The sequence below is a fragment of the Stenella coeruleoalba genome (genome assembly GCF_951394435.1).
Source record: "Stenella coeruleoalba genome assembly, contig: scaffold_39, whole genome shotgun sequence".
Classification (NCBI taxonomy): Eukaryota; Metazoa; Chordata; class Mammalia; order Artiodactyla; family Delphinidae; genus Stenella; species Stenella coeruleoalba.
Window position 1 is genome coordinate 5,161 of NW_027646400.1, and position 72,089 is coordinate 77,249.

A 72,089-nucleotide genomic window follows, 5' to 3' on the forward strand; every position below is an offset into this window, starting at 1 on the left:
TGTACTGTAAACGAGGTTCTTGTAAACAGAGCCGTTCCAAACTTTGGGGTGGCTGTGTCTTTTTGATTTTAATTTCCCTAAGCTATAGGACCATAAGTGGAAGTGCCCTAGGTTCTGTTGCTTTGTTTTTTAGATGTTTCAGGAAACACCATACACTTCTCCTGAGTGGTTGTTGACAATTTACATCCCGCCCATCAGCATAACAAGGCTCCCAGTTCTCCATTGCCTGTCCTGCCTTTCTGGATTTTACCCTTTTTTCAGATGGCCCTTTTGACCGGGGGGAAGTGAGACTTCATTGTAGTGCAGATTTCCTTTGCAAGCTTGCTTGGTTGGCCAAAAAGGGCGTATGCGTTTTTTCCTGAATATATTCAGGAAAAAACGCATACGCCCTTTTTGGCCAAGTGCATCATTGTGGACGTTCTGCCTCTTTTCCTATGCTTTCAATGCAATTCCAGTCTACCTCCTGAAATCGGTTTCCTGCAATTCTGCCCCGCTTTCAAGTCCTCTTGGCAGCCTTACTTCAGTCTATTTTTGGACGATAGCTGTCATTTATAACTCTGCAGGTTTGTGAATTACAGTGCCCCTGAGCTCCTTTCTTCAACTCGCTTTCTTGTGACCTGGCCGCAACACCGCAGGATGGCTTCAGGCCCTAATCTGGTTCCGGCACGGCACGCTGAGCCTCTGGTTATTTCCTCTTCCTGGTGGGAAATGAGACTTAAATTTGCCCGTCCAGACACCTCCAGCTAGTCTCTCATTGGTTCTCGCTATTCCTGTTCATCTTCCGCAGAAATTGCAAACTGGGCCAAACAGGAGGTTAAAGGCGCTGACTCTCCAAGTGGGGAGAGTGTTAGTAAAGCGTCTGGAATGTTGCACCCGAGTACCAGGGGAGGAAAACTGAGACATATTTGAACACGTCTCCCGAACACATGGTTGATCATACTCTGGGTTCCACATGCATGTTTTAGCTGAAGGAAGAATACCTAAAACCTGGGTAGTTGAAACCCGTGGAATGGGTACCATGCAATATGACTTCAAAGGGTCTTCATTTGCTCACCGAACCTCTCCAATCCTATCACTGCTGCGTTTATGCCCCTGTACACATGCTTGATTCTCTTTCGGAGACATAGCAATCCCTAGATTTTAAGATACTTACTAGTCAGGTACATTCTTAGGCGTTTAATATGCGGTGTTGAGTCCATTTCTTTGAGCAAGGAGTAGCTCTTGTCTATTCCATATTTGGCTTAAGGAACTTTATCTGTGCTCATTTCAATCTCTGGTTTTATGCAGCACCCCAACTCACCTTTACCCTTAAGCAAGCATAAGTTGGTTTTCTAAATTTGAGACCCTGTTCTGTTCTGTAATTCAGTTCCTGTGTAGCCAAGTTTACATTCCGTGTATTACTGATATCTTATGATGTTTCTTTTTCTGTGTCACTTATTTCAGTTAGAATCATCATACCTGAATCCACTCATTGTGCTGCTAAGGGCCTGATGACACAGATTTCATTGCTGAGTGATATTGCTTTGTAAGTAAATACCACAACTTTTTTATCCATTTTTCACTTTCTGCGATGTTGAACTTGTACTGTAAACGAGGTTCTTGTAAACAGAGCCGTTCGAAACTTTGGGGTGGCTGTGTCTTTTTGATTTTAAATTCCCTAAGCTATAGGACCATAAGTGGCAGTGCCCTAGGCTCTGTTGCTTTGTTTTTTAGATGTTTCAGGAAACACCATACACTTCTCCCGAGTGTTTATTGGCAATTTACATCCCGCCCTTCAGCATAACAAGGCTCCCAGTTCTCCATGGCCTGTCCTGCCTTTCTGGATTTTACACTTTTTTCAGATGGCCCTTTTGACCGGGGGGAAGTGAGACTTCATTGTAGTGCAGATTTCCTTTGCAAGCTTGCTTGGTTGGCCAAAAAGGGCGTATGCGTTTTTTCCTGAATATATTCAGGAAAAAACGCATACGCCCTTTTTGGCCAAGTGCATCATTGTGGACGTTCTGCCTCTTTTCCTATGCTTTCAATGCAATTCCAGTCTACCTCCTGAAATCGGTTTCCTGCAATTCTGCCCCGCTTTCAAGTCCTCTTGGCAGCCTTACTTCAGTCTATTTTTGGACGATAGCTGTCATTTATAACTCTGCAGGTTTGTGAATTACAGTGCCCCTGAGCTCCTTTCTTCAACTCGCTTTCTTGTGACCTGGCCGCAACACCGCAGGATGGCTTCAGGCCCTAATCTGGTTCCGGCCCGGCATGCTGAGCCTTTGGTTAATTCCTTTTCCTGGTGAGAAATGAGAGTTAAATTTGCCCGTCCAGACACCTCCAGCTAGTCTCTCATTGGTTCTCGCTATTCCTGTTCATCTTCCGCAGAAATTGCAAACTGGGCCAAACAGGAGGTTAAAGGCGCTGACTCTCCAAGTGGGGAGAGTGTTAGTAAAGCGTCTGGAATGTTGCACCCGAGTACCAGGGGAGGAAAACTGAGACATATTTGAACACGTCTCCCGATCACATGGTTGATCATACTCTGGGTTCCACATGCATGTTTTAGCTGAAGGAAGAATACCTAAAACCTGGGTAGTTGAAACCCGTGGAATGGGTACCATGCAATATGACTTCAAAGGGTCTTCATTTGCTCACCGAACCTCTCCAATCCTATCACTGCTGCGTTTATGCCCCTGTACACATGCTTGATTCTCTTTCGGAGACATAGCAATCCCTAGATTTTAAGATACTTACTAGTCAGGTACATTCTTAGGCGTTTAATATGCGGTGTTGAGTCCATTTTTTTGAGCAAGGAGTAGCTCTTGTCTATTCCATATTTGGCTTAAGGAACTTTATCTGTGCTCATTTCAATCTCTGGTTTTATGCAGTACCCCAACTCACCTTTACCCTTAAGCAAGCATAAGTTGGTTTTCTAAATTTGAGACCCTGTTCTGTTCTGTAATTCAGTTCCTGTGTAGCCAAGTTTACATTCCGTGTATTACTGATATCTTATGATGTTTCTTTTTCTGTGTGACTTATTTCAGTTAGAATCATCATACCTGAATCCACTCATTGTGCTACTAAGGGCCTGATGACACAGATTTCATTGCTGAGTGATATTGCTTTGTAAGTAAATACCACAACTTTTTTATCCATTTTTCACTTTCTGCGATGTTGAACTTGTACTGTAAACGAGGTTCTTGTAAACAGAGCCATTCCAAACTTTGGGGTGGCTGTGTCTTTTTGATTTTAAATTCCCTAAGCTATAGGACCATAAGTGGAAGTGCCCTAGGCTCTGTTGCTTTGTTTTTTAGATGTTTCAGGAAACACCATACACTTCTCCCGAGTGGTTGTTGGCAATTTACATCCCGCCCTTCAGCATAACAAGGCTCCCAGTTTCCATGGCCTGTCCTGCCTTTCTGGATTTTACACTTTTTTCAGATGGCCCTTTTGACCGGGGGGAAGTGAGACTTCATTGTAGTGCAGATTTCCTTTGCAAGCTTGCTTGGTTGGCCAAAAAGGGCGTATGCGTTTTTTCCTGAATATATTCAGGAAAAAACGCATACGCCCTTTTTGGCCAAGTGCATCATTGTGGACGTTCTGCCTCTTTTCCTATGCTTTCAATGCAATTCCAGTCTACCTCCTGAAATCGGTTTCCTGCAATTCTGCCCCGCTTTCAAGTCCTCTTGGCAGCCTTACTTCAGTCTATTTTTGGACGATAGCTGTCATTTATAACTCTGCAGGTTTGTGAATTACAGTGACCCTGAGCTCCTTTCTTCAACTCGCTTTCTTTTGAGCTGGCCGCAACACCGCAGGATGGCTTCAGGCCCTAATCTGGTTCCGGCACGGCACGCTGAGGCTTTGGTTATTTCCTCTTCCTGGTGGGAAATGAGTGTTAAATTTGCCCGTCCAGACACCTCCAGCTAGCCTCTCATTGGTTCTCGCTATTCCTGTTCATCTTCCGCAGAAATTGCAAACTGGGCCAAACAGGAGGTTAAAGGCGCTGACTCTCCAAGTGGGGAGAGTGTTAGTAAAGCGTCTGGAATGTTGCACCCGAGTACCAGGGGAGGAAAACTGAGACATATTTGAACACATCTCTCGTTCACATGGTTGATCATACTCTGCGTTCCACATGCATGTTTTAGCTGAAGGAAGAATACCTTAAACCTGGAGAGTTGAGACCCGTGTAATGGGTACCATGCAATATGACTTCAAAGGGTCTTCATTTGCTCACCGAACCTCTCCAATCCTATCACTGCTGCGTTTATGCCCCTGTACACACGCTTGATTCTCTTTCGGAGACATAGCAATCCATAGGTTTTAAGATACTTACTAGTCAGGTACATTCTTAGGCGTTTAATATGCGGTGTTGAGTCCATTTCGTTGAGCAAGGAGTAGCTCTTGTCTATTCCATATTTGGCTTAAGGAACTTTATCTGTGCTCATTTCAATCTCTGGTTTTATGCAGCACCCCAACTCACCTTTACCCTTAAGCAAGCATAAGTTGGTTTTCTAAATTTGAGACCCTGTTGTGTTCTGTAATTCAGTTCCTGTGTAGCCAAGTTTACATTCCGTGTATTACTGATATCTTATGATGTTTCTTTTTCTGTGTGACTTATTTCAGTTAGAATCATCATACCTGAATCCACTCATTGTGCTGCTAAGGGCCTGATGACATAGATTTCATTGCTGAGTGATATTGCTTTGTAAGTAAATACCACAACTTCTTTATCCATTTTTCACTTTCTGCGATGTTGAACTTGTACTGTAAACGAGGTTCTTGTAAACAGAGCCGTTCCAAACTTTGGGGTGGCTGTGTCTTTTTGATTTTAATTTCCCTAAGCTATAGGACCATAAGTGGAAGTGCCCTAGGCTCTGTTGCTTTGTTTTTTAGATGTTTCAGGAAACACCATGCACTTCTCCGGAGTGTCTGTTGGCAATTTACATCCCGCCCATCAGCATAACAAGGCTCCCAGTTCTCCATGGCCTGTCCTGCCTTTCTGGATTTTACACTTTTTTCAGATTGCCCTTTTGACCGTGGGGAAGTGAGACTTCATTGTAGTGCAGATTTCCTTTGCAAGCTTGCTTGGTTGGCCAAAAAGGGCGTATGCGTTTTTTCCTGAATATATTCAGGAAAAAACGCATACGCCCTTTTTGGCCAAGTGCATCATTGTGGACTTTCTGCCTCTTTTCCTATGCTTTCAATGCAATTCCAGTCTACCTCCTGAAATCGGTTTCCTGCAATTCTGCCCCGCTTTCAAGTCCTCTTGGCAGCCTTACTTCAGTCTATTTTTGGACGATAGCTGTCATTTATAACTCTGCAGGTTTGTGAATTACAGTGCCCCTGAGCTCCTTTCTTCAACTCGCTTTCTTGTGACCTGGCCGCAACACCGCAGGATGGCTTCAGTCCCTAATCTGGTTCCGGCCCGGCATGCTGAGCCTTTGGTTAATTCCTCTTCCTGGTGGGAAATGAGAGTTAAATTTGCCCGTCCAGACACCTGCAGCTAGCCTCTCATTGGTTCTCGCTATTCCTGTTCAGCTTCCGCAGAAATTGCAAACTGGGCCAAACAGGAGGTTAAAGGGACTGACTCTCCAAGTCGGGAGAGTGTTAGTAAAGCGTCTGGAGTGTTGCACCCGAGTACCAGGGTAGGAAAACTGAGACATATTTGAACACGTCTCCCGTTCACATGGTTGATCATACTCTGGGTTCCACATGCATGTTTTTGCTGAAGGAAGAATACCTTAAACCTGGAGAGTTGAGACCCGTGTAATGGGTACCATGCAATATGACTTCAAAGGGTCTTCATTTGCTCCCCGAACCTCTCCAATCCTATCACTGCTGCATTTATGCCCCTGTACACACGCTTGATTCTCTTTTGGAGACATAGCAATCCATAGGTTTTAAGATACTTACTAGTCAGGTACATTCTTAGGCGTTTAATATGGGGTTTTGAGTCCATTTCGTTGAGCAAGGAGTAGCTCTTGTCTATTCCATATTTGGCTTAAGGAACTTTATCTGTGCTCATTTCAATCTCTGGTTTTATGCAGCACCCCAACTCACCTTTCCCCTTAAGCAAGCATAAGTTGGTTTTCTAAATTTGAGACCCTGTTCTGTTTTGGAATGCAGTTCCTGTGTAGCCAAGTTTACATTCCGTGTATTAGTGATATCTTATGATGTTTCTTTTTCTGTGTGACTTATTTCAGTTAGAATCATCGTACCTGAATCCACTCATTATGCTGCTACGGGCCTGATGACATAGATTTCATTGCTGAGTGATACTGCATTGTACGTAAGTACCACAAGTTCTTTATCCATTTTTCACTTTCTGTGATATTGAACTTGTACGGTAAACGAGGTTCTTTTAAACGGAGGCGTCCCAAACTTTGGGGTGGCTGTGTCTTTTTGATTTTAATTTCCCTAAGCTATAGGACCATAAGTGGAAGTGCCCTAGGTTCTGTTGCTTTGTTTTTTAGATGTTTCAGGAAACACCATACACTTCTCCTGAGTGTCTGTTGGCAATTTACATCCCGCCCAACAGCATAACAAGGCTCCCAGTTCTCCATGGCCTGTCCTGCCTTTCTGGATTTTACACTTTTTTCAGATGGCCCTTTTGACCGGGGGGAAGTGAGACTTCATTGTAGTGCAGATTTCCTTTGCAAGTTTGCTTGGTTGGCCAAAAAGGGCGTATGCGTTTTTTCCTGAATATATTCAGGAAAAAACGCATACGCCCTTTTTGGCCAAGTGCATCATTGTGGACGTTCTGCCTCTTTTCCTATGCTTTCAATGCAATTCCAGTCTACCTCCTGAAATCGGTTTCCTGCAATTCTGCCCCGCTTTCAAGTCCTCTTGGCAGCCTTACTTCAGTCTATTTTTGGACGATAGCTGTCATTTATAACTCTGCAGGTTTGTGAATTACAGTGACCCTGAGCTCCTTTCTTCAACTCGCTTTCTTTTGAGCTGGCCGCAACACCGCAGGATGGCTTCAGGCCCTAATCTGGTTCCGGCACGGCACGCTGAGGCTTTGGTTATTTCCTCTTCCTGGTGGGAAATGAGTGTTAAATTTGCCCGTCCAGACACCTCCAGCTAGTCTCTCATTGGTTCTCGCTATTCCTGTTCATCTTCCGCAGAAATTGCAAACTGGGCCAAACAGGAGGTTAAAGGCGCTGACTCTCCAAGTGGGGAGAGTGTTAGTAAAGCGTCTGGAATGTTGCACCCGAGTACCAGGGGAGGAAAACTGAGACATATTTGAACACGTCTCTCGTTCACATGGTTGATCATACTCTGCGTTCCACATGCATGTTTTAGCTGAAGGAAGAATACCTTAAACCTGGAGAGTTGAGACCCGTGTAATGGGTACCATGCAATATGACTTCAAAGGGTCTTCATTTGCTCACCGAACCTCTCCAATCCTATCACTGCTGCGTTTATGCCCCTGTACACACGCTTGATTCTCTTTCGGAGACATAGCAATCCATAGGTTTTAAGATACTTACTAGTCAGGTACATTCTTAGGCGTTTAATATGCGGTGTTGAGTCCATTTCGTTGAGCAAGGAGTAGCTCTTGTCTATTCCATATTTGGCTTAAGGAACTTTATCTGTGCTCATTTCAATCTCTGGTTTTATGCAGCACCCCAACTCACCTTTACCCTTAAGCAAGCATAAGTTGGTTTTCTAAATTTGAGACCCTGTTCTGTTTTGGAATGCAGTTCCTGTGTAGCCAAGTTTACATTCCGTGTATTAGTGATATCTTATGATGTTTCTTTTTCTGTGTGACTTATTTCAGTTAGAATCATCGTACCTGAATCCACTCATTATGCTGCTACGGGCCTGATGACATAGATTTCATTGCTGAGTGATACTGCATTGTACGTAAGTACCACAAGTTCTTTATCCATTTTTCACTTTCTGTGATATTGAACTTGTACGGTAAACGAGGTTCTTTTAAACGGAGGCGTCCCAAACTTTGGGGTGGCTGTGTCTTTTTGATTTTAATTTCCCTAAGCTATAGGACCATAAGTGGAAGTGCCCTAGGTTCTGTTGCTTTGTTTTTTAGATGTTTCAGGAAACACCATACACTTCTCCTGAGTGTCTGTTGGCAATTTACATCCCGCCCAACAGCATAACAAGGCTCCCAGTTCTCCATGGCCTGTCCTGCCTTTCTGGATTTTACACTTTTTTCAGATGGCCCTTTTGACCGGGGGGAAGTGAGACTTCATTGTAGTGCAGATTTCCTTTGCAAGTTTGCTTGGTTGGCCAAAAAGGGCGTATGCGTTTTTTCCTGAATATATTCAGGAAAAAACGCATACGCCCTTTTTGGCCAAGTGCATCATTGTGGACGTTCTGCCTCTTTTCCTATGCTTTCAATGCAATTCCAGTCTACCTCCTGAAATCGGTTTCCTGCAATTCTGCCCCGCTTTCAAGTCCTCTTGGCAGCCTTACTTCAGTCTATTTTTGGACGATAGCTGTCATTTATAACTCTGCAGGTTTGTGAATTACAGTGCCCCTGAGCTCCTTTCTTCAACTTGCTTTCTTGTGACCTGGCCGCAACACCGCAGGATGGCTTCAGGCCCTAATCTGGTTCCGGCACGGCACGCTGACCCTCTGGTTATTTCCTCTTCCTGGTGGGAAATGAGACTTAAATTTGCCCGTCCAGATACCTCCAGCTAGTCTCTCATTGGTTCTCGCTATTCCTGTTCATCTTCCGCAGAAATTGCAAACTGGGCCAAACAGGAGGTTAAAGGCGCTGACTCTCCAAGTGGGGAGAGTGTTAGTAAAGCGTCTGGAATGTTGCACCCGAGTACCAGGGGAGGAAAACTGAGACATATTTGAACACGTCTCCCGATCACATGGTTGATCATACTCTGGGTTCCACATGCATGTTTTAGCTGAAGGAAGAATACCTAAAACCTGGGTAGTTGAAACCCGTGGAATGGGTACCATGCAATATGACTTCAAAGGGTCTTCATTTGCTCACCGAACCTCTCCAATCCTATCACTGCTGCGTTTATGCCCCTGTACACATGCTTGATTCTCTTTCGGAGACATAGCAATCCCTAGATTTTAAGATACTTACTAGTCAGGTACATTCTTAGGCGTTTAATATGCGGTGTTGAGTCCATTTTTTTGAGCAAGGAGTAGCTCTTGTCTATTCCATATTTGGCTTAAGGAACTTTATCTGTGCTCATTTCAATCTCTGGTTTTATGCAGCACCCCAACTCACCTTTACCCTTAAGCAAGCATAGGTTGGTTTTCTAAATTTGAGACCCTGTTCTGTTCTATAATTCAGTTCCTGTGTAGCCAAGTTTACATTCCGTGTATTACTGATATCTTATGATGTTTCTTTTTCTGTGTGACTTATTTCAGTTAGAATCATCATACCTGAATCCACTCATTGTGCTACTAAGGGCCTGATGACACAGATTTCATTGCTGAGTGATATTGCTTTGTAAGTAAATACCACAACTTTTTTATCCATTTTTCACTTTCTGCGATGTTGAACTTGTACTGTAAACGAGGTTCTTGTAAACAGAGCCGTTCCAAACTTTGGGGTGGCTGTGTCTTTTTGATTTTAAATTCCCTAAGCTATAGGACCATAAGTGGAAGTGCCCTAGGCTCTGTTGCTTTGTTTTTTAGATGTTTCAGGAAACACCATACACTTCTCCCAGGTGGTTGTTGGCAATTTACATCCCGCCCTTCAGCATAACAAGGCTCCCAGTTCTCCATGGCCTGTCCTGCCTTTCTGGATTTTACACTTTTTTCAGATGGCCCTTTTGACCGGGGGGAAGTGAGACTTCATTGTAGTGCAGATTTCCTTTGCAAGCTTGCTTGGTTGGCCAAAAAGGGCGTATGCGTTTTTTCCTGAATATATTCAGGAAAAAACGCATACGCCCTTTTTGGCCAAGTGCATCATTGTGGACGTTCTGCCTCTTTTCCTATGCTTTCAATGCAATTCCAGTCTACCTCCTGAAATCGGTTTCCTGCAATTCTGCCCCGCTTTCAAGTCCTCTTGGCAGCCTTACTTCAGTCTATTTTTGGACGATAGCTGTCATTTATAACTCTGCAGGTTTGTGAATTACAGTGCCCCTGAGCTCCTTTCTTCAACTCGCTTTCTTTTGAGCTGGCCGCAACACCGCAGGATGGCTTCAGGCCCTAATCTGGTTCCGGCACGGCACGCTGAGCCTTTGGTTATTTCCTCTTCCTGGTGGGAAATGAGAGTTAAATTTGCCCGTCCAGACACCTCCAGCTAGGCTCTCATTGGTTCTCGCTATTCCTGTTCATCTTCCGCAGAAATTGCAAACTGGGCCAAACAGGAGGTTAAAGGCGCTGACTCTCCAAGTGGGGAGAGTGTTAGTAAAGCATCTGGAATGTTGCACCCGAGTACCAGGGGAGGAAAACTGAGACATATTTGAACACGTCTCTCGTTCACATGGTTGATCATACTTGGGTTCCACGTGCATGTTTTAGCTGAAGGAAGAATACCTTAAACCTGGAGAGTTCAGACCCGTGTAATGGGTATCATGCAATATGACTTCAAAGGGTCTTCATTTGCTCACCGAACATCTCCAATCCTATCACTGCTGCGTTTATGCCCCTGTACACACGCTTGATTCTCTTTCGGAGACATAGCAATCCATAGGTTTTAAGATACTTACTAGTCAGGTACATTCTTAGGCGTTTAATATGCGGTGTTGAGTCCATTTCGTTGAGCAAGGAGTAGCTCTTGTCTATTCCATATTTGGCTTAAGGAACTTTATCTGTGCTCATTTCAATCTCTGGTTTAATGCAGCACCCCAACTCCCCTTTACCCTTAAGCAAGCATAAGTTGGTTTTCTAAATTTGAGACCCTGTTCTGTTCTGTAATTCAGTTCCTGTGTAGCCAAGTTTACATTCCGTGTATTACTGATATCTTATGATGTTTCTTTTTCTGTGTGACTTATTTCAGTTAGAATCATCATACCTGAATCCACTCATTGTGCTGCTAAGGGCCAGATGACACAGATTTCATTGCTGAGTGATATTGCTTTGTAAGTAAATACCACAACTTCTTTATCCATTTTTCACTTTCTGCGATGTTGAACTTGTACTGTAAACGAGGTTCTTGTAAACAGAGCCGTTCCAAACTTTGGGGTGGCTGTGTCTTTTTGATTTTAATTTCCCTAAGCTATAGGACCATAAGTGGAAGTGCCCTAGGTTCTGTTGCTTTGTTTTTTAGATGTTTCAGGAAACACCATACACTTCTCCCGAGTGGTTGTTGGCAATTTACATCCCGCCCATCAGCATAACAAGGCTCCCAGTTCTCCATGGCCTGTCCTGCCTTTCTGGATTTTACACTTTTTTCAGATGGCCCTTTTGACCGGGGGGAAGTGAGACTTCATTGTAGTGCAGATTTCCTTTTCAAGCTTGCTTGGTTGGCCAAAAAGGGCGTATGCGTTTTTTCCTGAATATATTCAGGAAAAAATGCATACGCCCTTTTTGGCCAAGTGCATCATTGTGGACGTTCTGCCTCTTTTCCTATGCTTTCAATGCAATTCCAGTCTACCTCCTGAAATCGGTTTCCTGCAATTCTGCCCCACTTTCAAGTCCTCTTGGCAGCCTTACTTCAGTCTATTTTTGGACGATAGCTGTCATTTATAACTCTGCAGGTTTGTGAATTACAGTGCCCCTGAGCTCCTTTCTTCAACTCGCTTTCTTTTGAGCTGGCCGCAACACCGCAGGATGGCTTCAGGCCCTAATCTGGTTCCGGCACGGCACGCTGAGCCTTTGGTTATTTCCTCTTCCTGGTGGGAAATGAGAGTTAAATTTGCCCGTCCAGACACCTCCAGCTAGGCTCTCATTTGTTCTCGCTATTCCTGTTCATCTTCCGCAGAAATTGCAAACTGGGCCAAACAGGAGGTTAAAGGCGCTGACTCTCCAAGTGGGGAGAGTGTTAGTAAAGCATCTGGAATGTTGCACCCGAGTACCAGGGGAGGAAAACTGAGACATATTTGAACACGTCTCTCGTTCACATGGTTGATCATACTTGGGTTCCACGTGCATGTTTTAGCTGAAGGAAGAATACCTTAAACCTGGAGAGTTCAGACCCGTGTAATGGGTATCATGCAATATGACTTCAAAGGGTCTTCATTTGCTCACCGAACCTCTCCAATCCTATCACTGCTGCGTTTATGCCCCTGTACACACGCTTGATTCTCTTTCGGAGACATAGCAATCCATAGGTTTTAAGATACTTACTAGTCAGGTACATTCTTAGGCGTTTAATATGCGGTGTTGAGTCCATTTCGTTGAGCATGGAGTAGCTCTTGTCTATTCCATATTTGGCTTAAGGAACTTTATCTGTGCTCATTTCAATCTCTGGTTTAATGCAGCACCCCAACTCACCTTTACCCTTAAGCAAGCATAAGTTGGTTTTCTAAATTTGAGACCCTGTTCTGTTCTGTAATTCAGTTCCTGTGTAGCCAAGTTTACATTCCGTGTATTACTGATATCTTATGATGTTTCTTTTTCTGTGTGACTTATTTCAGTTAGAATCATCATAATCCACTCATTGTGCTGCTAAGGGCCTGATGACATAGATTTCATTGCTGAGTGATATTGCTTTGTAAGTAAATACCACAACTTCTTTATCCATTTTTCACTTTCTGCGATGTTGAACTTGTACTGTAAACGAGGTTCTTGTAAACAGAGGCGTCCCAAACTTTGGGGTGGCTGTGTCTTTTTGATTTTAATTTCCCTAAGCTATAGGACCATAAGTGGCAGTGCCCTAGGCTCTGTTGCTTTGTTTTTTAGATGTTTCAGGAAACACCATACACTTCTCCCGAGTGTCTGTTGGCAATTTACATCCCGCCCATCAGCATAACAAGGCTCCCAGTTCTCCATGGCCTGTCCTGCCTTTCTGGATTTTACACTTTTTTCAGATGGCCCTTTTGACCGGGGGGAAGTGAGACTTCATTGTAGTGCAGATTTCCTTTGCAAGCTTGCTTGGTTGGCCAAAAAGGGCGTATGCGTTTTTTCCTGATTATATTCAGGAAAAAACGCATACGCCCTTTTTGGCCAAGTGCATCATTGTGGACGTTCTGCCTCTTTTCCTATGCTTTCAATGCAATTCCAGTCTACCTCCTGAAATCGGTTTCCTGCAATTCTGCCCCGCTTTCAAGTCCTGTTGGCAGCCTTACTTCAGTATATTTTGGACGATAGCTGTCATTTATAACTCTGCAGGTTTGTGAATTACAGTGCCCCTGAGCTCCTTTCTTCAACTCGCTTTCTTGTGAGCTGGCCGCAACACCGCAGGATGGCTTCAGGCCCTAATCTGGTTCCGGCCCGGCATGCTGAGCCTTTGGTTAATTCCTCTTCCTGGTGGGAAATGAGAGTTAAATTTGCCCGTCCAGACACCTGCAGCTAGCCTCTCATTGGTTCTCGCTATTCCTGTTCATCTTCCGCAGAAATTGCAAACTGGGCCAAACAGGAGGTTAAAGGGACTGACTCTCCAAGTCGGGAGAGTGTTAGTAAAGAGTCTGGAGTGTTGCACCCGAGTACCAGGGTAGGAAAACTGAGACATATTTGAACACGTCTCCCGTTCACATGGTTGATCATACTCTGGGTTCCACATGCATGTTTTAGCTGAAGGAAGAATACCTTAAACCTGGAGAGTTGAGACCCGTGGAATGGGTACCGTGCAATATGACTTCAAAGGGTCTTCATTTGCTCACCGAACCTCTCCAATCCTATCACTGCTGCATTTATGCCCCTGTACACACGCTTGATTCTCTTTTGGAGACATAGCAATCCATAGGTTTTAAGATACTTACTAGTCAGGTACGTTATTAGGCGTTTAATATGGGGTTTTGAGTCCATTTCGTTGAGCAAGGAGTAGCTCTTGTCTATTCCATATTTGGCTTAAGGAACTTTATCTGTGCTCATTTCAATCTCTGGTTTTATGCAGCACCCCAACTCACCTTTCCCCTTAAGCAAGCATAAGTTGGTTTTCTAAATTTGAGACCCTGTTCTGTTTTGGAATGAAGTTCCTGTGTAGCCAAGTTTACATTCCGTGTATTAGTGATATCTAATGATGTTTCTTTTTCTGTGTGACTTATTTCAGTTAGAATCATCGTACCTGAATCCACTCATTATGCTGCTACGGGCCTGATGACATAGATTTCATTGCTGAGTGATACTGCATTGTACGTAAGTACCACAAGTTCTTTATCCATGTTTCACTTTCTGTGATATTGAACTTGTACGGTAAACGAGGTTCTTGTAAACGGAGGCGTCCCAAACTTTGGGGTGGCTGTGTCTTTTTGATTTTAATTTCCCTAAGCTATAGGACCATAAGTGGAAGTGCCCTAGGCTCTGTTGCTTTGTTTTTTAGATGTTTCAGGAAACACCATACACTTCTCCCGAGTGGTTGTTGGCAATTTACATCCCGCCCATCAGCATAACAAGGCTCCCAGTTCTCCATGGCCTGTCCTGCCTTTCTGGATTTTACACTTTTTCCAGATGGCCCTTTTGACCAGGGGGAAGTGAGACTTCATTGTAGTGCAGATTTCCTTTGCAAGCTTGCTTGGTTGGCCAAAAAGGGCGTATGCGTTTTTTCCTGAATATATTCAGGAAAAAACGCATACGCCCTTTTTGGCCAAGTGCATCATTGTGGACGTTCTGCCTCTTTTCCTATGCTTTCAATGCAATTCCAGTCTACCTCCTGAAATCGGTTTCCTGCAATTCTGCCCCGCTTTCAAGTCCTCTTGGCAGCCTTACTTCAGTCTATTTTTGGACGATAGCTGTCATTTATAACTCTGCAGGTTTGTGAATTACAGTGCCCCTGAGCTCCTTTCTTCAACTCGCTTTCTTGTGACCTGGCCGCAACACCGCAGGATGGCTTCAGGCCCTAATCTGGTTCTGGCACGGCACGCTGAGCCTTTGGTTAATTCCTCTTCCTGGTGGGAAATGAGAGTTAAATTTGCCCATCCAGACACCTCCAGCTAGTCTCTCATTGGTTCTCGCTATTCCTGTTCATCTTCCACAGAAATTGCAAACTGGGCCAAACAGGAGGTTAAAGGGACTGACTCTCCAAGTCGGGAGAGTGTTAGTAAAGCATCTGGAATGTTGCACCCGAGTACCAGGGTACGAAAACTGAGACATATTTGAACACGTCTCCCGATCACATGGTTGATCATACTCTGGGTTCCACATGCATGTTTTAGCTGAAGGAAGAATACCTTAAACCTGGAGAGTTGAGACCCGTGGAATGGGTACCGTGCAATATGACTTCAAAGGGTCTTCATTTGCTCACCGAACCTCTCCAATCCTATCACTGCTGCATTTATGCCCCTGTACACACGCTTGATTCTCTTTTGGAGACATAGCAATCCATAGGTTTTAAGATACTTACTAGTCAGGTACATTCTTAGGCGTTTAATATGGGGTTTTGAGTCCATTTCGTTGAGCAAGGAGTAGCTCTTGTCTATTCCATATTTGGCTTAAGGAACTTTATCTGTGCTCATTTCAATCTCTGGTTTTATGCAGCACCCCAACTCACCTTTCCCCTTAAGCAAGCATAAGTTGGTTTTCTAAATTTGAGACCCTGTTCTGTTCTGTAATTCAGTTCCTGTGTAGCCAAGTTTACATTCCATGTATTACTGATATCTTATGATGTTTCTTTTTCTGTGTGACTTATTTCAGTTAGAATCATCATACCTGAATCCACTCATTGTGCTGCTAAGGGCCTGATGACACAGATTTCATTGCTGAGTGATATTGCTTTGTAAGTAAATACCACAACTTCTTTATCCATTTTTCACTTTCTGCGATGTTGAACTTGTACTGTAAACGAGGTTCTTGTAAACAGAGCCGTTCCAAACTTTGGGGTGGCTGTGTCTTTTTGATTTTAATTTCCCTAAGCTATAGGACCATAAGTGGAAGTGCCCTAGGTTCTGTTGCTTTGTTTTTTAGATGTTTCAGGAAACACCATACACTTCTCCCGAGTGGTTGTTGGCAATTTACATCCCGCCCATCAGCATAACAAGGCTCCCAGTTCTCCATGGCCTGTCCTGCCTTTCTGGATTTTACACTTTTTTCAGATGGCCCTTTTGACCGGGGGGAATGAGACTTCATTGTAGTGCAGATTTCCTTTGCAAGCTTGCTTGGTTGGCCAAAAAGGGCGTATGCGTTTTTTCCTGAATATATTCAGGAAAAAACGCATACGCCCTTTTTGGCCAAGTGCATCATTGTGGACGTTCTGCCTCTTTTCCTATGCTTTCAATGCAATTCCAGTCTACCTCTTGAAATCGGTTTCCTGCAATTCTGCCCCGCTTTCAAGTCCTCTTGGCAGCCTTACTTCAGTATATTTTTGGACGATAGCTGTCATTTATAACTCTGCAGGTTTGTGAATTACAGTGCCCCTGAGCTCCTTTCTTCAACTCGCTTTCTTGTGACCCGGCCGCAACACCGCAGGATGGCTTCAGGCCCTAATCTGGTTCCGGCACGGCACGCTGAGCCTTTGGTTATTTCCTCTTCCTGGTGGGAAATGAGAGTTAAATTTGCCCGTCCAGACACCTCCAGCTAGTCTCTCATTGGTTCTCACTATTCCTGTTCATCTTCCGCAGAAATTGCAAACTGGGCCAAACAGGAGGTTAAAGGGACTGACTCTCCAAGTCGGGAGAGTGTTAGTAAAGTGTCTGGAATGTTGCACCCGAGTACCAGGGTACGAAAACTGAGACATATTTGAACACGTCTCCCGTTCACATGGTTGATCATACTCTGGGTTCCACATGCATGTTTTAGCTGAAGGAAGAATACCTTAAACCTGGAGAGTTGAGACCCGTGGAATGGGTACCGTGCAATATGACTTCAAAGGGTCTTCATTTGCTCACCGAACCTCTCCAATCCTATCACTGCTGCATTTATGCCCCTGTACACACGCTTGATTCTCTTTTGGAGACATAGCAATCCATAGGTTTTAAGATACTTACTAGTCAGGTACGTTATTAGGCGTTTAATATGGGGTTTTGAGTCCATTTCGTTGAGCAAGGAGTAGCTCTTGTCTATTCCATATTTGGCTTAAGGAACTTTATCTGTGCTCATTTCAATCTCTGGTTTTATGCAGCACCCCAACTCACCTTTCCCCTTAAGCAAGCATAAGTTGGTTTTCTAAATTTGAGACCCTGTTCTGTTTTGGAATGAAGTTCCTGTGTAGCCAAGTTTACATTCCGTGTATTAGTGATATCTAATGATGTTTCTTTTTCTGTGTGACTTATTTCAGTTAGAATCATCGTAACTGAATCCACTCATTATGCTGCTACGGGCCTGATGACATAGATTTCATTGCTGAGTGATACTGCATTGTACGTAAGTACCACAAGTTCTTTATCCATGTTTCACTTTCTGTGATATTGAACTTGTACGGTAAACGAGGTTCTTGTAAACGGAGGCGTCCCAAACTTTGGGGTGGCTGTGTCTTTTTGATTTTAATTTCCCTAAGCTATAGGACCATAAGTGGAAGTGCCCTAGGCTCTGTTGCTTTGTTTTTTAGATGTTTCAGGAAACACCATACACTTCTCCCGAGTGGTTGTTGGCAATTTACATCCCGCCCATCAGCATAACAAGGCTCCCAGTTCTCCATGGCCTGTCCTGCCTTTCTGGATTTTACACTTTTTCCAGATGGCCCTTTTGACCGGGGGGAAGTGAGACTTCATTGTAGTGCAGATTTCCTTTGCAAGCTTGCTTGGTTGGCCAAAAAGGGCGTATGCGTTTTTTCCTGAATATATTCAGGAAAAAACGCATACGCCCTTTTTGGCCAAGTGCATCATTGTGGACGTTCTGCCTCTTTTCCTATGCTTTCAATGCAATTCCAGTCTACCTCCTGAAATCGGTTTCCTGCAATTCTGCCCCGCTTTCAAGTCCTCTTGGCAGCCTTACTTCAGTCTATTTTTGGACGATAGCTGTCATTTATAACTCTGCAGGTTTGTGAATTACAGTGCCCCTGAGCTCCTTTCTTCAACTCGCTTTCTTGTGACCTGGCCGCAACACCGCAGGATGGCTTCAGGCCCTAATCTGGTTCTGGCACGGCACGCTGAGCCTTTGGTTAATTCCTCTTCCTGGTGGGAAATGAGAGTTAAATTTGCCCATCCAGACACCTCCAGCTAGTCTCTCATTGGTTCTCGCTATTCCTGTTCATCTTCCACAGAAATTGCAAACTGGGCCAAACAGGAGGTTAAAGGGACTGACTCTCCAAGTCGGGAGAGTGTTAGTAAAGCATCTGGAATGTTGCACCCGAGTACCAGGGTACGAAAACTGAGACATATTTGAACACGTCTCCCGATCACATGGTTGATCATACTCTGGGTTCCACATGCATGTTTTAGCTGAAGGAAGAATACCTTAAACCTGGAGAGTTGAGACCCGTGGAATGGGTACCGTGCAATATGACTTCAAAGGGTCTTCATTTGCTCACCGAACCTCTCCAATCCTATCACTGCTGCATTTATGCCCCTGTACACACGCTTGATTCTCTTTTGGAGACATAGCAATCCATAGGTTTTAAGATACTTACTAGTCAGGTACATTCTTAGGCGTTTAATATGGGGTTTTGAGTCCATTTCGTTGAGCAAGGAGTAGCTCTTGTCTATTCCATATTTGGCTTAAGGAACTTTATCTGTGCTCATTTCAATCTCTGGTTTTATGCAGCACCCCAACTCACCTTTACCCTTAAGCAAGCATAAGTTGGTTTTCTAAATTTGAGACCCTGTTCTGTTCTGTAATTCAGTTCCTGTGTAGCCAAGTTTACATTCCATGTATTACTGATATCTTATGATGTTTCTTTTTCTGTGTGACTTATTTCAGTTAGAATCATCATACCTGAATCCACTCATTGTGCTGCTAAGGGCCTGATGACACAGATTTCATTGCTGAGTGATATTGCTTTGTAAGTAAATACCACAACTTCTTTATCCATTTTTCACTTTCTGCGATGTTGAACTTGTACTGTAAACGAGGTTCTTGTAAACAGAGCCGTTCCAAACTTTGGGGTGGCTGTGTCTTTTTGATTTTAATTTCCCTAAGCTATAGGACCATAAGTGGAAGTGCCCTAGGTTCTGTTGCTTTGTTTTTTAGATGTTTCAGGAAACACCATACACTTCTCCCGAGTGGTTGTTGGCAATTTACATCCCGCCCATCAGCATAACAAGGCTCCCAGTTCTCCATGGCCTGTCCTGCCTTTCTGGATTTTACACTTTTTTCAGATGGCCCTTTTGACCGGGGGGAATGAGACTTCATTGTAGTGCAGATTTCCTTTGCAAGCTTGCTTGGTTGGCCAAAAAGGGCGTATGCGTTTTTTCCTGAATATATTCAGGAAAAAACGCATACGCCCTTTTTGGCCAAGTGCATCATTGTGGACGTTCTGCCTCTTTTCCTATGCTTTCAATGCAATTCCAGTCTACCTCTTGAAATCGGTTTCCTGCAATTCTGCCCCGCTTTCAAGTCCTCTTGGCAGCCTTACTTCAGTATATTTTTGGACGATAGCTGTCATTTATAACTCTGCAGGTTTGTGAATTACAGTGCCCCTGAGCTCCTTTCTTCAACTCGCTTTCTTGTGACCCGGCCGCAACACCGCAGGATGGCTTCAGGCCCTAATCTGGTTCCGGCACGGCACGCTGAGCCTTTGGTTATTTCCTCTTCCTGGTGGGAAATGAGAGTTAAATTTGCCCGTCCAGACACCTCCAGCTAGTCTCTCATTGGTTCTCACTATTCCTGTTCATCTTCCGCAGAAATTGCAAACTGGGCCAAACAGGAGGTTAAAGGGACTGACTCTCCAAGTCGGGAGAGTGTTAGTAAAGTGTCTGGAATGTTGCACCCGAGTACCAGGGTACGAAAACTGAGACATATTTGAACACTTCTCCCGATCACATGGTTGATCATAATCTTGGTTCCACATGCATGTTTTAGCTGAAGGAAGAATACCTAAAACCTGGGTAGTTGAAACCCGTGGAATGGGTACCATGCAATATGACTTCAAAGGGTCTTCATTTGCTCACCGAACCTCTCCAATCCTATCACTGCTGCGTTTATGCCCCTGTACACATGGTTGATTCTCTTTCGGAGACATAGCAATCCATAGGTTTTAAGATACGTACTAGTCAGGTACATTCGTAGGCGTTTAATATGCGGTGTTGAGTCCATTTCGTTGAGCAAGGAGTAGCTCTTGTCTATTCCATATTTGGCTTAAGGAACTTTATCTGTGCTCATTGCAATCTCTGGTTTTATGCAGCACCCCAACTCACCTTTCCCCTTAAGCAAGCGTAAGTTGGTTTCCTAAATTTGAGACCTTGTTCTGTTCTGTAATTCAGTTCCTGTGTAGCCAAGTTTAAATTCCGTGTATTACTGATATCTTATGATGTTTCTTTTTCTGTGTGACTTATTTCAGTTAGAATCATCATACCTGAATCCACTCATTGTTCTGCTAAGGACCTGATGACATAGATTTCATTGCTGAGTGATATTGCTTTGTAAGTGAATACCACAACTTCTTTATCCATTTTTAACTTTCTGCGATGTTGAACTTGTACTGTAAACGAGGTTCTTGTAAACAGAGGCGTCCCAAACTTTGGGGTGGCTGTGTCTTTTTGATTTTAATTTCCCTAAGCTATAGGACCATAAGTGGCAGTGACCTAGGCTCTGTTGCTTTGTTTTTTAGATGTTTCAGGAAACACCATACACTTCTCCCGAGTGTCTGTTGGCAATTTACATCCCGCCCATCAGCATAACAAGGCTCCCAGTTCTCCATGGCCTGTCCTGCCTTTCTGGATTTTACACTGTTTTCAGATGGCCCTTTTGACTGGGGGGAAGTGAGACTTCATTGTAGTGCAGATTTCCTTTGCAAGCTTGCTTGGTTGGCCAAAAAGGGCGTATGCGTTTTTTCCTGAATATATTCAGGAAAAAACGCATACGCCCTTTTTGGCCAAGTGCATCATTGTGGACGTTCTGCCTCTTTTCCTATGCTTTCAATGCAATTCCAGTCCACCTCCTGAAATCGGTTTCCTGCAATTCTGCCCCGCTTTCAAGTCCTCTTGGCAGCCTTACTTCAGTCTATTTTTGGACGATAGCTGTCATTTATAACTCTGCAGGTTTGTGAATTACAGTGCCCCTGAGCTCCTTTCTTCAACTCGCTTTCTTGTGACCTGGCCGCAACACCGCAGGATGGCTTCAGGCCCTAATCTGATTCTGGCATGGCACGCTGAGCCTTTGGTTAATTCCTCTTCCTGGTAGGAAATGAGAGTTAAATTTGCCCGTCCAGACACCTCCAGCTAGTCTCCATTGGTTCTCGCTATTCCTGTTCATCTTCCGCAGAAATTGCAAACTGGGCCAAACAGGAGGTTAAAGGGACTGACTCTCCAAGTCGGGAGAGTGTTAGTAAAGCGTCTGGAATGTTGCACCCGAGTACCAGGGTACGAAAACTGAGACATATTTGAACACGTCTCCCGATCACATGGTTGATCATACTCTAGGTTCCACATGCATGTTTTAGATGAAGGAAGAATACCTTAAACCTAGGTAGTTGAAACACGTGGAATGGGTACCATGCAATATGAGTTCAAAGGGTCTTCATTTGCTCACCCAACCTCTCCAATCCTATCACTGCTGCGTTTATGCCCCTGTACACATGCTTGATTCTCTTTTGGAGACATAGCAATCCATAGGTTTTAAGATACTTACAAGTCAGGTACATTCTTAGGCGTTTAATATGCGTTGTTGAGTCCATTTCGTTGAGCAAGGAGTAGCTCTTGTCTATTCCATATTTGGCTTAAGGAACTTTATCTGTGCTCATTTCAATCTCTGGTTTTATGCAGCACCCCAACTCACCTTTACCCTTAAGCAAGCATAAGTTGGTTTTCTAAATTTGAGTCCCTGTTCTGTTCTGTAATTCAGTTCCTGTGTAGCCAAGTTTACATTCCGTGTATTACTGATATCTTATGATGTTTCTTTTTCTGTGTGACTTACTTCAGTTAGAATCATCATACCTGAATCCACTCATTGTGCTGCTAAGGGCCTGATGACACAGATTTCATTGCTGAGTGATATTGCTTTGTAAGTAAATACCACAACTTCTTTATCCATTTTTCACTTTCTGCGATGTTGAACTTGTACTGTAAACGAGGTTCTTGTAAACAGAGCCATTCCAAACTTTGGGGTGACTGTGTCTTTTTGATTTTAATTTCCCTAAGCTATAGGACCATAAGTGGAAGTGCCCTAGGTTCTGTTGCTTTGTTTTTTAGATGTTTCAGGAAACACCATACACTTCTCCCGAGTGGTTGTTGGCAATTTACATCCCGCCCATCAGCATAACAAGGCTCCCAGTTCTCCATGGGCTGTCCTGCCTTTCTGGATTTTACACTTTTTTCAGATGGCCCTTTTGACCGGGGGGAAGTGAGACTTCATTGTAGTGCAGATTTCCTTTGCAAGCTTGCTTGGTTGGCCAAAAAGGACGTATGCGTTTTTTCCTGAATATATTCAGGAAAAAACGCATACGCCCTTTTTGGCCAAGTGCATCATTGTGGACGTTCTGCCTCTTTTCCTATGCTTTCAATGTAATTCCAGTCTACCTCCTGAAATCGGTTTCCTGCAATTCTGCCCCGCTTTCAAGTCCTCTTGGCAGCCTTACTTCAGTATATTTTTGGACAATAGCTGTCATTTATAACTCTGCAGGTTTGTGAATTACAGTGCCCCTGAGCTCCTTTCTTCAACTCGCTTTCTTTTGAGCTGGCCGCAACACCGCAGGATGGCTTCAGTCCTTAATCTGGTTCCGGTACGGCACGCTGAGCCTTTGGTTATTTCCTCTTCCTGGTGGGAAATGAGAGTTAAATTTGCCCGTCCAGACACCTCCAGCTAGCCTCTCATTGGTTCTCGCTATTCCTGTTCATCTTCCGCAGAAATTGCAAACTGGGCCAAACAGGAGGTTAAAGGCGCTGACTCTCCAAGTGGGGAGAGTGTTAGTAAAGTGTCTGGAATGTTGCACCCGAGTACCAGGGGAGGAAAACTGAGACATATTTGAACACGTCTCCCGTTCACATGGTTGATCATACTTGGGTTCCACATGCATGTTTTAGCTGAAGGAAGAATACCTTAAACCTGGAGAGTTGAGACCCGTGGAATGGGTACCATGCAATATGACTTCAAAGGGTCTTCATTTGCTCACCGAACCTCTCCAATCCTATCACTGCTGCGTTTATGCCCCTGTACACATGCTTGATTCTCTTTCGGAGACATAGCAATCCATAGGTTTTAAGATACTTACTAGTCAGGTACATTCTTAGGCGTTTAATATGCGGTGTTGAGTCCATTTCGTTGAGCAAGGAGTAGCTCTTGTCTATTCCATATTTGACTTAAGGAACTTTATCTGTGCTCATTTCAATCTCTGGTTTTATGCAGCACCCCAACTCACCTTTACCCTTAAGCAAGCATAAGTTGGTTTTCTAAATTTGAGACCCTGTTCTGTTCTGTAATTCAGTTCCTGTGTAGCCAAGTTTCATTCCGTGTATTACTGATATCTTATGATGTTTCATTTTCTGTGTGACTTATTTCAGTTAGAATCATCATACCTGCATCCACTCATTGTGATGCTAAGGGCCTGATGACACAGATTTCATTGCTGAGTGATATTGCTTTGTAAGTAAATACCACAACTTCTTTATCCATTTTTCACTTTCTGCGATGTTGAACTTGTACTGTAAACGAGGTTCTTGTAAACAGAGGCGTCCCAAACTTTGGGGTGGCTGTGTCTTTTTGATTTTAATTTCCCTAAGCTATAGGACCATAAGTGGCAGTGCCCTAGGCTCTGTTGCTTTGTTTTTTAGATGTTTCAGGAAACACCATACACTTCTCCCGAGTGTCTGTTGGCAATTTACATCCCGCCCATCAGCATAACAAGGCTCCCAGTTCTCCATGGCCTGTCCTGCCTTTCTGGATTTTACACTTTTTTCAGATGGCCCTTTTGACTGGGGGGAAGTGAGACTTCATTGTAGTGCAGATTTCCTTTGCAAGCTTGCTTGGTTGGCCAAAAAGGGCGTATGCGTTTTTTCCTGAATATATTCAGGAAAAAACGCATACGCCCTTTTTGGCCAAGTGCATCATTGTGGACGTTCTGCCTCTTTTCCTATGCTTTCAATGCAATTCCAGTCTACCTCCTGAAATCGGTTTCCTGCAATTCTGCCCCGCTTTCAAGTCCTCTTGGCAGCCTTACTTCAGTATATTTTTGGACGATAGCTGTCATTTATAACTCTGCAGGTTTGTGAATTACAGTGCCCCTGAGCTCCTTTCTTCAACTCGCTTTCTTGTGACCTGGCCGCAACACCGCAGGATGGCTTCAGGCCCTAATCTGATTCTGGCATGGCACGCTGAGCCTTTGGTTAATTCCTCTTCCTGGTAGGAAATGAGAGTTAAATTTGCCCGTCCAGACACCTCCAGCTAGTCTCCATTGGTTCTCGCTATTCCTGTTCATCTTCCGCAGAAATTGCAAACTGGGCCAAACAGGAGGTTAAAGGGACTGACTCTCCAAGTCGGGAGAGTGTTAGTAAAGCGTCTGGAATGTTGCACCCGAGTACCAGGGTACGAAAACTGAGACATATTTGAACACGTCTCCCGATCACATGGTTGATCATACTCTAGGTTCCACATGCATGTTTTAGATGAAGGAAGAATACCTTAAACCTAGGTAGTTGAAACACGTGGAATGGGTACCATGCAATATGAGTTCAAAGGGTCTTCATTTGCTCACCCAACCTCTCCAATCCTATCACTGCTGCGTTTATGCCCCTGTACACATGCTTGATTCTCTTTTGGAGACATAGCAATCCATAGGTTTTAAGATACTTACAAGTCAGGTACATTCTTAGGCGTTTAATATGCGTTGTTGAGTCCATTTCGTTGAGCAAGGAGTAGCTCTTGTCTATTCCATATTTGGCTTAAGGAACTTTATCTGTGCTCATTTCAATCTCTGGTTTTATGCAGCACCCCAACTCACCTTTACCCTTAAGCAAGCATAAGTTGGTTTTCTAAATTTGAGTCCCTGTTCTGTTCTGTAATTCAGTTCCTGTGTAGCCAAGTTTACATTCCGTGTATTACTGATATCTTATGATGTTTCTTTTTCTGTGTGACTTACTTCAGTTAGAATCATCATACCTGAATCCACTCATTGTGCTGCTAAGGGCCTGATGACACAGATTTCATTGCTGAGTGATATTGCTTTGTAAGTAAATACCACAACTTCTTTATCCATTTTTCACTTTCTGCGATGTTGAACTTGTACTGTAAACGAGGTTCTTGTAAACAGAGCCATTCCAAACTTTGGGGTGGCTGTGTCTTTTTGATTTTAATTTCCCTAAGCTATAGGACCATAAGTGGAAGTGCCCTAGGTTCTGTTGCTTTGTTTTTTAGATGTTTCAGGAAACACCATACACTTCTCCCGAGTGGTTGTTGGCAATTTACATCCCGCCCATCAGCATAACAAGGCTCCCAGTTCTCCATGGGCTGTCCTGCCTTTCTGGATTTTACACTTTTTTCAGATGGCCCTTTTGACCGGGGGGAAGTGAGACTTCATTGTAGTGCAGATTTCCTTTGCAAGCTTGCTTGGTTGGCCAAAAAGGACGTATGCGTTTTTTCCTGAATATATTCAGGAAAAAACGCATACGCCCTTTTTGGCCAAGTGCATCATTGTGGACGTTCTGCCTCTTTTCCTATGCTTTCAATGTAATTCCAGTCTACCTCCTGAAATCGGTTTCCTGCAATTCTGCCCCGCTTTCAAGTCCTCTTGGCAGCCTTACTTCAGTATATTTTTGGACAATAGCTGTCATTTATAACTCTGCAGGTTTGTGAATTACAGTGCCCCTGAGCTCCTTTCTTCAACTCGCTTTCTTTTGAGCTGGCCGCAACACCGCAGGATGGCTTCAGTCCTTAATCTGGTTCCGGTACGGCACGCTGAGCCTTTGGTTATTTCCTCTTCCTGGTGGGAAATGAGAGTTAAATTTGCCCGTCCAGACACCTCCAGCTAGCCTCTCATTGGTTCTCGCTATTCCTGTTCATCTTCCGCAGAAATTGCAAACTGGGCCAAACAGGAGGTTAAAGGCGCTGACTCTCCAAGTGGGGAGAGTGTTAGTAAAGTGTCTGGAATGTTGCACCCGAGTACCAGGGGAGGAAAACTGAGACATATTTGAACACGTCTCCCGTTCACATGGTTGATCATACTTGGGTTCCACATGCATGTTTTAGCTGAAGGAAGAATACCTTAAACCTGGAGAGTTGAGACCCGTGGAATGGGTACCATGCAATATGACTTCAAAGGGTCTTCATTTGCTCACCGAACCTCTCCAATCCTATCACTGCTGCGTTTATGCCCCTGTACACATGCTTGATTCTCTTTCGGAGACATAGCAATCCATAGGTTTTAAGATACTTACTAGTCAGGTACATTCTTAGGCGTTTAATATGCGGTGTTGAGTCCATTTCGTTGAGCAAGGAGTAGCTCTTGTCTATTCCATATTTGACTTAAGGAACTTTATCTGTGCTCATTTCAATCTCTGGTTTTATGCAGCACCCCAACTCACCTTTACCCTTAAGCAAGCATAAGTTGGTTTTCTAAATTTGAGACCCTGTTCTGTTCTGTAATTCAGTTCCTGTGTAGCCAAGTTTCATTCCGTGTATTACTGATATCTTATGATGTTTCATTTTCTGTGTGACTTATTTCAGTTAGAATCATCATACCTGCATCCACTCATTGAGATGCTAAGGGCCTGATGACACAGATTTCATTGCTGAGTGATATTGCTTTGTAAGTAAATACCACAACTTCTTTATCCATTTTTCACTTTCTGCGATGTTGAACTTGTACTGTAAACGAGGTTCTTGTAAACAGAGGCGTCCCAAACTTTGGGGTGGCTGTGTCTTTTTGATTTTAATTTCCCTAAGCTATAGGACCATAAGTGGCAGTGCCCTAGGCTCTGTTGCTTTGTTTTTTAGATGTTTCAGGAAACACCATACACTTCTCCCGAGTGTCTGTTGGCAATTTACATCCCGCCCATCAGCATAACAAGGCTCCCAGTTCTCCATGGCCTGTCCTGCCTTTCTGGATTTTACACTTTTTTCAGATGGCCCTTTTGACTGGGGGGAAGTGAGACTTCATTGTAGTGCAGATTTCCTTTGCAAGCTTGCTTGGTTGGCCAAAAAGGGCGTATGCGTTTTTTCCTGAATATATTCAGGAAAAAACGCATACGCCCTTTTTGGCCAAGTGCATCATTGTGGACGTTCTGCCTCTTTTCCTATGCTTTCAATGCAATTCCAGTCTACCTCCTGAAATCGGTTTCCTGCAATTCTGCCCCGCTTTCAAGTCCTCTTGGCAGCCTTACTTCAGTATATTTTTGGACGATAGCTGTCATTTATAACTCTGCAGGTTTGTGAATTACAGTGCCCCTGAGCTCCTTTCTTCAACTCGCTTTCTTGTGACCTGGCCGCAACACCGCAGGATGGCTTCAGGCCCTAATCTGATTCTGGCATGGCACGCTGAGCCTTTGGTTAATTCCTCTTCCTGGTAGGAAATGAGAGTTAAATTTGCCCGTCCAGACACCTCCAGCTAGTCTCCATTGGTTCTCGCTATTCCTGTTCATCTTCCGCAGAAATTGCAAACTGGGCCAAACAGGAGGTTAAAGGGACTGACTCTCCAAGTCGGGAGAGTGTTAGTAAAGCGTCTGGAATGTTGCACCCGAGTACCAGGGTACGAAAACTGAGACATATTTGAACACGTCTCCCGATCACATGGTTGATCATACTCTAGGTTCCACATGCATGTTTTAGATGAAGGAAGAATACCTTAAACCTAGGTAGTTGAAACACGTGGAATGGGTACCATGCAATATGAGTTCAAAGGGTCTTCATTTGCTCACCCAACCTCTCCAATCCTATCACTGCTGCGTTTATGCCCCTGTACACATGCTTGATTCTCTTTTGGAGACATAGCAATCCATAGGTTTTAAGATACTTACAAGTCAGGTACATTCTTAGGCGTTTAATATGCGTTGTTGAGTCCATTTCGTTGAGCAAGGAGTAGCTCTTGTCTATTCCATATTTGGCTTAAGGAACTTTATCTGTGCTCATTTCAATCTCTGGTTTTATGCAGCACCCCAACTCACCTTTACCCTTAAGCAAGCATAAGTTGGTTTTCTAAATTTGAGTCCCTGTTCTGTTCTGTAATACAGTTCCTGTGTAGCCAAGTTTACATTCCGTGTATTACTGATATCTTATGATGTTTCTTTTTCTGTGTGACTTACTTCAGTTAGAATCATCATACCTGAATCCACTCATTGTGCTGCTAAGGGCCTGATGACACAGATTTCATTGCTGAGTGATATTGCTTTGTAAGTAAATACCACAACTTCTTTATCCATTTTTCACTTTCTGCGATGTTGAACTTGTACTGTAAACGAGGTTCTTGTAAACAGAGCCATTCCAAACTTTGGGGTGGCTGTGTCTTTTTGATTTTAATTTCCGTAAGCTATAGGACCATAAGTGGAAGTGCCCTAGGTTCTGTTGCTTTGTTTTTTAGATGTTTCAGGAAACACCATACACTTCTCCCGAGTGGTTGTTGGCAATTTACATCCCGCCCATCAGCATAACAAGGCTCCCAGTTCTCCATGGCCTGTCCTGCCTTTCTGGATTTTACACTTTTTTCAGATGGCCCTTTTGACCGGGGGGAAGTGAGACTTCATTGTAGTGCAGATTTCCTTTGCAAGCTTGCTTGGTTGGCCAAAAAGGGCGTATGCGTTTTTTCCTGAATATATTCAGGAAAAAACGCATACGCCCTTTTTGGCCAAGTGCATCATTGTGGACGTTCTGCCTCTTTTCCTATGCTTTCAATGCAATTCCAGTCTACCTCCTGAAATCGGTTTCCTGCAATTCTGCCCCGCTTTCAAGTCCTCTTGGCAGCCTTACTTCAGTCTATTTTTGGACGATAGCTGTCATTTATAACTCTGCAGGTTTGTGAATTACAGTGCCCCTGAGCTCCTTTCTTCAACTCGCTTTCTTTTGAGCTGGCCGCAACACCGCAGGATGGCTTCAGGCCCTAATCTGGTTCCGGTACGGCACGCTGAGCCTTTGGTTATTTCCTCTTCCTGGTGGGAAATGAGAGTTAAATTTGCCCGTCCAGACACCTCCAGCTAGCCTCTCATTGGTTCTCGCTATTCCTGTTCATCTTCCGCAGAAATTGCAAACTGGGCCAAACAGGAGGTTAAAGGGACTGACTCTCCAAGTCGGGAGAGTGTTATTAAAGCATCTGAAATGTTGCACCCGAGTACCAGGGTATGAAAACTGAGATATATTTGAAGACGTCTCCCGATCACATGGTTGATCATACTCTGGGTTCCACATGCATGTTTTAGCTGAAGGAAGAATACCTTAAACCTGGAGAGTTGAGACCCGTGTAATGGGTACCATGCAATATGACTTCAAAGGGTCTTCATTTGCTCACCGAACCTCTCCAATCCTATCACTGCTGCGTTTATGCCCCTGTACACATGCTTGATTCTCTTTCGGAGACATAGCAATCCATAGGTTTTAAGATACTTACTAGTCAGGTACATTCTTAGGCGTTTAATATGGGGTGTTGAGTCCATTTCATTGAGCAAGGAGTAGCTCTTGTCTATTCCATATTTGGCTTAAGGAACTTTATCTGTGCTCATTTCAATCTCTGGTTTTATGCAGCACCCCAACTCACCTTTACCCTTAAGCAAGCATAAGTTGGTTTTCTAAATTTGAGACCCTGTTCTGTTCTGTAATTCAGTTCCTGTGTAGCCAAGTTTACATTCCGTGTATTACTGATATCTTATGATGTTTCTTTTTCTGTGTGACTTATTTCAGTTAGAATCATCATACCTGAATCTACTCATTGTGCTGCTAAGGGCCTGATGACACAGATTTCATTGCTGAGTGATATTGCTTTGTAAGTAAATACCACAACTTCTTTATCCATTTTTCACGTTCTGCGATGTTGAACTTGTACTGTAAACTAGGTTCTTGTAAACAGAGCCGTTCCAAACTTTGGGGTGGCTGTGTCTTTTTGATTTTAATTTCCCTAAGCTATAGGACCATAAGTGGAAGTGCCCTAGGTTCTGTTGCTTTGTTTTTTAGATGTTTCAGGAAACACCATACACTTCTCCCGAGTGGTTGTTGGCAATTTACATCCCGCCCATCAGCATAACAAGGCTCCCAGTTCTCCATGGCCTGTCCTGCCTTTCTGGATTTTACACTTTTTTCAGATGGCCCTTTTGACCGGGGGGAAGTGAGACTTCATTGTAGTGCAGATTTCCTTTGCAAGCTTGCTTGGTTGGCCAAAAAGGGCGTATGCGTTTTTTCCTGAATATATTCAGGAAAAAACGCATACGCCCTTTTTGGCCAAGTGCATCATTGTGGACGTTCTGCCTGTTTTCCTATGCTTTCAATGCAATTCCAGTCTACCTCCTGAAATCGGTTTCCTGCAATTCTGCCCCGCTTTCAAGTCCTCTTGGCAGCCTTACTTCAGTATAATTTTGGACGATAGCTGTCATTTATAACTCTGCAGGTTTGTGAATTACAGTGCCCCTGAGCTCCTTTCTTCAACTTGCTTTCTTGTGAGCTGGCCGCAACACCGCAGGATGGCTTCAGGCCCTAATCTGGTTCCGGTACGGCACGCTGAGCCTTTGGATATTTCCTCTTCCTGGTGGGAAATGAGAGTTAAATTTGCCCGTCCAGACACCTCCAGCTAGCCTCTCATTGGTTCTCGCTATTCCTGTTCATCTTCCGCAGAAATTGCAAACTGGGCCAAACAGGAGGTTAAAGGCGCTGACTCTCCAAGTGGGGAGAGTGTTAGTAAAGCGTCTGGAATGTTGCACCCGAGTACCAGGGGAGGAAAACTGAGACATATTTGAACACGTCTCCCGTTCACATGGTTGATCATACTTGGGTTCCACATGCATGTTTTAGCTGAAGGAAGAATACCTTAAACCTGGAGAGTTAAGACCCGTGTAATGGGTACCATGCAATATGACTTCAAAGTGTCTTCATTTGCTCACCGAACCTCTCCAATCCTATCACTGCTGCGTTTATGCCCCTGTACACATGCTTGATTCTCTTTCGGAGACATAGCAATCCATATGTTTTAAGATACTTACTAGTCAGGTACATTCTTAGGCGTTTAATATGCGGTGTTGAGTCCATTTCGTTGAGCAAGGAGTAGCTCTTGTCTATTCCATATTTGACTTAAGGAACTTTATCTGTGCTCATTTCAATCTCTGGTTTTATGCAGCACCCCAACTCACCTTTACCCTTAAGCAAGCATAAGTTGGTTTTCTAAATTAGAGACCCTGTTCTGTTCTGTAATTCAGTTCCTGTGTAGCCAAGTTTACATTCCGTGTATTACAGATATCTTATGATGTTTCTTTTTCTGTGTGACTTATTTCAGTTAGAATCATCATACCTGAATCCACTCATTGTGCTGCTAAGGGCCTGATGACACAGATTTCATTGCTGAGTGATATTGCTTTGTAAGTAAATACCACAACTTCTTTCTCCATTTTTCACTTTCTGCGATGTTGAACTTGTACTGTAAACGAGGTTCTTGTAAACAGAGCCGTCCCAAACTTTGGGGTGGCTGTGTCTTTTTGATTTTAATTTCCCTAAGCTATAGGACCATAAGTGGCAGTGCCCTAGGCTCTGTTGCTTTGTTTTTTAGATGTTTCAGGAAACACCATACACTTCTCCCGAGTGGTTGTTGGCAATTTACATCCCGCCCATCAGCATAACAAGGCTCCCAGTTCTCCATGGCCTGTCCTGCCTTTCTGGATTTTACACTTTTTTCAGATGGCCCTTTTGACCGGGGGGAAGTGAGACTTCATTGTAGTGCAGATTTCCTTTGCAAGCTTGCTTGGTTGGCCAAAAAGTGCGTATGCGTTTTTTCCTGAATATATTCAGGAAAAAAGGCATACGCCCTTTTTGGCCAAGTGCATCATTGTGGACGTTCTGCCTCTTTTCCTATGCTTTCAATGCAATTCCAGTCTACCTCCTGAAATTGGTTTCCTGCAATTCTGCCCCGCTTTCAAGTCCTCTTGGCAGCCTTACTTCAGTATATTTTTGGACGATAGCTGTCATTTATAACTCTGCAGGTTTGTGAATTATAGTGCCCCTGAGCTCCTTTCTTCAACTTGGTTTCTTTTGAGGTGGCCGCAACACCGCAGGATGGCTTCAGGCCCTAATCTGGTTCCGGTACGGCACGCTGAGCCTTTGGTTATTTCCTCTTCCTGGTGGGAAATGAGAGTTAAATTTGCCCGTCCAGACACCTCCAGCTAGCCTCTCATTGGTTCTCGCTATTCCTGTTCATCTTCCGCAGAAATTGCAAACTGGGCCAAACAGGAGGTTAAAGGGACTGACTCTCCAAGTGGGGAGAGTGTTAGTAAAGCGTCTGGAATGTTGCACCCGAGTACCAGGGGAGGAAAACTGAGACATATTTGAACACGTCTCCCGATCACATGGTTGATCATACTCTGGGTTCCACATGCATATTTTAGCTGAAGGAAGAATACCTTAAACCTGGGTAGTTGAAACCCGTGGAATGGGTACCATGCAATATGACTTCAAAGGGTCTTCATTTGCTCACCGAACCTCTCCAATCCTATCACTGCTGCGTTTATGCCCCTGTACACATGCTTGATTCTCTTTCGGAGACATAGCAATCCATAGGTTTTAAGATACTTACTAGTCAGGTACATTCTTAGGCGTTTAATATGGGGTGTTGAGTCCATTACATTGAGCAAGGAGTAGCTCTTGTCTATTCCATATTTGGCTTAAGGAACTTTATCTGTGCTCATTTCAATCTCTGGTTTTATGCAGCACCCCAACTCACCTTTACCCTTAAGCAAGCATAAGTTGGTTTTCTAAATTTGAGACCCTGTTCTGTTCTGTAATTCAGTTCCTGTGTAGCCAAGTTTACATTCCGTGTATTACTGATATCTTATGATGTTTCTTTTTCTGTGTGACTTATTTCAGTTAGAATCATCATACCTGAATCCACTCATTGTGCTGCTAAGGGCCTGATGACACAGATTTCATTGCTGAGTGATATTGCTTTGTAAGTAAATACCACAACTTCTTTATCCATTTTTCACTTTCTGCGATGTTGAACTTGTACTGTAAACGAGGTTCTTGTAAACAGAGCCGTTCCAAACTTTGGGGTGGCTGTGTCTTTTTGATTTTAATTTCCCTAAGCTATATGACCATAAGTGGAAGTGCCCTAGGTTCTGTTGCTTTGTTTTTTAGATGTTTCAGGAAACACCATACACTTCTCCCGAGTGGTTGTTGGCAATTTACATCCCGCCCATCAGCATAACAAGGCTCCCAGTTCTCCATGGCCTGTCCTGCCTTTCTGGATTTTACACTTTTTTCAGATGGCCCTTTTGACCGGGGGGAAGTGAGACTTCATTGTAGTGCAGATTTCCTTTGCAAGTTTGCTTGGTTGGCCAAAAAGCGCGTATGCGTTTTTTCCTGAATATATTCAGGAAAAAACGCATATGCCCTTTTTGGCCAAGTGCATCATTGTGGACGTTCTGCCTCTTTTCCTATGCTTTCAATGCAATTCCAGTCTACCTCCTGAAATCGGTTTCCTGCAATTCTGCCCCGCTTTCAAGTCCTCTTGGCAGCCTTACTTCAGTCTATTTTTGGACGATAGCTGTCATTTATAACTCTGCAGGTTTGTGAATTACAGTGCCCCTGAGCTCCTTTCTTCAACTCGCTTTCTTGTGACCTGGCCGCAACACCGCAGGATGGCTTCAGGCCCTAATCTGGTTCCGGCACGGCACGCTGAGCCTTTGGTTAATTCCTCTTCCTGGTGGGAAATGAGAATTAAATTTGCCCGTTCAGACACCTCCAGCTAGCCTCTCATTGGTTCTCGCTATTCCTGTTCATCTTCCGCAGAAATTGCAAACTGGGCCAAACAGGAGGTTAAAGGGACTGACTCTCCAAGTGGGGAGAGTGTTAGTAAAGTGTCTGGAATGTTGCACCCGAGTACCAGGGTACGAAAACTGAGACATATTTGAACACGTCTCCCGATCACATGGTTGATCATACTCTAGGTTCCACATGCATGTTTTAGCTGAAGGAAGAATAACTTAAACCTGGGTAGTTGAAACCCGAGGAATGGGTACCATGCAATATGACTTCAAAGGGTCTTCATTTGCTCACCGAACCTCTCCAATCCTATCACTGCTGCGTTTATGCCCCTGTACACATGCTTGATTCTCTTTTGGAGACATAGCAATCCATAGGTTTTAAGATACTTACTAGTCAGGTAAATTCTTAGGCGTTTAATATGCGGTGTTGAGTCCATTTCGTTGAGCAAGGAGTAGCTCTTGTCTATTCCATATTTGGCTTAAGGAACTTTATCTGTGCTCATTTCAATCTCTGGTTTTATGCAGCACCCCAACTCACCTTTACCCTTAAGCAAGCATAAGTTGGTTTTCTAAATTTGAGACCCTGTTCTGTTCTGTAATTCAGTTCCTGTGTAGCCAAGTTTACATTCCGTGTATTACTGATATCTTATGATGTTTCTTTTTCTGTGTGACTTATTTCAGTTAGAATCATCATACCTGAATCCACTCATTGTGCTGCTAAGGGCCTGATGACACAGATTTCATTGCTGAGTGATATTGCTTTGTAAGTAAATACCACAACTTCTTTATCCATTTTTCACTTTCTGCGATGTTGAACTTGTACTGTAAACGAGGTTCTTGTAAACAGAGGCGTCCCAAACTTTGGGGTGGCTGTGTCTTTTTGATTTTAATTTCCCTAAGCTATAGGACCATAAGTGGCAGTGCCCTAGGCTCTGTTGCTTTGTTTTTTAGATGTTTCAGGAAACACCATACACTTCTCCCGAGTGTCTGTTGGCAATTTACATCCCGCCCATCAGCATAACAAGGCTCCCAGTTCTCCATGGCCTGTCCTGCCTTTCTGGATTTTACACTTTTTTCAGATGGCCCTTTTGACCGGGGGGAAGTGAGACTTCATTGTAGTGCAGATTTCCTTTGCAAGCTTGCTTGGTTGGCCAAAAAGGGCGTATGCGTTTTTTCCTGAATATATTCAGGAAAAAACGCATACGCCCTTTTTGGCCAAGTGCATCATTGTGGACGTTCTGCCTCTTTTCCTATGCTTTCAATGCAATTCCAGTCTACCTCCTGAAATCGGTTTCCTGCAATTCTGCCCCGCTTTCAAGTCCTCTTGGCAGCCTTACTTCAGTATATTTTTGGACGATAGCTGTCATTTATAACTCTGCAGGTTTGTGAATTACAGTGCCCCTGAGCTCCTTTCTTCAACTCGCTTTCTTGTGACCTGGCCGCAACACCGCAGGATGGCTTCAGGCCCTAATCTGATTCTGGCATGGCACGCTGAGCCTTTGGTTAATTCCTCTTCCTGGTAGGAAATGAGAGTTAAATTTGCCCGTCCAGACACCTCCAGCTAGTCTCCATTGGTTCTCGCTATTCCTGTTCATCTTCCGCAGAAATTGCAAACTGGGCCAAACAGGAGGTTAAAGGGACTGACTCTCCAAGTCGGGAGAGTGTTAGTAAAGCGTCTGGAATGTTGCACCCGAGTACCAGGGTACGAAAACTGAGACATATTTGAACACGTCTCCCGATCACATGGTTGATCATACTCTAGGTTCCACATGCATGTTTTAGATGAAGGAAGAATACCTTAAACCTAGGTAGTTGAAACACGTGGAATGGGTACCATGCAATATGAGTTCAAAGGGTCTTCATTTGCTCACCCAACCTCTCCAATCCTATCACTGCTGCGTTTATGCCCCTGTACACATGCTTGATTCTCTTTTGGAGACATAGCAATCCATAGGTTTTAAGATACTTACAAGTCAGGTACATTCTTAGGCGTTTAATATGCGTTGTTGAGTCCATTTCGTTGAGCAAGGAGTAGCTCTTGTCTATTCCATATTTGGCTTAAGGAACTTTATCTGTGCTCATTTCAATCTCTGGTTTTATGCAGCACCCCAACTCACCTTTACCCTTAAGCAAGCATAAGTTGGTTTTCTAAATTTGAGTCCCTGTTCTGTTCTGTAATTCAGTTCCTGTGTAGCCAAGTTTACATTCCGTGTATTACTGATATCTTATGATGTTTCTTTTTCTGTGTGACTTACTTCAGTTAGAATCATCATACCTGAATCCACTCATTGTGCTGCTAAGGGCCTGATGACACAGATTTCATTGCTGAGTGATATTGCTTTGTAAGTAAATACCACAACTTCTTTATCCATTTTTCACTTTCTGCGATGTTGAACTTGTACTGTAAACGAGGTTCTTGTAAACAGAGCCATTCCAAACTTTGGGGTGGCTGTGTCTTTTTGATTTTAATTTCCCTAAGCTATAGGACCATAAGTGGAAGTGCCCTAGGTTCTGTTGCTTTGTTTTTTAGATGTTTCAGGAAACACCATACACTTCTCCCGAGTGGTTGTTGGCAATTTACATCCCGCCCATCAGCATAACAAGGCTCCCAGTTCTCCATGGGCTGTCCTGCCTTTCTGGATTTTACACTTTTTTCAGATGGCCCTTTTGACCGGGGGGAAGTGAGACTTCATTGTAGTGCAGATTTCCTTTGCAAGCTTGCTTGGTTGGCCAAAAAGGACGTATGCGTTTTTTCCTGAATATATTCAGGAAAAAACGCATACGCCCTTTTTGGCCAAGTGCATCATTGTGGACGTTCTGCCTCTTTTCCTATGCTTTCAATGTAATTCCAGTCTACCTCCTGAAATCGGTTTCCTGCAATTCTGCCCCGCTTTCAAGTCCTCTTGGCAGCCTTACTTCAGTATATTTTTGGACAATAGCTGTCATTTATAACTCTGCAGGTTTGTGAATTACAGTGCCCCTGAGCTCCTTTCTTCAACTCGCTTTCTTTTGAGCTGGCCGCAACACCGCAGGATGGCTTCAGTCCTTAATCTGGTTCCGGTACGGCACGCTGAGCCTTTGGTTATTTCCTCTTCCTGGTGGGAAATGAGAGTTAAATTTGCCCGTCCAGACACCTCCAGCTAGCCTCTCATTGGTTCTCGCTATTCCTGTTCATCTTCCGCAGAAATTGCAAACTGGGCCAAACAGGAGGTTAAAGGCGCTGACTCTCCAAGTGGGGAGAGTGTTAGTAAAGTGTCTGGAATGTTGCACCCGAGTACCAGGGGAGGAAAACTGAGACATATTTGAACACGTCTCCCGTTCACATGGTTGATCATACTTGGGTTCCACATGCATGTTTTAGCTGAAGGAAGAATACCTTAAACCTGGAGAGTTGAGACCCGTGGAATGGGTACCATGCAATATGACTTCAAAGGGTCTTCATTTGCTCACCGAACCTCTCCAATCCTATCACTGCTGCGTTTATGCCCCTGTACACATGCTTGATTCTCTTTCGGAGACATAGCAATCCATAGGTTTTAAGATACTTACTAGTCAGGTACATTCTTAGGCGTTTAATATGCGGTGTTGAGTCCATTTCGTTGAGCAAGGAGTAGCTCTTGTCTATTCCATATTTGACTTAAGGAACTTTATCTGTGCTCATTTCAATCTCTGGTTTTATGCAGCACCCCAACTCACCTTTACCCTTAAGCAAGCATAAGTTGGTTTTCTAAATTTGAGACCCTGTTCTGTTCTGTAATTCAGTTCCTGTGTAGCCAAGTTTCATTCCGTGTATTACTGATATCTTATGATGTTTCATTTTCTGTGTGACTTATTTCAGTTAGAATCATCATACCTGCATCCACTCATTGAGATGCTAAGGGCCTGATGACACAGATTTCATTGCTGAGTGATATTGCTTTGTAAGTAAATACCACAACTTCTTTATCCATTTTTCACTTTCTGCGATGTTGAACTTGTACTGTAAACGAGGTTCTTGTAAACAGAGGCGTCCCAAACTTTGGGGTGGCTGTGTCTTTTTGATTTTAATTTCCCTAAGCTATAGGACCATAAGTGGCAGTGCCCTAGGCTCTGTTGCTTTGTTTTTTAGATGTTTCAGGAAACACCATACACTTCTCCCGAGTGTCTGTTGGCAATTTACATCCCGCCCATCAGCATAACAAGGCTCCCAGTTCTCCATGGCCTGTCCTGCCTTTCTGGATTTTACACTTTTTTCAGATGGCCCTTTTGACTGGGGGGAAGTGAGACTTCATTGTAGTGCAGATTTCCTTTGCAAGCTTGCTTGGTTGGCCAAAAAGGGCGTATGCGTTTTTTCCTGAATATATTCAGGAAAAAACGCATACGCCCTTTTTGGCCAAGTGCATCATTGTGGACGTTCTGCCTCTTTTCCTATGCTTTCAATGCAATTCCAGTCTACCTCCTGAAATCGGTTTCCTGCAATTCTGCCCCGCTTTCAAGTCCTCTTGGCAGCCTTACTTCAGTATATTTTTGGACGATAGCTGTCATTTATAACTCTGCAGGTTTGTGAATTACAGTGCCCCTGAGCTCCTTTCTTCAACTCGCTTTCTTGTGACCTGGCCGCAACACCGCAGGATGGCTTCAGGCCCTAATCTGATTCTGGCATGGCACGCTGAGCCTTTGGTTAATTCCTCTTCCTGGTAGGAAATGAGAGTTAAATTTGCCCGTCCAGACACCTCCAGCTAGTCTCCATTGGTTCTCGCTATTCCTGTTCATCTTCCGCAGAAATTGCAAACTGGGCCAAACAGGAGGTTAAAGGGACTGACTCTCCAAGTCGGGAGAGTGTTAGTAAAGCGTCTGGAATGTTGCACCCGAGTACCAGGGTACGAAAACTGAGACATATTTGAACACGTCTCCCGATCACATGGTTGATCATACTCTAGGTTCCACATGCATGTTTTAGATGAAGGAAGAATACCTTAAACCTAGGTAGTTGAAACACGTGGAATGGGTACCATGCAATATGAGTTCAAAGGGTCTTCATTTGCTCACCCAACCTCTCCAATCCTATCACTGCTGCGTTTATGCCCCTGTACACATGCTTGATTCTCTTTTGGAGACATAGCAATCCATAGGTTTTAAGATACTTACAAGTCAGGTACATTCTTAGGCGTTTAATATGCGTTGTTGAGTCCATTTCGTTGAGCAAGGAGTAGCTCTTGTCTATTCCATATTTGGCTTAAGGAACTTTATCTGTGCTCATTTCAATCTCTGGTTTTATGCAGCACCCCAACTCACCTTTACCCTTAAGCAAGCATAAGTTGGTTTTCTAAATTTGAGTCCCTGTTCTGTTCTGTAATACAGTTCCTGTGTAGCCAAGTTTACATTCCGTGTATTACTGATATCTTATGATGTTTCTTTTTCTGTGTGACTTACTTCAGTTAGAATCATCATACCTGAATCCACTCATTGTGCTGCTAAGGGCCTGATGACACAGATTTCATTGCTGAGTGATATTGCTTTGTAAGTAAATACCACAACTTCTTTATCCATTTTTCACTTTCTGCGATGTTGAACTTGTACTGTAAACGAGGTTCTTGTAAACAGAGCCATTCCAAACTTTGGGGTGGCTGTGTCTTTTTGATTTTAATTTCCGTAAGCTATAGGACCATAAGTGGAAGTGCCCTAGGTTCTGTTGCTTTGTTTTTTAGATGTTTCAGGAAACACCATACACTTCTCCCGAGTGGTTGTTGGCAATTTACATCCCGCCCATCAGCATAACAAGGCTCCCAGTTCTCCATGGCCTGTCCTGCCTTTCTGGATTTTACACTTTTTTCAGATGGCCCTTTTGACCGGGGGGAAGTGAGACTTCATTGTAGTGCAGATTTCCTTTGCAAGCTTGCTTGGTTGGCCAAAAAGGGCGTATGCGTTTTTTCCTGAATATATTCAGGAAAAAACGCATACGCCCTTTTTGGCCAAGTGCATCATTGTGGACGTTCTGCCTCTTTTCCTATGCTTTCAATGCAATTCCAGTCTACCTCCTGAAATCGGTTTCCTGCAATTCTGCCCCGCTTTCAAGTCCTCTTGGCAGCCTTACTTCAGTCTATTTTTGGACGATAGCTGTCATTTATAACTCTGCAGGTTTGTGAATTACAGTGCCCCTGAGCTCCTTTCTTCAACTCGCTTTCTTTTGAGCTGGCCGCAACACCGCAGGATGGCTTCAGGCCCTAATCTGGTTCCGGTACGGCACGCTGAGCCCTTGGTTATTTCCTCTTCCTGGTGGGAAATGAGAGTTAAATTTGCCCGTCCAGACACCTCCAGCTAGCCTCTCATTGGTTCTCGCTATTCCTGTTCATCTTCCGCAGAAATTGCAAACTGGGCCAAACAGGAGGTTAAAGGGACTGACTCTCCAAGTCGGGAGAGTGTTATTAAAGCATCTGAAATGTTGCACCCGAGTACCAGGGTATGAAAACTGAGATATATTTGAAGACGTCTCCCGATCACATGGTTGATCATACTCTGGGTTCCACATGCATGTTTTAGCTGAAGGAAGAATACCTTAAACCTGGAGAGTTGAGACCCGTGTAATGGGTACCATGCAATATGACTTCAAAGGGTCTTCATTTGCTCACCGAACCTCTCCAATCCTATCACTGCTGCGTTTATGCCCCTGTACACATGCTTGATTCTCTTTCGGAGACATAGCAATCCATAGGTTTTAAGATACTTACTAGTCAGGTACATTCTTAGGCGTTTAATATGGGGTGTTGAGTCCATTTCATTGAGCAAGGAGTAGCTCTTGTCTATTCCATATTTGGCTTAAGGAACTTTATCTGTGCTCATTTCAATCTCTGGTTTTATGCAGCACCCCAACTCACCTTTACCCTTAAGCAAGCATAAGTTGGTTTTCTAAATTTGAGACCCTGTTCTGTTCTGTAATTCAGTTCCTGTGTAGCCAAGTTTACATTCCGTGTATTACTGATATCTTATGATGTTTCTTTTTCTGTGTGACTTATTTCAGTTAGAATCATCATACCTGAATCTACTCATTGTGCTGCTAAGGGCCTGATGACACAGATTTCATTGCTGAGTGATATTGCTTTGTAAGTAAATACCACAACTTCTTTATCCATTTTTCACGTTCTGCGATGTTGAACTTGTACTGTAAACTAGGTTCTTGTAAACAGAGCCGTTCCAAACTTTGGGGTGGCTGTGTCTTTTTGATTTTAATTTCCCTAAGCTATAGGACCATAAGTGGAAGTGCCCTAGGTTCTGTTGCTTTGTTTTTTAGATGTTTCAGGAAACACCATACACTTCTCCCGAGTGGTTGTTGGCAATTTACATCCCGCCCATCAGCATAACAAGGCTCCCAGTTCTCCATGGCCTGTCCTGCCTTTCTGGATTTTACACTTTTTTCAGATGGCCCTTTTGACCGGGGGGAAGTGAGACTTCATTGTAGTGCAGATTTCCTTTGCAAGCTTGCTTGGTTGGCCAAAAAGGGCGTATGCGTTTTTTCCTGAATATATTCAGGAAAAAACGCATACGCCCTTTTTGGCCAAGTGCATCATTGTGGACGTTCTGCCTGTTTTCCTATGCTTTCAATGCAATTCCAGTCTACCTCCTGAAATCGGTTTCCTGCAATTCTGCCCCGCTTTCAAGTCCTCTTGGCAGCCTTACTTCAGTATATTTTTGGACGATAGCTGTCATTTATAACTCTGCAGGTTTGTGAATTACAGTGCCCCTGAGCTCCTTTCTTCAACTTGCTTTCTTGTGAGCTGGCCGCAACACCGCAGGATGGCTTCAGGCCCTAATCTGGTTCCGGTACGGCACGCTGAGCCTTTGGATATTTCCTCTTCCTGGTGGGAAATGAGAGTTAAATTTGCCCGTCCAGACACCTCCAGCTAGCCTCTCATTGGTTCTCGCTATTCCTGTTCATCTTCCGCAGAAATTGCAAACTGGGCCAAACAGGAGGTTAAAGGCGCTGACTCTCCAAGTGGGGAGAGTGTTAGTAAAGCGTCTGGAATGTTGCACCCGAGTACCAGGGGAGGAAAACTGAGACATATTTGAACACGTCTCCCGTTCACATGGTTGATCATACTTGGGTTCCACATGCATGTTTTAGCTGAAGGAAGAATACCTTAAACCTGGAGAGTTAAGACCCGTGTAATGGGTACCATGCAATATGACTTCAAAGTGTCTTCATTTGCTCACTGAACCTCTCCAATCCTATCACTGCTGCGTTTATGCCCCTGTACACATGCTTGATTCTCTTTCGGAGACATAGCAATCCATATGTTTTAAGATACTTACTAGTCAGGTACATTCTTAGGCGTTTAATATGCGGTGTTGAGTCCATTTCGTTGAGCAAGGAGTAGCTCTTGTCTATTCCATATTTGACTTAAGGAACTTTATCTGTGCTCATTTCAATCTCTGGTTTTATGCAGCACCCCAACTCACCTTTACCCTTAAGCAAGCATAAGTTGGTTTTCTAAATTAGAGACCCTGTTCTGTTCTGTAATTCAGTTCCTGTGTAGCCAAGTTTACATTCCGTGTATTACAGATATCTTATGATGTTTCTTTTTCTGTGTGACTTATTTCAGTTAGAATCATCATACCTGAATCCACTCATTGTGCTGCTAAGGGCCTGATGACACAGATTTCATTGCTGAGTGATATTGCTTTGTAAGTAAATACCACAACTTCTTTCTCCATTTTTCACTTTCTGCGATGTTGAACTTGTACTGTAAACGAGGTTCTTGTAAACAGAGCCGTCCCAAACTTTGGGGTGGCTGTGTCTTTTTGATTTTAATTTCCCTAAGCTATAGGACCATAAGTGGCAGTGCCCTAGGCTCTGTTGCTTTGTTTTTTAGATGTTTCAGGAAACACCATACACTTCTCCCGAGTGGTTGTTGGCAATTTACATCCCGCCCATCAGCATAACAAGGCTCCCAGTTCTCCATGGCCTGTCCTGCCTTTCTGGATTTTACACTTTTTTCAGATGGCCCTTTTGACCGGGGGGAAGTGAGACTTCATTGTAGTGCAGATTTCCTTTGCAAGCTTGCTTGGTTGGCCAAAAAGTGCGTATGCGTTTTTTCCTGAATATATTCAGGAAAAAAGGCATACGCCCTTTTTGGCCAAGTGCATCATTGTGGACGTTCTGCCTCTTTTCCTATGCTTTCAATGCAATTCCAGTCTACCTCCTGAAATTGGTTTCCTGCAATTCTGCCCCGCTTTCAAGTCCTCTTGGCAGCCTTACTTCAGTATATTTTTGGACGATAGCTGTCATTTATAACTCTGCAGGTTTGTGAATTATAGTGCCCCTGAGCTCCTTTCTTCAACTTGGTTTCTTTTGAGGTGGCCGCAACACCGCAGGATGGCTTCAGGCCCTAATCTGGTTCCGGTACGGCACGCTGAGCCTTTGGTTATTTCCTCTTCCTGGTGGGAAATGAGAGTTAAATTTGCCCGTCCAGACACCTCCAGCTAGCCTCTCATTGGTTCTCGCTATTCCTGTTCATCTTCCGCAGAAATTGCAAACTGGGCCAAACAGGAGGTTAAAGGGACTGACTCTCCAAGTGGGGAGAGTGTTAGTAAAGCGTCTGGAATGTTGCACCCGAGTACCAGGGGAGGAAAACTGAGACATATTTGAACACGTCTCCCGATCACATGGTTGATCATACTCTGGGTTCCACATGCATATTTTAGCTGAAGGAAGAATACCTTAAACCTGGGTAGTTGAAACCCGTGGAATGGGTACCATGCAATATGACTTCAAAGGGTCTTCATTTGCTCACCGAACCTCTCCAATCCTATCACTGCTGCGTTTATGCCCCTGTACACATGCTTGATTCTCTTTCGGAGACATAGCAATCCATAGGTTTTAAGATACTTACTAGTCAGGTACATTCTTAGGCGTTTAATATGGGGTGTTGAGTCCATTACATTGAGCAAGGAGTAGCTCTTGTCTATTCCATATTTGGCTTAAGGAACTTTATCTGTGCTCATTTCAATCTCTGGTTTTATGCAGCACCCCAACTCACCTTTACCCTTAAGCAAGCATAAGTTGGTTTTCTAAATTTGAGACCCTGTTCTGTTCTGTAATTCAGTTCCTGTGTAGCCAAGTTTACATTCCGTGTATTACTGATATCTTATGATGTTTCTTTTTCTGTGTGACTTATTTCAGTTAGAATCATCATACCTGAATCCACTCATTGTGCTGCTAAGGGCCTGATGACACAGATTTCATTGCTGAGTGATATTGCTTTGTAAGTAAATACCACAACTTCTTTATCCATTTTTCACTTTCTGCGATGTTGAACTTGTACTGTAAACGAGGTTCTTGTAAACAGAGCCGTTCCAAACTTTGGGGTGGCTGTGTCTTTTTGATTTTAATTTCCCTAAGCTATATGACCATAAGTGGAAGTGCCCTAGGTTCTGTTGCTTTGTTTTTTAGATGTTTCAGGAAACACCATACACTTCTCCCGAGTGGTTGTTGGCAATTTACATCCCGCCCATCAGCATAACAAGGCTCCCAGTTCTCCATGGCCTGTCCTGCCTTTCTGGATTTTACACTTTTTTCAGATGGCCCTTTTGACCGGGGGGAAGTGAGACTTCATTGTAGTGCAGATTTCCTTTGCAAGTTTGCTTGGTTGGCCAAAAAGCGCGTATGCGTTTTTTCCTGAATATATTCAGGAAAAAACGCATATGCCCTTTTTGGCCAAGTGCATCATTGTGGACGTTCTGCCTCTTTTCCTATGCTTTCAATGCAATTCCAGTCTACCTCCTGAAATCGGTTTCCTGCAATTCTGCCCCGCTTTCAAGTCCTCTTGGCAGCCTTACTTCAGTCTATTTTTGGACGATAGCTGTCATTTATAACTCTGCAGGTTTGTGAATTACAGTGCCCCTGAGCTCCTTTCTTCAACTCGCTTTCTTGTGACCTGGCCGCAACACCGCAGGATGGCTTCAGGCCCTAATCTGGTTCCGGCACGGCACGCTGAGCCTTTGGTTAATTCCTCTTCCTGGTGGGAAATGAGAATTAAATTTGCCCGTTCAGACACCTCCAGCTAGCCTCTCATTGGTTCTCGCTATTCCTGTTCATCTTCCGCAGAAATTGCAAACTGGGCCAAACAGGAGGTTAAAGGGACTGACTCTCCAAGTGGGGAGAGTGTTAGTAAAGTGTCTGGAATGTTGCACCCGAGTACCAGGGTACGAAAACTGAGACATATTTGAACACGTCTCCCGATCACATGGTTGATCATACTCTAGGTTCCACATGCATGTTTTAGCTGAAGGAAGAATAACTTAAACCTGGGTAGTTGAAACCCGAGGAATGGGTACCATGCAATATGACTTCAAAGGGTCTTCATTTGCTCACCGAACCTCTCCAATCCTATCACTGCTGCGTTTATGCCCCTGTACACATGCTTGATTCTCTTTTGGAGACATAGCAATCCATAGGTTTTAAGATACTTACTAGTCAGGTAAATTCTTAGGCGTTTAATATGCGGTGTTGAGTCCATTTCGTTGAGCAAGGAGTAGCTCTTGTCTATTCCATATTTGGCTTAAGGAACTTTATCTGTGCTCATTTCAATCTCTGGTTTTATGCAGCACCCCAACTCACCTTTACCCTTAAGCAAGCATAAGTTGGTTTTCTAAATTTGAGACCCTGTTCTGTTCTGTAATTCAGTTCCTGTGTAGCCAAGTTTACATTCCGTGTATTACTGATATCTTATGATGTTTCTTTTTCTGTGTGACTTACTTCAGTTAGAATCATCATACCTGAATCCACTCATTGTGCTGCTAAGGGCCTGATGACACAGATTTCATTGCTGAGTGATATTGCTTTGTAAGTAAATACCACAACTTCTTTATCCATTTTTCACTTTCTGCGATGTTGAACTTGTAATGTAAATGAGGTTGTTGTAAACAGAGCCGTTCCAAATTTTGGGGTGGCTGTGTCTTTTTGATTTTAATTTCCCTAAGCTATAGGACCATAAGTGGAAGTGCCCTAGGCTCTGTTGCTTTGTTTTTTAGATGTTTCAGGAAACACCATACACTTCTCCCGAGTGTCTGTTGGCAATTTACATCCCGCCAATCAGCATAACAAGGCTCTCAGTTCTCCATGGCCTGTCCTGCCTTTCTGGATTTTACACTTTTTTCAGATGGCCCTTTTGACCAGAGGGAAGTGAGACTTCATTGTAGTGCAGATTTCCTTTGCAAGTTTGCTTGGTTGGCCAAAAAGCGCGTATGCGTTTTTTCCTGAATATATTCAGGAAAAAACGCATACGCCCTTTTTGCCCAAGTGCATCATTGTGGACGTTCTGCCTCTTTTCCTATGCTTTCAATGCAATTCCAGTCTACCTCCTGAAATCGGTTTCCTGCAATGCTGCCCCGCTTTCAAGTCCTCTTGGCAGCCTTACTTCAGTCTATTTTTGGACGATAGCTGTCATTTATAACTCTGCAGGTTTGTGAATTACAGTGCCCCTGAGCTCCTTTCTTCAACTCGCTTTCTTGTGAGCTGGCCGCAACACCGCAGGATGGCTTCAGGCCCTTATCTGGTTCCGGCACAGCACGCTGAGCCTTTGGTTATTTCCTCTTCCTGGTGGGAAATGAGAGTTAAATTTGCCCGTCCAGACACCTCCAGCTAGTCTCTCATTGGTTCTCGCTATTCCTGTTCATCTTCCGCAGAAATTGCAAACTGGGCCAAACAGGAGGTTAAAGGCGCTGACTCTCCAAGTCGGGAGAGTGTTAGTAAAGCGTCTGGAATGTTGCACCCGAGTACCAGGGTACGAAAACTGAGACATATTTGAACACGTCTCCCGATCACATGGTTGATCATACTCTGGGTTCCACATGCATGTTTTAGCTGAAGGAAGAATACCTAAAACCTGGGTAGTTTAAACCCGTGGAAAGGTTACCATTCAATATGACTTCAAAGGGTCTTCATTTGCTCACCGAACCTCTCCAATCCTATCACTGCTGCGTTTATGCCCCTGTACACATGCTTGATTCTCTTTCGGAGACATAGCAATCCATAGGTTTTAAGATACTTACTAGTCAGGTACATTCTTAGGCGTTTAATATGCGTTGTTTAGTCCATTTCGTTGAGCAAGGAGTAGCTCTTGTCTATTCCATATTTGGCTTAAGGAACTTTATCTGTGCTCATTTCAATCTCTGCTTTTATGCAGCACCCCAACTCACCTTTCCCCTTAAGCAAGCATAAGTTGGTTTTCTAAATTTGAGACCCTGTTCTGTTCTGTAATTCAGTTCCTGTGTAGCCAAGTTTACATTCCGTGTATTACTGATATCTTAAGATGTTTCTTTTTCTGTGTGACTTACTTCAGTTAGAATCATCATACATGAATCCACTCATTGTGCTGCTAAGGGCCTGATGACACAGATTTCATTGCTGAGTGATATTGCTTTGTAAGTAAATACCACAACTTCTTTATCCATTTTTCACTTTCTGCGATGTTGAACTTGTACTGTAAACGAGGTTCTTGTAAACAGAGCCGTTCCAAATTTTGGGGTGGCTGTGTCTTTTTGATTTTAATTTCCCTAAGCTATAGGACCATAAGTTGCAGTGCCCTAGGCTCTGTTGCTTTGTTTTTTAGATGTTTCAGGAAACACCATACACTTCTCCCGAGTGTCTGTTGGCAATTTACATCCCGCCCATCAGCATAACAAGGCTCCCAGTTCTTCATGGCCTGTCCTGCCTTTCTGGATTTTACACCTTTTTCAGATGGCCCTTTTGACCAGAGGGAAGTGAGACTTCATTGTAGTGCAGATTTCCTTTGCAAATTTGCTTGGTTGGCCAAAAAGGGCGTATGCGTTTTTTCCTGAATATATTCAGGAAAAAAACGCATACGCCCTTTTTGGCCAAGTGCATCATTGTGGACGTTCTGCCTCTTTTCCTATGCTTTCAATGCAATTCCAGTCTACCTCCTGAAATCGGTTTCCTGCAATTCTGCCCCGCTTTCAAGTCCTCTTGGCAGCCTTACTTCAGTCTATTTTTGGACGATAGCTGTCATTTATAACTCTGCAGGTTTGTGAATTACAGTGCCCCTGAGCTCCTTTCTTCAACTCGCTTTCTTGTGAGCTGGCCGCAACACCGCAGGATGGCTTCAGGCCCTTATCTGGTTCCGGCTCGGCACGCTGAGCCTTTGGTTATTTCCTCTTCCTGGTGGGAAATGAGAGTTAAATTTGCCCGTCCAGACACCTCCAGCTAGTCTCTCATTGGTTCTCGCTATTCCTGTTCATCTTCCGCAGAAATTGCAAACTGGGCCAAACAGGAGGTTAAAGGCGCTGACTCTCCAAGTCGGGAGAGTGTTAGTAAAGCGTCTGGAATGTTGCACCCGAGTACCAGGGTACGAAAACTGAGACATATTTGAACACATCTCCCGTTCACACGGATGATCATACTCTTGGTTCCACATGCATGTTTTAGCTGAAGGAAGAATACCTTAAACCTGGGTAGTTGAAACCCGTGGAATGGGTACCATGCAATATGACTTCAAAGGGTCTTCATTTGCTCACCGAACCTCTCCAATCCTATCACTGCTGCGTTTATGCCCCTGTACACATGCTTGATTCTCTTTCGGAGACATAGCAATCCATAGGTTTTAAGATACTTACTAGTCAGGTACATTCTTAGGCGTTTAATATGCGGTGTTGAGTCCATTTCGTTGAGCAAGGAGTAGCTCTTGTCTATTCCATATTTGACTTAAGGAACTTTATCTGTGCTCATTTCAATCTCTGGTTTTATGCAGCACCCCAACTCACCTTTACCCTTAAGCAAGCATAAGTTGGTTTTCTAAATTTGAGCCCCTGTTCTGTTCTGTAATTCAGTTCCTGTGTTGCCAAGTTTACATTCCGTGTATTACTGATATCTTATGATGTTTCTTTTTCTGTGTGACTTATTTCAGTTAGAATCATCATACCTGAATCCACTCATTGTGCTGCTAAGGGCCTGATGACACAGATTTCATTGCTGAGTGATATTGCTTTGTAAGTAAATACCACAACTTCTTTATCCATTTTTCACTTTCTGCGATGTTGAACTTGTACTGTAAACGAGGTTCTTGTAAACAGAGCCGTTCCAAACTTTGGGGTGGCTGTGTCTTTTTGATTTTAAATTCCCTAAGCTATAGGACCATAAGTGGAAGTGCCCTAGGCTCTGTTGCTTTGTTTTTTAGATGTTTCAGGAAACACCATACACTACTCTCCAGTGGTTGTTGGCAATTTACATCCCGCCCATCAGCATAACAAGGCTCCCAGTTCTCAATGGCCTGTTACCTTTCTGGATTTTACACTTTTTTCAGATGGCCCTTTTGACCGGGGGGAAGTGAGACTTCATTGTAGTGCAGATTTCCTTTGCAAGCTTGCTTGGTTGGCCAAAAAGGGCGTATGCGTTTTTTCCTGAATATATTCAGGAAAAAACGCATACGCCCTTTTTGGCCAAGTGCATCATTGTGGACGTTCTGCCTCTTTTCCTATGCTTTCAATGCAATTCCAGTCTACCTCCTGAAATCGGTTTCCTGCAATTCTGCCCCGCTTTCAAGTCCTCTTGGCAGCCTTACTTCAGTCTATTTTTGGACGATAGCTGTCATTTATAACTCTGCAGGTTTGTGAGTTACAGTGCCCCTGAGCTCCTTTCTTCAACTCGCTTTCTTGTGACCTGGCCGCAACACCACAGGATGGCTTCAGGCCCTAATCTTGTTCCGGCCCGGCATGCTGAGCCTTTGGTTAATTCCTCTTCCTGGTGGGAAATTAGAGTTAAATTTGCCCGTCCAGACACCTGCAGCTAGCCTCTCATTGGTTCTCGCTATTCCTGTTCATCTTCCGCAGAAATTGCAAACTGGGCCAAACAGGAGGTTAAAGGGACTGACTCTCCAAGTCGGGAGAGCGTTAGTAAAGCGTCTGGAATGTTGCACCCGAGTACCAGGGGAGGAAAACTGAGACATATTTGAACACGTCTCCCGTTCACATGGTTGATCATACTCTAGGTTCCACATGCATGTTTTAGCTGAAGGAAGAATACCTTAAACCTGGAGAGTTGAGACCCGTGTAATGGGTACCATGCAATATGACTTCAAAGGGTCTTCATTTGCTCACCGAACCTCTCCAATCCTATCACTGCTGCGTTTATGCCCCTGTACACATGCTTGATTCTCTTTTGGAGACATAGCAATCCATAGGTGTTAAGATACTTACTAGTCAGGTACATTCTTAGGCGTTTAATATGGGGTTTTGAGTCCATTTCGTTGAGCAAGGAGTAGCTCTTGTCTATTCCATATTTGGCTTAAGGAACTTTATCTGTGCTCATTTCAATCTGTGGTTTTATGCAGCACCCCAACTCACCTTTCCCCTTAAGCAAGCATAAGCTGGTTTTCTAAATTTGAGACCCTGTTCTGTTTTGGAATGCAGATCCTGTGTAGCCAAGTTTACATTCCGTGTATTAGTGATATCTTATGATGTTTCTTTTTCTGTGTGACTTATTTCAGTTAGAATCATCGTACCTGAATCCACTCATTATGCTGCTACGGGCCTGATGACATAGATTTCATTGCTGAGTGATACTGCATTGTACGTAAGTACCACAAGTTCTTTATCCATTTTTCACTTTCTGTGATATTGAACTTGTACGGTAAACGGGGTTCTTGTAAACGGAGGCGTCCCAAACTTTGGGGTGGCTGTGTCTTTTTGATTTTAATTTCCCTAAGCTATAGGACCATAAGTGGAAGTGCCCTAGGCTCTGTTGCTTTGTTTTTTAGATGTTTCAGGAAACACCATACACTTCTCCCGAGTGTCTGTTGGCAATTTACATCCCGCCCATCAGCATAACAAGGCTCCCAGTTCTCCATGGCCTGTCCTGCCTTTCTGGATTTTACACTTTTTTCAGATGGCCCTTTTGACCGGGGGGAAGTGAGACTTCATTGTAGTGCAGATTTCCTTTGCAAGCTTGCTTGGTTGGCCAAAAAGGGCGTATGCGTTTTTTCCTGAATATATTCAGGAAAAAACGCATACGCCCTTTTTGGCCAAGTGCATCATTGTGGACGTTCTGCCTCTTTTCCTATGCTTTCAATGCAATTCCAGTCTACCTCCTGAAATCGGTTTCCTGCAATTCTGCCCCGCTTTCAAGTCCTCTTGGCAGCCTTACTTCAGTCTATTTTTGGACGATAGCTGTCATTTATAAGTCTGCAGGTTTGTGAATTACAGTGCCCCTGAGCTCCTTTCTTCAACTCGCTTTCTTGTGAGCTGGCCGCAACACCGCAGGATGGCTTCAGGCCCTAATCTGGTTCCGGCACGGCACGCTGAGCCTTTGGTTAATTCCTCTTCCTGGTGGGAAATGAGAGTTAAATTTGCCCGTCCAGACACCTCCAGCTAGTCTCTCATTGGTTCTCGCTATTCCTGTTCATCTTCCGCAGAAATTGCAAACTGGGCCAAACAGGAGGTTAAAGGTGCTGACTCTCCAAGTGGGGAGAGTGTTAGTAAAGCGTCTGGAATGTTGCACCCGAGTACCAGGGTACGAAAACTGAGACATATTTGAACACGTCTCCCGATCACATGGTTGATCATACTCTGGGTTCCACATGCATGTTTTAGCTGAAGGAAGAATACCTAAAACCTGGGTAGTTGAAACCCGTGGAATGGGTACCATGCAATATGACTTCAAAGGGTCTTCATTTGCTCACCGAACCTCTCCAATCCTATCACTGCTGCGTTTATGCCCCTGTACACATGCTTGATTCTCTTTTGGAGACATAGCAATCCATAGGTTTTAAGATACTTACTAGTCAGGTACATTCTTAGGCGTTTAATATGCGGTGTTGAGTCCATTTCGTTGAGCAAGGAGTAGCTCTTGTCTATTCCATATTTGGCTTAAGGAACTTTATCTGTGCTCATTTCAATCTCTGGTTTTATGCAGCACCCCAACTCACCTTTACCCTTAAGCAAGCATAAGTTGGTTTTCTAAATTTGAGACCCTGTTCTGTTCTGTAATTCAGTTCCTGTGTAGCCAAGTTTACATTCCGTGTATTACTGATATCTTATGATGTTTCTTTTTCTGTGTGACTTATTTCAGTTAGAATCATCATACCTGAATCCACTCATTGTGCTGCTAAGTGCCTGATGACACAGATTTCATTGCTGAGTGATATTGCTTTGTAAGTAAATACCACAACTTCTTTCTCCATTTTTCACTTTCTGCGATGTTGAACTTGTACTGTAAACGAGGTTCTTGTAAACAGAGCCGTTCCAAACTTTGGGGTGGCTGTGTCTTTTTGATTTTAATTTCCCTAAGCTATAGGACCATAAGTGGAAGTGCCCTAGGTTCTGTTGCTTTGTTTTTTCGATGTTTCAGGAAACACCATACACTTCTCCCGAGTGTCTGTTGGCAATTTACATCCCGCCCATCAGCATAACAAGGCTCCCAGTTCTCCATGGCCTGTCCTGCCTTTCTGGATTTTACACTGTTTTCAGATGGCCCTTTTGACCGGGGGGAAGTGAAACTTCATTGTAGTGCAGATTTCCTTTGCAAGCTTGCTTGGTTGGCCAAAAAGGGCGTATGCGTTTTTTCCTGAATATATTCAGGAAAAAACGCATACGCACTTTTTGGCCAAGTGCATCATTGTGGACGTTCTGCCTCTTTTCCTATGCTTTCAATGCAATTCCAGTCTACCTCCTGAAATCGGTTTCCTGCAATTCTGCCCCGCTTTCAAGTCCTCTTGGCAGCCTTACTTCAGTCTATTTTTGGACGATAGCTGTCATTTATAAGTCTGCAGGTTTGTGAATTACAGTGCCCCTGAGCTCCTTTCTTCAACTCGCTTTCTTGTGAGCTGGCCGCAACACCGCAGGATGGCTTCAGGCCCTAATCTGGTTCCGGCACGGCACGCTGAGCCTTTGGTTAATTCCTCTTCCTGGTGGGAAATGAGAGTTAAATTTGCCCGTCCAGACACCTCCAGCTAGTCTCTCATTGGTTCTCGCTATTCCTGTTCATCTTCCGCAGAAATTGCAAACTGGGCCAAACAGGAGGTTAAAGGTGCTGACTCTCCAAGTGGGGAGAGTGTTAGTAAAGCGTCTGGAATGTTGCACCCGAGTACCAGGGTACGAAAACTGAGACATATTTGAACACGTCTCCCGATCACATGGTTGATCATACTCTGGGTTCCACATGCATGTTTTAGCTGAAGGAAGAATACCTAAAACCTGGGTAGTTGAAACCCGTGGAATGGGTACCATGCAATATGACTTCAAAGGGTCTTCATTTGCTCACCGAACCTCTCCAATCCTATCACTGCTGCGTTTATGCCCCTGTACACATGCTTGATTCCCCTTCGGAGACATAGCAATCCATAGGTTTTAAGATACTTACTAGTCAGGTACATTCTTAGGCGTTTAATATGCGGTGTTGAGTCCATTTCGTTGAGCAAGGAGTAGCTCTTGTCTATTCCATATTTGGCTTAAGGAACTTTATCTGTGCTCATTTCAATCTCTGGTTTTATGCAGCACCCCAACTCACCTTTCCCCTTAAGCAAGCATAAGTTGGTTTTCTAAATTTGAGACCCTGTTCTGTTTTGGAATGCAGTTCCTGTGTAGCCAAGTTTACATTCCGTGTATTACTGATATCTTATGATGTTTCTTTTTCTGTGTGACTTATTTCAGTTAGAATCATCGTACCTGAATCTACTCATTATGCTGCTACGGGCCTGATGACATAGATTTCATTGCTGAGTGATACTGCATTGTACGTAAGTACCACAAGTTCTTTATCCATTTTTCAGTTTCTGTGATATTGAACTTGTACGGTAAACGAGGTTCTTGTAAACGGAGGCGTCCCAAACTTTGGGGTGGCTGTGTCTTTTTGATTTTAATTTCCCTAAGCTATAGGACCATAAGTGGAAGTGCCCTAGGCTCTGTTGCTTTGTTTTTTAGATGTTTCAGGAAACACCATACACTTCTCCCGAGTGTCTGTTGGCAATTTACATCCCGCCCATCAGCATAACAAGGCTCCCAGTTCTCCATGGCCTGTCCTGCCTTTCTGGATTTTACACTTTTTTCAGATGGCCCTTTTGACCGGGGGGAAGTGAAACTTCATTGTAGTGCAGATTTCCTTTGCAAGCTTGCTTGGTTGGCCAAAAAGGGCGTATGCGTTTTTTCCTGAATATATTCAGGAATATATTCCTGAATATATTCAGGAAAAAACGCATACGCCCTTTTTGGCCAAGTGCATCATTGTGGACGTTCTGCCTCTTTTCCTATGCTTTCAATGCAATTCCAGTCTACCTCCTGAAATCGGTTTCCTGCAATTCTGCCCCGCTTTCAAGTCCTCTTGGCAGCCTTACTTCAGTCTATTTTTGGACGATAGCTGTCATTTATAACTCTGCAGGTTTGTGAATTACAGTGCCCCTGAGCTCCTTTCTTCAACTCGCTTTCTTGTGAGCTGGCCGCAACACCGCAGGATGGCTTCAGGCCCTAATCTGGTTCCGGCACGGCACGCTGAGCCTTTGGTTAATTCCTCTTCCTGGTGGGAAATGAGAGTTAAATTTGCCCGTCCAGACACCTCCAGCTAGTCTCTCATTGGTTCTCGCTATTCCTGTTCATCTTCTGCAGAAATTGCAAACTGGGCCTAACAGGAGGTTAAAGGTGCTGACTCTCCAAGTGGGGAGAGTGTTAGTAAAGCGTCTGGAATGTTGCACCCGAGTACCAGGGTACGAAAACTGAGACATATTTGAACACGTCTCCCGATCACATGGTTGATCATACTCTGGGTTCCACATGCATGTTTTAGCTGAAGGAAGAATACCTAAAACCTGGGTAGTTGAAACCCGTGGAATGGGTACCATGCAATATGACTTCAAAGGGTCTTCATTTGCTCACCGAACCTCTCCAATCCTATCACTGCTGCGTTTATGCCCCTGTACACATGCTTGATTCCCCTTCGGAGACATAGCAATCCATAGGTTTTAAGATACTTACTAGTCAGGTACATTCTTAGGCGTTTAATATGCGGTGTTGAGTCCATTTCGTTGAGCAAGGAGTAGCTCTTGTCTATTCCATATTTGGCTTAAGGAACTTTATCTGTGCTCATTTCAATCTCTGGTTTTATGCAGCACCCCAACTCACCTTTCCCCTTAAGCAAGCATAAGTTGGTTTTCTAAATTTGAGACCCTGTTCTGTTTTGGAATTCAGTTCCTGTGTAGCCAAGTTTACATTCCGTGTATTAGTGATATCTTATGATGTTTCTTTTTCTGTGTGACTTATTTCAGTTAGAATCATCGTACCTGAATCCACTCATTATGCTGCTACGGGCCTGATGACATAGATTTCATTGCTGAGTGATACTGCATTGTACGTAAGTACCACAAGTTTCTTTATCCATTTTTCACTTTCTGTGATATTGAACTTGTACGGTAAACGAGGTTCTTGTAAACGGAGGCGTCCCAAACTTTGGGGTGGCTGTGTCTTTTTGATTTTAATTTCCCTAAGCTATAGGACCATAAGTGGAAGTGCCCTAGGCTCTGTTGCTTTGTGTTTTAGATGTTTCAGGAAACACCATACACTTCTCCCGAGTGTCTGTTGGCAATTTACATCCCGCCCATCAGCATAACAAGGCTCCCAGTTCTCCATGGCCTGTCCTGCCTTTCTGGATTTTACACTTTTTTCAGATGGCCCTTTTGACCGGGGGGAAGTGAAACTTCATTGTAGTGCAGATTTCCTTTGCAAGCTTGCTTGGTTGGCCAAAAAGGGCGTATGCGTTTTCTCCTGAATATATTCAGGATAAAACGCATACGCCCTTTTTGGCCATGTGCATCATTGTGGACGTTCTGCCTCTTTTCCTATGCTTTCAATGCAATTCCAGTCTACCTCCTGAAATCGGTTTCCTGCAATTCTGCCCCGCTTTCAAGTCCTCTTGGCAGCCTTACTTCAGTCTATTTTTGGACGATAGCTGTCATTTATAACTCTGCAGGTTTGTGAATTACAGTGCCCCTGAGCTCCTTTCTTCAACTGGCTTTCTTGTGAGCTGGCCGCAACACCGCAGGATGGCTTCAGGCCCTAATCTGGTTCCGGCACGGCACGCTGAGCCTTTGGTTAATTCCTCTTCCTGGTGGGAAATGACAGTTAAATTTGCCCGTCCAGACACCTCCAGCTAGTCTCTCATTGGTTCTCGCTATTCCTGTTCATCTTCCGCAGAAATTGCAAACTGGGCCAAACAGGAGGTTAAAGGTGCTGACTCTCCAAGTGGGGAGAGTGTTAGTAAAGCGTCTGGAATGTTGCACCCGAGTACCAGGGTACGAAAACTGAGACATATTTGAACACGTCTCCCGTTCACATGGTTGATCATACTTGGGTTCCCCATGCATGTTTTAGCTGAAGGAAGAATACCTAAAATCTGGGTAGTTGAAACCCGTGGAATGGGTACCATGCAATATGACTTCAAAGGGTCTTCATTTGCTCACCGAACCTCTCCAATCCTATCAGTGCTGCGTTTATGCCCCTGTACACATGCTTGATTCCCCTTCGGAGACATAGCAATCCATAGGTTTTAAGATACTTACTAGTCAGGTACATTCTTAGGCGTTTAATATGCGGTGTTGAGTACATTTCGTTGAGAAAGGAGTAGCTCTTGTCTATTCCATATTTGGCTTAAGGAACTTTATCTGTGCTCATTTCAATCTCTGGTTTTATGCAGCACCCCAACTCACCTTTCCCCTTAAGCAAGCATAAGTTGGTTTTCTAAATTTGAGACCCTGTTCTGTTCTGTAATTCAGTTCCTGTGTAGCCAAGTTTACATTCCGTGTATTACTGATATCTTATGATGTTTCTTTTTCTGTGTGACTTACTTCAGTTAGAATCATCATACCTGAATCCACTCATTGTGCTGCTACGGGCCTGATGACATAGATTTCATTGCTGAGTGATATTGTTTTGTAACTGAATACCACAACTTTTTTATCCATTTTTCACTTTCTGCGATGTTGAACTTGTACTGTAAACGAGGTTCTTGTAAACAGAGCCGTTCCAAACTTTGGGGTGGCTGTGTCTTTTTGGTTTTAATTTCCCTAAGCTATAGGACCATAAGTGGAAGTGCCCTAGGCTCTGTTGCTTTGTTTTTTAGATGTTTCAGGAAACACCATACACTTCTCCCTAGTGTCTGTTGGCAATTTACATCCCTCCCATCAGCATAACAAGGCTCCCAGTTCTCCATGGCCTGTTGCCTTTCTGGATTTTACACTTTTTTCAGATGGCCCTTTTGACCGGGGGGAAGTGAGACTTCATTGTAGTGCAGATTTCCTTTGCAAGCTTGCTTGGTTGGCCAAAAAGGGCATATGCGTTTTTTCCTGAATATATTCAGGAAAAAACGCATACGCCCTTTTTGGCCAAGTGCATCATTGTGGACGTTCTGCCTCTTTTCCTATGCTTTCAATGCAATTCCAGTCTACCTCCTGAAATCGGTTTCCTGCAATTCTGCCCCGCTTTCAAGTCCTCTTGGCAGCCTTACTTCAGTCTATTTTTGGACGATAGCTGTCATTTATAACTCTGCAGGTTTGTGAATTACAGTGCCCCTGAGCTCCTTTCTTCAACTCGCTTTCTTGTGCCCTGGCCGCAACACCGCAGGATGGCTTCAGGCCCTAATCTTGTTCCGGCCCGGCATGCTGAGCCTTTGGTTAATTCCTCTTCCTGGTGGGAAATGAGAGTTAAATTTGCCCATCCAGACACCTCCAGCTAGCCTCTCATTGGTTCTCGCTATTCCTGTTCATCTTCCGCAGAAATTGCAAACTTGGCCAAACAGGAGGTTAAAGGGACTGACTCTCCAAGTCGGGAGAGTGTTAGTAAAGCGTCTGGAATGTTGCACCCGAGTACCAGGGGAGGAAAACTGAGACATATTTGAACACGTCTCCCGTTCACATGGTTGATCATACTCTGGGTTCCACATGCATGTTTTAGCTGAAGGAAGAATACCTTAAACCTGGAGAGTTGAGACCCGTGTAATGGGTACCATGCAATATGACTTCAAAGGGTCTTCATTTGCTCACCGAACCTCTCCAATCCTATCACTGCTGCGTTTATGCCCCTGTACACACGCTTGATTCTCTTTTGGAGACATAGCAATCCATAGGTTTTAAGATACTTACTAGTCAGGTACATTCTTAGGCGTTTAATATGGGGTTTTGAGTCCATTTCGTTGAGCAAGGAGTAGCTCTTGTCTATTCCATATTTGGCTTAAGGAACTTTATCTGTGCTCATTTCAATCTCTGGTTTTATGCAGCACCCCAACTCACCTTTCCCCTTAAGCAAGCATAAGTTGGTTTTCTAAATTTGAGACCCTGTTCTGTTTTGGAATGCAGTTCCTGTGTAGCCAAGTTTACATTCCGTGTATTACTGATATCTTATGATGTTTCTTTTTCTGTGTGACTTATTTCAGTTAGAATCATCGTACCTGAATCCACTCATTATGCTGCTACGGGCCTGATGACATAGATTTCATTGCTGAGTGATACTGCATTGTACGTAAGTACCACAAGTTCTTTATCCATTTTTCACTTTCTGTGATATTGAACTTGTACGGTAAACGGGGTTCTTGTAAACGGAGGCGTCCCAAACTTTGGGGTGGCTGTGTCTTTTTGATTTTAATTTCCCTAAGCTATAGGACCATAAGTGGAAGTGCCCTAGGCTCTGTTGCTTTGTTTTTTAGATGTTTCAGGAAACACCATACACTTCTCCCGAGTGTCTGTTGGCAATTTACATCCCGCCCATCAGCATAACAAGGCTCCCAGTTCTCCATGGCCTGTCCTGCCTTTCTGGATTTTACACTTTTTTCAGATGTCCCTTTTGACCGGGGGGAAGTGAAACTTCATTGTAGTGCAGATTTCCTTTGCAAGCTTGCTTGGTTGGCCAAAAAGGGCGTATGCGTTTTTTCCTGAATATATTCAGGAAAAAACGCATACACCCTTTTTGGCCAAGTGCATCATTGTGGACGTTCTGCCTCTTTTCCTATGCTTTCAATGCAATTCCAGTCTACCTCCTGAAATCGGTTTCCTGCAATTCTGCCCCGCTTTCAAGTCCTCTTGGCAGCCTTACTTCAGTCTATTTTTGGACGATAGCTGTCATTTATAAGTCTGCAGGTTTGTGAATTACAGTGCCCCTGAGCTCCTTTCTTCAACTCGCTTTCTTGTGAGCTGGCCGCAACACCGCAGGATGGCTTCAGGCCCTAATCTGGTTCCGGCACGGCACGCTGAACCTTTGGTTAATTCCTCTTCCTGGTGGGAAATGAGAGTTAAATTTGCCCGTCCAGACACCTCCAGCTAGTCTCTCATTGGTTCTCGCTATTCCTGTTCATCTTCTGCAGAAATTGCAAACTGGGCCAAACAGGAGGTTAAAGGTGCTGACTCTCCAAGTGGGGAGAGTGTTAGTAAAGCGTCTGGAATGTTGCAACCGAGTACCAGGGTACGAAAACTGAGACATATTTGAACACGTCTCCCGATCACATGGTTGATCATACTCTGGGTTCCACATGCATGTTTTAGCTGAAGGAAGAATACCTTAAACCCGGGTAGTTGAAACCCGTGGAATGGGTACCATGCAATATGACTTCAAAGGGTCTTCATTTGCTCACCGAACCTCTCCAATCCTATCACTGCTGCGTTTATGCCCCTGTACACATGCTTGATTCCCCTTCGGAGACATAGCAATCCATAGGTTTTAAGATACTTACTAGTCAGGTACATTCTTAGGCGTTTAATATGCGGTGTTGAGTCCATTTCGTTGAGCAAGGAGTAGCTCTTGTCTATTCCATATTTGGCTTAAGGAACTTTATCTGTGCTCATTTCAATCTCTGGTTTTATGCAGCACCCCAACTCACCTTTACCCTTAAGCAAGCATAAGTTGGTTTTCTAAATTTGAGACCCTGTTCTGTTCTGTAATTCAGTTCCTGTGTAGCCAAGTTTCAATTCCGTGTATTATTGATATCTTATGATGTTTCTTTTTCTGTGTGACTTATTTCAGTTAGAATCATCATACCTGAATCCACTCATTGTGCTGCTACGGGCCTGATGACATAGATTTCATTGCTGAGTGATATTGTTTTGTAACTGAATACCACAACTTTTTTATCCATTTTTCACTTTCTGCGATGTTGAACTTGTACTGTAAACGAGGTTCTTGTAAACAGAGCCGTTCCAAACTTTGGGGTGGCTGTGTCTTTTTGATTTTAATTTCCCTAAGCTATAGGACCATAAGTGGAAGTGCCCTAGGCTCTGTTGCTTTGTTTTTTAGATGTTTCAGGAAACACCATACACTTCTCCCGAGTGTCTGTTGGCAATTTACATCCCGCCCATCAGCATAACAAGGCTCCCAGTTCTCAATGGCCTGTTGACTTTCTGGATTTTACACTTTTTTCAGATGGCCCTTTTGACCGGGGGGAAGTGAGACTTCATTGTAGTGCAGATTTCCTTTGCAAGCTTGCTTGGTTGGCCAAAAAGGGCGTATGCGTTTTTTCCTGAATATATTCAGGAAAAAACGCATACGCCCTTTTTGGCCAAGTGCATCATTGTGGACGTTCTGCCTCTTTTCCTATGCTTTCAATGCAATTCCAGTCTACCTCCTGAAATCGGTTTCCTGCAATTCTGCCCCGCTTTCAAGTCCTCTTGGCAGCCTTACTTCAGTCTATTTTTGGACGATAGCTGTCATTTATAACTCTGCAGGTTTGTGAGTTACAGTGCCCCTGAGCTCCTTTCTTCAACTCGCTTTCTTGTGACCTGGCCGCAACACCGCAGGATGGCTTCAGGCCCTAATCTGGTTCCAGCCCGGCATGGTGAGCCTTTGGTTAATTCCTCTTCCTGGTGGGAAATGAGAGTTAAATTTGCCCGTCCAGACACATCCAGCTAGCCTCTCATTGGTTCTCGCTATTCCTGTTCATCTTCCGCAGAAATTGCAAACTGGGCCAAACAGGAGGTTAAAGGTGCTTACTCTCCAAGTCGGGAGAGTGTTAGTAAAGCGTCTGGAATGTTGCACCCGAGTACCAGGGGAGGAAAACTGAGACATATTTGAACACGTCTCCCGTTCACATGGTTGATCATACTCTGGGTTCCACATGCATGTTTTAGCTGAAGGAAGAATACCTTAAACCTGGAGAGTTGAGACCCGTGTAATGGGTACCATGCAATATGACTTCAAAGGGTCTTCATTTGCTCACCGAACCTCTCCAATCCTATCACTGCTGCGTTTATGCCCCTGTACACACGCTTGATTCTCTTTTGGAGACATAGCAATCCATAGGTTTTAAGATACTTACTAGTCAGGTACATTCTTAGGCGTTTAATATGGGGTTTTGAGTCCATTTCGTTGAGCAAGGAGTAGCTCTTGTCTATTCCATATTTGGCTTAAGGAACTTTATCTGTGCTCATTTCAATCTCTGGTTTTATGCAGCACCCCAACTCACCTTTCCCCTTAAGCAAGCATAAGTTGGTTTTCTAAATTTGAGAACCTGTTCTGTTTTGGAATTCAGTTCCTGTGTAGCCAAGTTTACATTCCGTGTATTAGTGATATCTTATGATGTTTCTTTTTCTGTGTGACTTATTTCAGTTAGAATCATCGTACCTGAATCTACTCATTATGCTGCTACGGGCCTGATGACATAGATTTCATTGCTGAGTGATACTGCATTGTACGTAAGTACCACAATTTCTTTATCCATTTTTCACTTTCTGCGATGTTGAACTTGTACTGTAAATGAGGTTCTTGTAAACAGAGCCGTTCCAAATTTTGGGGTGGCTGTGTCTTTTTGATTTTAATTTCCCTAAGCTATAGGACCATAAGTGGAAGTGCCCTAGGTTCTGTTGCTTTGTTTTTTAGATGTTTCAGGAAACACCATACACTTCTCCCGAGTGGTTGTTGGCAATTTACATCCCGCCCATCAGCATAACAAGGCTCCAAGTTCTCCATGGCCTGTCCTGCCTTTCTGGATTTTACACTTTTTTCAGATGGCCCTTTTGACCGGGGGGAAGTGAGACTTCATTGTAGTGCAGATTTCCTTTGCAAGCTTGCTTGGTTGGCCAAAAAGGGCGTATGCGTTTTTTCCTGAATATATTCAGGAAAAAACGCATACGCCCTTTTTGGCCAAGTGCATCATTGTGGACGTTCTGCCTCTTTTCCTATGCTTTCAATGCAATTCCAGTCTACCTCCTGAAATCGGTTTCCTGCAATTCTGCCCCGCTTTCAAGTCCTCTTGGCAGCCTTACTTCAGTCTATTTTTGGACGATAGCTGTCATTTATAACTCTGCAGGTTTGTGAATTACAGTGTCCCTGAGCTCCTTTCTTCAACTCGCTTTCTTGTGACCTGGCCGCAACACTGCAGGATGGCTTCAGGCCCTAATCTGGTTCCGGCACGGCATGCTGAGCCTTTGGTTATTTCCTCTTCCTGGTGGGAAATGAGAGTTAAATTTGCCCGTCCAGACACCTCCAGCTAGTCTCTCATTGGTTCTCGCTATTCCTGTTCATCTTCCGCAGAAATTGCAAACTGGGCCAAACAGGAGGTTAAAGGCGCTGACTCTCCAAGTGGGGAGAGTGTTAGTAAAGCGTCTGGAATGTTGCACCCGAGTACCAGGGGAGGAAAACTGAGACATATTTGAACACGTCTCCCATTCACATGATTGATCATACTTGGGTTCCACATGCATGTTTTAGCTGAAGGAAGAATACCTTAAACCTGGAGAGTTGAGACCCGTGGAATGGGTACCATGCAATATGACTTCAAAGGGTCTTCATTTGCCCACCGAACCTCTCCAATCCTATCACTGCTGCATTTATGCCCCTGTACACATGCTTGATTCTCTTTTGGAGACATAGCAATCCATAGGTTTTACGATACTTACTAGTCAGGTACATTCTTAGGCGTTTAATATGCGGTGTTGAGTCCATTTCGTTGAGCAAGGAGTAGCTCTTGTCTATTCCATATTTGACTTAAGGAACTTTATCTGTGCTCATTTCAATCTCTGGTTTTATGCAGCACCCCAACTCACCTTTACCCTTAAGCAAGCATAAGTTGGTTTTCTAAATTTGAGACCCTGTTCTGTTCTGTAATTCAGTTCCTGTGTAGCCAAGTTTACATTCCGTGTATTACTGATATCTTATGATGTTTCTTTTTCTGTGTGACTTATTTCAGTTAGAATCATCATACCTGAATCCACTCATTGTGATGCTAAGGGCCTGATGACATAGATTTCATTGCTGAGTGATATTGCTTTGTAAGTAAATACCACAACTTCTTTATCCATTTTTCACTTTCTGCGATGTTGAACTTGTACTGTAAACGAGGTTCTTGTAAACAGAGGCGTCCCAAACTTTGGGGTGGCTGTGTCTTTTTGATTTTAATTTCCCTAAGCTATAGGACCATAAGTGGAAGTGCCCTAGGCTCTGTTGCTTTGTTTTTTAGATGTTTCAGGAAACACCATACACTTCTCCCCAGTGGTTGTTGGCAATTTACATCCCGCCCATCAGCATAACAAGGCTCCCAGTTTTCCATGGCCTGACCTGCCTTTCTGGATTTTACACTTTTTTCAGATGGCCCTTTTGACCGGGGGGAAGTGAGACTTCATTGTAGTGCAGATTTCCTTTGCAAGCTTGCTTGGTTGGCCAAAAAGGGCGTATGCGTTTTTTCCTGAATATATTCAGGAAAAAACGCATACGCCCTTTTTGGCCAAGTGCATCATTGTGGACGTTCTGCCTCTTTTCCTATGCTTTCAATGCAATTCCAGTCTACCTCCTGAAATCGGTTTCCTGCAATTCTGCCCCGCTTTCAAGTCCTCTTGGCAGCCTTACTTCAGTCTATTTTTGGACGATAGCTGTCATTTATAACTCTGCAGGTTTGTGAATTACAGTGCCCCTGAGCTCCTTTCTTCAGCTCGCTTTCTTTGAGCTGGCCGCAACACCGCAGGATGGCTTCAGGCCCTAATCTGGTTCCGGCCCGGCATGCTGAGCCTTTGGTTAATTCCTCTTCCTGGTGGGAAATGAGAGTTAAATTTGCCCGTCCAGACACCTCCAGCTAGCCTCTCATTTGTTCTCGCTATTCCTGTTCATCTTCCGCAGAAATTGCAAACTGGGCCAAACAGGAGGTTAAAGGGACTGACTCTCCAAGTGGGGAGAGTGTTAGTAAAGCGTCTGGAATGTTGCACCCGAGTACCAGGGGAGGAAAATTGAGACATATTTGAACACGTCTCCCGATCACATGGTTGATCATACTCTAGGTTCCACATGCATGTTTTAGCTGAAGGAAGAATACCTTAAACCTGGGTAGTTGAAACCCGTGGAATGGGTACCATGCAATATGACTTCAAAGGGTCTTCATTTGCTCACCGAACCTCTCCAATCCTATCACTGCTGCGTTTATGCCCCTGTGCACATGCTTGATTCTCTTTCGGAGACATAGCAATCCATAGGTTTTAAGATACTTACAAGTCAGGTACATTCTTAGGCGTTTAATATGCGGTGTTGAGTCCATTTCGTTGAGCAAGGAGTAGCTCTTGTCTATTCCATATTTGGCTTAAGGAACTTTATCTGTGCTCATTTCAATCTCTGGTTTTATGCAGCACCCCCACTCACCTTTACCCTTAAGCAAGAATAAGTTGGTTTTCTAAATTTGAGACCCTGTTCTGTTCTGTAATTCAGTTCCTGTGTAGCCAAGTTTACATTCCGTGTATTACTGATATCTTATGATGTTTCTTTTTCTGTGTGACTTACTTCAGTTAGAATCATCATACCTGAATCCACTCATTGTGCTGCTAAGGGCCTGATGACACAGATTTCATTGCTGAGTGATATTGCTTTGTAAGTAAATACCACAACTTCTTTATCCATTTTTCACTTTCTGCGATGTTGAACTTGTACTGTAAACGAGGTTCTTGTAAACAGAGGCGTCCCAAACTTTGGGGTGGCTGTGTCTTTTTGATTTTAATTTCCCTAAGCTATAGGACCATAAGTGGCAGTGCCCTAGGCTCTGTTGCTTTGTTTTTTAGATGTTTCAGGAAACACCATACACTTCTCCCGAGTGGTTGTTGGCAATTTACATCCCGCCCATCAGCATAACAAGGCTCCCAGTTCTCCATGGCCTGTCCTGCCTTTCTGGATTTTACACTTTTTTCAGATGGCCCTTTTGACCGGGGGGAAGTGAGACTTCATTGTAGTGCAGATTTCCTTTGCAAGCTTGCTTGGTTGGCCAAAAAGGGCGTATGCGTTTTTTCCTGAATATATTCAGGAAAAAACGCATACGCCCTTTTTGGCCAAGTGCATCATTGTGGACGTTCTACCTCTTTTCCTATGCTTTCAATGCAATTCCAGTCTACCTCCTGAAATCGGTTTCCTGCAATTCTGCCCCGCTTTCAAGTCCTCTTGGCAGCCTTACTTCAGTCTATTTTTGGACGATAGCTGTCATTTATAAGTCTGCAGGTTTGTGAATTACAGTGTCCCTGAGCTCCTTTCTTCAACTCGCTTTCTTGTGAGCTGGCCGCAACACCGCAGGATGGCTTCAGGCCCTAATCTGGTTCCAGCCCGGCATGCTGAGCCTTTGGTTAATTCCTCTTCCTGGTGGGAAATGAGAGTTAAATTTGCCCGTCCAGACACCTCCAGCTAGCCTCTCATTGGTTCTCGCTATTCCTGTTCATCTTCCGCAGAAATTGCAAACTGGGCCAAACAGGAGGTTAAAGGGACTGACTCTCCAAGTGGGGAGAGTGTTAGTAAAGCGTCTGGAATGTTGCACCCGAGTACCAGGGGAGGAAAACTGAGACATATTTGAACACGTCTCCTGATCACATGGTTGATCATACTCTAGGTTCCACATGCATGTTTTAGCTGAAGGAAGAATACCTTAAACCTGGGTAGTTGAAACCCGTGGAATGGGTACCATGCAATATGACTTCAAAGGGTCTTCATTTGCTCACCGAACCTCTCCAATCCTATCACTGCTGCGTTTATGCCCCTGTAAACATGCTTGATTCTCTTTCGGAGACATAGCAATCCATAGGTTTTAAGATACTTACTAGTCAGGTACATTCTTAGGCGTTTAATATGCGGTGTTGAGTCCATTTCGTTGAGCAAGGAGTAGCTCTTGTCTATTCCATATTTGGCTTAAGGAACTTTATCTGTGCTCATTTCAATCTCTGGTTTTATGCAGCACACCCACTCACCTTTACCCTTAAGCAAGAATAAGTTGGTTTTCTAAATTTGAGACCCTGTTCTGTTCTGTAATTCAGTTCCTGTGTAGCCAAGTTTACATTCCGTGTATTACTGATATCTTATGATGTTTCTTTTTCTGTGTGACTTACTTCAGTTAGAATCATCATACCTGAATCCACTCATTGTGCTGCTAAGGGCCTGATGACACAGATTTCATTGCTGAGTGATATTGCTTTGTAAGTAAATACCACAACTTCTTTATCCATTTTTCACTTTCTGCGATGTTGAACTTGTACTGTAAACGAGGTTCTTGTAAACAGAGGCGTCCCAAACTTTGGGGTGGCTGTGTCTTTTTGATTTTAATTTCCCTAAGCTATAGGACCATAAGTGGCAGTGCCCTAGGCTCTGTTGCTTTGTTTTTTAGATGTTTCAGGAAACACCATACACTTCTCCCAAGTGTCTGTTGGCAATTTACATCCCGCCCATCAGCATAACAAGGCTCCCAGTTCTCAATGGCCTGTTGCCTTTCTGGATTTTACACTTTTTTCAGATGGCCCTTTTGACCGGGGGGAAGTGAGACTTCATTGTAGTGCAGATTTCCTTTGCAAGCTTGCTTGGTTGGCCAAAAAGGGCGTATGCGTTTTTTCCTGAATATATTCAGGAAAAAACGCATACGCCCTTTTTGGCCAAGTGCATCATTGTGGACGTTCTACCTCTTTTCCTATGCTTTCAATGCAATTCCAGTCTACCTCCTGAAATCGGTTTCCTGCAATTCTGCCCCGCTTTCAAGTCCTCTTGGCAGCCTTACTTCAGTCTATTTTTGGACGATAGCTGTCATTTATAAGTCTGCAGGTTTGTTAATTACAGTGTCCCTGAGCTCCTTTCTTCAACTCGCTTTCTTGTGAGCTGGCCGCAACACCGCAGGATGGCTTCAGGCCCTAATCTGGTTCCAGCCCGGCATGCTGAGCCTTTGGTTAATTCCTCTTCCTGGTGGGAAATGAGAGTTAAATTTGCCCGTCCAGACACCTCCAGCTAGCCTCTCATTGGTTCTCGCTATTCCTGTTCATCTTCCGCAGAAATTGCAAACTGGGCCAAACAGGAGGTTAAAGGGACTGACTCTCCAAGTGGGGAGAGTGTTAGTAAAGCGTCTGGAATGTTGCACCCGAGTACCAGGGGAGGAAAACTGAGACATATTTGAACACGTCTCCTGATCACATGGTTGATCATACTCTAGGTTCCACATGCATGTTTTAGCTGAAGGAAGAATACCTTAAACCTGGGTAGTTGAAACCCGTGGAATGGGTACCATGCAATATGACTTCAAAGGGTCTTCATTTGCTCACCGAACCTCTCCAATCCTATCACTGCTGCGTTTATGCCCCTGTAAACATGCTTGATTCTCTTTCGGAGACATAGCAATCCATAGGTTTTAAGATACTTACTAGTCAGGTACATTCTTAGGCGTTTAATATGCGGTGTTGAGTCCATTTCGTTGAGCAAGGAGTAGCTCTTGTCTATTCCATATTTGGCTTAAGGAACTTTATCTGTGCTCATTTCAATCTCTGGTTTTATGCAGCACACCCACTCACCTTTACCCTTAAGCAAGAATAAGTTGGTTTTCTAAATTTGAGACCCTGTTCTGTTCTGAAATTCAGTTCCTGTGTAGCCAAGTTTACATTCCGTGTATTACTGATATCTTATGATGTTTCTTTTTCTGTGTGACTTACTTCAGTTAGAATCATCATACCTGAATCCACTCATTGTGCTGCTAAGGGACTGATGACACAGATTTCATTGCTGAGTGATATTGCTTTGTAAGTAAATACCACAACTTCTTTATCCATTTTTCACTTTCTGCGATGTTGAACTTGTACTGTAAACGAGGTTCTTGTAAACAGAGGCGTCCCAAACTTTGGGGTGGCTGTGTCTTTTTGATTTTAATTTCCCTAAGCTATAGGACCATAAGCGGCAGTGCCCTAGGCTCTGTTGCTTTGTTTTTTAGATGTTTCAGGAAACACCATACACTTCTCCCGAGTGTCTGTTGGCAATTTACATCCCGCCCATCAGCATAACAAGGCTCCCAGTTCTCCATGGCCTGTCCTGCCTTTCCGGATTTTACACTTTTTTCAGATGGCCCTTTTGACCGGGGGGAAGTGAGACTTCATTGTAGTGCAGATTTCCTTTGCAAGCTTGCTTGGTTGGCCAAAAAGGGCGTATGAGTTTTTTCCTGAATATATTCAGGAATAATTTGCCCGTCCAGACACCTCCAGCTAGCCTCTCATTGGTTCTCGCTATTCCTGTTCATCTTCCGCAGAAATTGCAAACTGGGCCAAACAGGAGGTTAAAGGCGCTGACTCTCCAAGTGGGGAGAGTGTTAGTAAAGCGTCTGGAATGTTGCACCGGAGTACCAGGGGAGGAAAACTGAGACATATTTGAACACGTCTCCCGTTCACATGGTTGATCATACTTGGGTTCCACATGCATGTTTTAGCTGAAGGAAGAATACCTTAAACCTGGAGAGTTGAGACCCGTGGAATGGGTACCATGCAATATGACTTCAAAGGGTCTTCATTTGCTCACCGAACCTCTCCAATCCTATCACTGCTGCATTTATGCCCCTGTACACATGCTTGATTCTCTTTTGGAGACATAGCAATCCATAGGTTTTACGATACTTACTAGTCAGGTACATTCTTAGGCGTTTAATATGCGGTGTTGAGTCCATTTCGTTGAGCAAGGAGTAGCTCTTGTCTATTCCATATTTGACTTAAGGAACTTTATCTGTGCTCATTTCAATCTCTGGTTTTATGCAGCACCCCAACTCACCTTTACCCTTAAGCAAGCATAAGTTGGTTTTCTAAATTTGAGACCCTGTTCTGTTCTGTAATTCAGTTCCTGTGTAGCCAAGTTTACATTCCGTGTATTACTGATATCTTATGATGTTTCTTTTTCTGTGTGACTTATTTCAGTTAGAATCATCATACCTGAATCCATTCATTGTGATGCTAAGGGCCTGATGACATAGATTTCATTGCTGAGTGATATTGCTTTGTAAGTAAATACCACAACTTCTTTATCCATTTTTCACTTTCTGCGATGTTGAACTTGTACTGTAAACGAGGTTCCTGTAAACAGAGGCGTCCCAAACTTTGGGGTGGCTGTGTCTTTTTGATTTTAATTTCCCTAAGCTATAGGACCATAAGTGGCAGTGCCCTAGGCTCTGTTGCTTTGTTTTTTAGATGTTTCAGGAAACACCATACACTTCTCCCGAGTGTCTGTTGGCAATTTACATCCCGCCCATCAGCATAACAAGGCTCCCAGTTCTCCATGGCCTGTCCTACCTTTCTGGATTTTACACTTTTTTCAGATGGCCCTTTTGACCGGGGGGAAGTGAGACTTCATTGTAGTGCAGATTTCCTTTGCAAGCTTGCTTGGTTGGCCAAAAAGGGCGTATGCGTTTTTTCCTGAATATATTCAGGAAAAAACGCATACGCCCTTTTTGGCCAAGTGCATCATTGTGGACGTTCTACCTCTTTTCCTATGCTTTCAATGCAATTCCAGTCTACCTCCTGAAATCGGTTTCCTGCAATTCTGCCCCGCTTTCAAGTCCTCTTGGCAGCCTTACTTCAGTCTATTTTTGGACGATAGCTGTCATTTATAAGTCTGCAGGTTTGTTAATTACAGTGTCCCTGAGCTCCTTTCTTCAACTCGCTTTCTTGTGAGCTGGCCGCAACACCTCAGGATGGCTTCAGGCCCTAATCTGGTTCCAGCCCGGCATGCTGAGCCTTTGGTTAATTCCTCTTCCTGGTGGGAAATGAGAGTTAAATTTGCCCGTCCAGACACCTCCAGCTAGCCTCTCATTGGTTCTCGCTATTCCTGTTCATCTTCCGCAGAAATTGCAAACTGGGCCAAACAGGAGGTTAAAGGGACTGACTCTCCAAGTGGGGAGAGTGTTAGTAAAGCGTCTGGAATGTTGCACCCGAGTACCAGGGGAGGAAAACTGAGACATATTTGAACACGTCTCCTGATCACATGGTTGATCATACTCTAGGTTCCACATGCATGTTTTAGCTGAAGGAAGAATACCTTAAACCTGGGTAGTTGAAACCCGTGGAATGGGTACCATGCAATATGACTTCAAAGGGTCTTCATTTGCTCACCGAACCTCTCCAATCCTATCACTGCTGCGTTTATGCCCCTGTAAACATGCTTGATTCTCTTTCGGAGACATAGCAATCCATAGGTTTTAAGATACTTACTAGTCAGGTACATTCTTAGGCGTTTAATATGCGGTGTTGAGTCCATTTCGTTGAGCAAGGAGTAGCTCTTGTCTATTCCATATTTGGCTTAAGGAACTTTATCTGTGCTCATTTCAATCTCTGGTTTTATGCAGCACACCCACTCACCTTTACCCTTAAGCAAGAATAAGTTGGTTTTCTAAATTTGAGACCCTGTTCTGTTCTGAAATTCAGTTCCTGTGTAGCCAAGTTTACATTCCGTGTATTACTGATATCTTATGATGTTTCTTTTTCTGTGTGACTTACTTCAGTTAGAATCATCATACCTGAATCCACTCATTGTGCTGCTAAGGGCCTGATGACACAGATTTCATTGCTGAGTGATATTGCTTTGTAAGTAAATACCACAACTTCTTTATCCATTTTTCACTTTCTGCGATGTTGAACTTGTACTGTAAACGAGGTTCTTGTAAACAGAGGCGTCCCAAACTTTGGGGTGGCTGTGTCTTTTTGATTTTAATTTCCCTAAGCTATAGGACCATAAGCGGCAGTGCCCTAGGCTCTGTTGCTTTGTTTTTTAGATGTTTCAGGAAACACCATACACTTCTCCCGAGTGTCTGTTGGCAATTTACATCCCGCCCATCAGCATAACAAGGCTCCCAGTTCTCCATGGCCTGTCCTGCCTTTCCGGATTTTACACTTTTTTCAGATGGCCCTTTTGACCGGGGGGAAGTGAGACTTCATTGTAGTGCAGATTTCCTTTGCAAGCTTGCTTGGTTGGCCAAAAAGGGCGTATGAGTTTTTTCCTGAATATATTCAGGAATAATTTGCCCGTCCAGACACCTCCAGCTAGCCTCTCATTGGTTCTCGCTATTCCTGTTCATCTTCCGCAGAAATTGCAAACTGGGCCAAACAGGAGGTTAAAGGCGCTGACTCTCCAAGTGGGGAGAGTGTTAGTAAAGCGTCTGGAATGTTGCACCGGAGTACCAGGGGAGGAAAACTGAGACATATTTGAACACGTCTCCCGTTCACATGGTTGATCATACTTGGGTTCCACATGCATGTTTTAGCTGAAGGAAGAATACCTTAAACCTGGAGAGTTGAGACCCGTGGAATGGGTACCATGCAATATGACTTCAAAGGGTCTTCATTTGCTCACCGAACCTCTCCAATCCTATCACTGCTGCATTTATGCCCCTGTACACATGCTTGATTCTCTTTTGGAGACATAGCAATCCATAGGTTTTACGATACTTACTAGTCAGGTACATTCTTAGGCGTTTAATATGCGGTGTTGAGTCCATTTCGTTGAGCAAGGAGTAGCTCTTGTCTATTCCATATTTGACTTAAGGAACTTTATCTGTGCTCATTTCAATCTCTGGTTTTATGCAGCACCCCAACTCACCTTTACCCTTAAGCAAGCATAAGTTGGTTTTCTAAATTTGAGACCCTGTTCTGTTCTGTAATTCAGTTCCTGTGTAGCCAAGTTTACATTCCGTGTATTACTGATATCTTATGATGTTTCTTTTTCTGTGTGACTTATTTCAGTTAGAATCATCATACCTGAATCCATTCATTGTGATGCTAAGGGCCTGATGACATAGATTTCATTGCTGAGTGATATTGCTTTGTAAGTAAATACCACAACTTCTTTATCCATTTTTCACTTTCTGCGATGTTGAACTTGTACTGTAAACGAGGTTCCTGTAAACAGAGGCGTCCCAAACTTTGGGGTGGCTGTGTCTTTTTGATTTTAATTTCCCTAAGCTATAGGACCATAAGTGGCAGT